Genomic DNA, 71,856 nt, shown 5'->3' with positions numbered 1-71,856 from the left:
CTTACTCTTCAGTTGTCAACCAGCGTGGGCCCAGTTAACCTCATGTGCATCAATTTCCCGACACTCACCTCCACTCGCGATGGCAAGTATCAGATCTGTGAGATAATTGATGCTGCCATCAGCAGAATTCCCAGCACCGAGGGACTGTACTTTCTAGAGAACTTCAACACAAGGGTGGGTACCAACTACACAGCTTGGCCAATGTGCAGAGGTACCAGGGGATTAGCAAGGGGATTAGCAAGATGAACGAGCATGGACAGAGGTTGCTGGAGTTATGCTGTCACCATGGGCTGTGTGACGAGCAGCTCCTTCCAGGTCAAGCCGTGTCACAAGGTGTCCTGGAGACATCCGAGATCAGGCCACTGGCACCAGCTAGACCTTATCACCAGACGAACCACGCTCAATAGTGTCCTCATCACTCACAGCTATCACAGCGCTGACTGTGACACTGACCACTCTCTGATGTGTAGCAAGGTCAGGCTTCAGCCAAGGAAACGATACCAATTCAAGAAGAAAGGTCGTCCTCGGATCAACACTTGCTGTACCACTGACCCAAATAGGACCCAAAAGTTCCTCAACATCCTCGATCAGACTCTTTCAGATAACAATGCCCAAAACCAGAATGCGGTGTCAAAATGGGATCATCTGCATGTCACCATCTATAACTCTGCACTCATTGCATAGAAGAAAAGAGATCGGAAAACCCGCACTGCTGTAACATCTCCATGAACACTTGTGTCTCTGTTGGAAGGAAAGATCTGTGCCCAAAGATATGCATCATGCATACATTGTCACCTTGTACAAAACTAACGGGGATCACAGTGACTGCAACAATTACTGAGGCAGCTCCTTGCTAAGTATTGTGGGGAAGGTCTTTGCTTGCATTGCTCTGACCAGATTGCAGACCCCGGCATTACACATCTATCCTGAGTCTCAGTGCAGCTTCAGAGCTGGCAGGTTGACAGTCAACATGATTTTCTCACTTCGGCAATTACAGGAGAAGTGCCATGAACAGCACAGACCGCTCTACATTTCCTTCATCGACCTCACCAAGACCTTCCATCTTGTCAGCAGAGAAGGACTCTTCAAACTGCTGTGGAAAATAGGCTGTGCTCCTAGACTCCTGGGTGTTACTTCTTCTTTTCACGAGAACATGCACAATTCCATCAGTTACAATGGAGCAACATCAGACGCTTTCACAGTCAGCAGTGGGGTAAAGCAGGGCTGTGTCCTGGCGCCAACTCTCTTTGGCATATTCTTCTCCTTGCTGCTATTGTACACTTTTGGTGACTCCAATGAGGGCATCTACCTCCATGCCAGAGCTGACGGTAAGCTGGTCAACTTGGCAAGACTGCGCACCAAGATCAAAGTGCATGAAGTCCTAGTCTGTGTATTGCTGTTTGCTGATGACATCGCGATGACATCCCATAATTACATTCACTTACAGAAACTTGTAGATCGGTTCTCCCGGGCCTACAAGGAGTTTAGACTGACGATCAGTGTCAGGAAGACCAAAGATATGTGTCAGGACATAGAGCCTCCACCTTCCATCAACATGGACAACCTCACTCTGGAGGTCATTGACAGCTTCACATACCTTGGATCAACAATCACCAGCAACCTGCCCCTTTGATGCCGAAATCAGCACCAGCATTGCCAAGGCCGCAACTGTCATGTTAAAGTTGAGAAGGTGAGTGTGGACCGACAGCAAACTAACCGACAATACAAAGCTCTGCGTGTACTAGACTTGTGTTCTCAGCACCCTCCTTTATAGTAGTGAAACATGGACAACTTATGCAAGCCAAGAAAAGTGGCTGAACAGCTTCCAGCTCTGCTGCCTCAGACGGATATTGGGCATCTCCTGGCAGGACAGTGTGTCGAATACAGAAGTACACTAGCGTACAGGAATCTCCAGCATGTTTGTCCTCTTGAGTCAGCGGCAAATCCGTTGGCTGGGTCATGTGAGCTGAATGAGTGATGGTTGATGGCTGCATACACAAAGACATGCTCGACAGCAAGTGTGCTATCGGTCGAGACCAACAGGTTGTCCATGTCTGCGATACAAGGATGTCTGAAAGCTAGACCTCAAATTGACGGGGATCAGAGTCGATGTGTGGGAAGTCCTTGCTGCTGACTCTTGGGTATTGTTGTAGCCTGGATTGAGTGTTGTTAACAGAATTTTCGGAGTCTTTGCAGGGTTAATGAATAACTTGTTTATTATAAACGTATAATTATTTATACTCTCCACAAGCCTGTCTAGCCAACACATAGAACATATAACAGTACAGCACAGTACAGGCCCTTCGGCCCACGATGTTGTGCCGAACCTTTAACCTACTCTAAGATCTAAGTAACTGCCTACCCTTCATTCTACTATCGTCCATGTACCTATCCAAGAGTCGCTTAAATGCCCCTAATGTATCTGCTTCTACCACCACCGCTGGCAGTGCATTCCACGCACCCACCACTCTCTGTGTAAAGAACCTACCTCTGACATCTCCCCGAAACCTTCCTCCAATCACCTTAAAATTATGCCCCCAGTGATAGCGCTTTCCACCCTGGGAAAAAGTCTCTGACTATCCACTCTATCTATGCCTCTCATCATCTTGTACCCCTCTATCAAGTCACCTCTCATCCTTCTTCGCTCCAATGAGAAAAGCCCTCGCTCCCTCAATCTTTCTTCGTAAGACATGCCCTCCAGTCCAGGCAGCATCCTGGTAAATCTCCTCTGCACCCTTTCTAAAGCTTCCACATCCTTCCTATAATGAGACAACCAGAACCGAACTCAATATTCCAAGTGTGGTCGAACCAGGGCCTTATAGAGCTGCAGCATAACCTCGCGGCTCTTAAACTCAATCCCCCTGTTAATGAAAGCCAACACACCATACGCCTTCTTAACAACCCTATCAACTTGGGTGGCAACTTTGAGCGATCTATGGACATGGACGCCAAGATCCCTCTGTTCCTCCACACTACCAAGAATCCTGTCTTTAAGCCTGTATTCCGCATTCAAATTCGACCTTCCAAAATGAATCACTTCACACTCTTCCTGACATCTCGTGCTGCTTCTAGCTTCTTCCCAGCCTAATACCCTTGTGACCATTACATCCTCATCACTCCCATGGGAGTCATTTACTCTCACCGTCTCAAACATTAACCCTTTCAGGCCATTATACGACACTGACTGGAGTGTCTTGAGAAAGGCAGTCAGGAAGAGTGTGGAAAAAGCAGAAGACAAAATAAATAAAAGAGAGGCCGGTGGAAGGAAAAAAGACAGAAATCAACCTTGGGCCAATGTTATTCATCTGAGCCAGCTGTGTAAGGGAATGCCACTCACGAGCCAGCCTGTACAGTCACAACAGATGCTGTTCAATTCAGAAATCACACACACCTTGGACAAAGTCCGTTGTCTCCCGAGATGGACAGATACCATCATCATGGTTTATTATTTCTGTGGTTTATTATGGAGAGTCTGGTTTATTAATTGTGTGGTTTATTACAGAGAGTCTGGTTTATTAATTGTGTGGTTTATTATGGAGAGTCTGGTTTATTAATTGTGTGGTTTATTATGGAGAGTCTGGTTTATTAATTGTGTGGTTTATTATGGAGAGTCTGGTTTATTAATTGTGTGGTTTATTATGGAGAGTCTGGTTTATTAATTGTGTGGTTTATTATGGAGGGTCTGGTTTATTAATTGTGTGGTTTATTACAGAGAGTCTGGTTTATTAATTGTGTGGTTTATTATGGAGAGTCTGGTTTATTAATTGTGTGGTTTATTATGGAGGGTCTGGTTTATTAATTGTGTGGTTTATTATGGAGGGTCTGGTTTATTAATTGTGTGGTTTATTATGGAGAGTCTGGTTTATTAATTGTGTGGTTTATTATGGAGGGTCTGGTTTATTAATTGTGTGGTTTATTACAGAGAGTCTGGTTTATTAATTGTGTGGTTTATTATGGAGGGTCTGGTTTATTAATTGTGTGGTTTATTACGGAGAGTCTGGTTTATTAATTGTGTGGTTTATTATGGAGGGTCTGGTTTATTAATTGTGTGGTTTATTATGGAGGGTCTGGTTTATTAATTGTGTGGTTTATTATGGAGGGTCTGGTTTATTAATTGTGTGGTTTATTATGGAGGGTCTGGTTTATTAATTGTGTGGTTTATTATGGAGGGTCTGGTTTATTAATTGTGTGGTTTATTATGGAGGGTCTGGTTTATTAATTGTGTGGTTTATTATGGAGGGTCTGGTTTATTAATTGTGTGGTTTATTATGGAGGGTCTGGTTTATTAATTGTGTGGTTTATTACAGAGAGTCTGGTTTATTAATTGTGTGGTTTATTATGGAGAGTCTGGTTTATTAATTGTGTGGTTTATTATGGAGGGTCTGGTTTATTAATTGTGTGGTTTATTATGGAGGGTCTGGTTTATTAATTGTGTGGTTTATTATGGAGGGTCTGGTTTATTAATTGTGTGGTTTATTACAGAGAGTCTGGTTTATTAATTGTGTGGTTTATTATGGAGAGTCTGGTTTATTAATTGTGTGGTTTATTATGGAGGGTCTGGTTTATTAATTGTGTGGTTTATTACAGAGAGTCTGGTTTATTAATTGTGTGGTTTATTATGGAGGGTCTGGTTTATTAATTGTGTGGTTTATTATGGAGGGTCTGGTTTATTAATTGTGTGGTTTATTATGGAGAGTCTGGTTTATTAATTGTGTGGTTTATTATGGAGGGTCTGGTTTATTAATTGTGTGGTTTATTATGGAGAGTCTGGTTTATTAATTGTGTGGTTTATTACGGAGAGTCTGGTTTATTAATTGTGTGGTTTATTATGGAGGGTCTGGTTTATTAATTGTGTGGTTTATTATGGAGGGTCTGGTTTATTAATTGTGTGGTTTATTATGGAGGGTCTGGTTTATTAATTGTGTGGTTTATTATGGAGGGTCTGGTTTATTAATTGTGTGGTTTATTATGGAGGGTCTGGTTTATTAATTGTGTGGTTTATTATGGAGGGTCTGGTTTATTAATTGTGTGGTTTATTATGGAGGGTCTGGTTTATTAATTGTGTGGTTTATTATGGAGGGTCTGGTTTATTAATTGTGTGGTTTATTACAGAGAGTCTGGTTTATTAATTGTGTGGTTTATTATGGAGAGTCTGGTTTATTAATTGTGTGGTTTATTATGGAGGGTCTGGTTTATTAATTGTGTGGTTTATTATGGAGGGTCTGGTTTATTAATTGTGTGGTTTATTATGGAGGGTCTGGTTTATTAATTGTGTGGTTTATTACAGAGAGTCTGGTTTATTAATTGTGTGGTTTATTATGGAGAGTCTGGTTTATTAATTGTGTGGTTTATTATGGAGGGTCTGGTTTATTAATTGTGTGGTTTATTACAGAGAGTCTGGTTTATTAATTGTGTGGTTTATTATGGAGGGTCTGGTTTATTAATTGTGTGGTTTATTATGGAGGGTCTGGTTTATTAATTGTGTGGTTTATTATGGAGAGTCTGGTTTATTAATTGTGTGGTTTATTATGGAGGGTCTGGTTTATTAATTGTGTGGTTTATTATGGAGGGTCTGGTTTATTAATTGTGTGGTTTATTACAGAGAGTCTGGTTTATTAATTGTGTGGTTTATTATGGAGGGTCTGGTTTATTAATTGTGTGGTTTATTATGGAGGGTCTGGTTTATTAATTGTGTGGTTTATTATGGAGAGTCTGGTTTATTAATTGTGTGGTTTATTATGGAGGGTCTGGTTTATTAATTGTGTGGTTTATTACAGAGAGTCTGGTTTATTAATTGTGTGGTTTATTATGGAGGGTCTGGTTTATTAATTGTGTGGTTTATTATGGAGGGTCTGGTTTATTAATTGTGTGGTTTATTATGGAGAGTCTGGTTTATTAATTGTGTGGTTTATTATGGAGGGTCTGGTTTATTAATTGTGTGGTTTATTACAGAGAGTCTGGTTTATTAATTGTGTGGTTTATTATGGAGAGTCTGGTTTATTAATTGTGTGGTTTATTATGGAGGGTCTGGTTTATTAATTGTGTGGTTTATTACAGAGAGTCTGGTTTATTAATTGTGTGGTTTATTATGGAGGGTCTGGTTTATTAATTGTGTGGTTTATTATGGAGGGTCTGGTTTATTAATTGTGTGGTTTATTATGGAGGGTCTGGTTTATTAATTGTGTGGTTTATTATGGAGAGTCTGGTTTATTAATTGTGTGGTTTATTATGGAGGGTCTGGTTTATTAATTGTGTGGTTTATTATGGAGGGTCTGGTTTATTAATTGTGTGGTTTATTATGGAGGGTCTGGTTTATTAATTGTGTGGTTTATTATGGAGAGTCTGGTTTATTAATTGTGTGGTTTATTATGGAGGGTCTGGTTTATTAATTGTGTGGTTTATTATGGAGGGTCTGGTTTATTAATTGTGTGGTTTATTATGGAGGGTCTGGTTTATTAATTGTGTGGTTTATTATGGAGAGTCTGGTTTATTATTTCTGTGGTTTATTATGGAGGGTCTGGTTTATTAATTGTGTGGTTTATTATGGAGGGTCTGGTTTATTAATTGTGTGGTTTATTATGGAGAGTCTGGTTTATTAATTGTGTGGTTTATTATGGAGGGTCTGGTTTATTAATTGTGTGGTTTATTATGGAGGGTCTGGTTTATTAATTGTGTGGTTTATTACAGAGAGTCTGGTTTATTAATTGTGTGGTTTATTATGGAGGGTCTGGTTTATTAATTGTGTGGTTTATTATGGAGGGTCTGGTTTATTAATTGTGTGGTTTATTACAGAGAGTCTGGTTTATTAATTGTGTGGTTTATTATGGAGGGTCTGGTTTATTAATTGTGTGGTTTATTATGGAGAGTCTGGTTTATTATTTCTGTGGTTTATTATGGAGGGTCTGGTTTATTAATTGTGTGGTTTATTACGGAGAGTCTGGTTTATTAATTGTGTGGTTTATTATGGAGAGTCTGGTTTATTAATTGTGTGGTTTATTATGGAGAGTCTGGTTTATTAATTGTGTGGTTTATTATGGAGGGTCTGGTTTATTAATTGTGTGGTTTATTATGGAGGGTCTGGTTTATTAATTGTGTGGTTTATTATGGAGAGTCTGGTTTATTAATTGTGTGGTTTATTATGGAGGGTCTGGTTTATTAATTGTGTGGTTTATTATGGAGGGTCTGGTTTATTAATTGTGTGGTTTATTATGGAGAGTCTGGTTTATTAATTGTGTGGTTTATTATGGAGGGTCTGGTTTATTAATTGTGTGGTTTATTATGGAGGGTCTGGTTTATTAATTGTGTGGTTTATTATGGAGAGTCTGGTTTATTAATTGTGTGGTTTATTATGGAGGGTCTGGTTTATTAATTGTGTGGTTTATTATGGAGAGTCTGGTTTATTAATTGTGTGGTTTATTACGGAGAGTCTGGTTTATTAATTGTGTGGTTTATTATGGAGGGTCTGGTTTATTAATTGTGTGGTTTATTATGGAGAGTCTGGTTTATTAATTGTGTGGTTTATTATGGAGAGTCTGGTTTATTAATTGTGTGGTTTATTATGGAGGGTCTGGTTTATTAATTGTGTGGTTTATTATGGAGAGTCTGGTTTATTAATTGTGTGGTTTATTATGGAGGGTCTGGTTTATTAATTGTGTGGTTTATTATGGAGAGTCTGGTTTATTAATTGTGTGGTTTATTACGGAGAGGGGGCAGTTTGTCACTGGGTGTGTGGTTTAATCACTGGGTCTATGATTTATAATTGCATGTATGGTTTATTACTGAGTGCACTGTATATTTTTGGGTGTTACGTTTATTATTGGATGTACGGTATATTTCTGTGTGTACAGTATTTTACCAGGTTTGTGGTTTATTTTCACAATTAGGGTTTATTACTGAGTGGGGGAAAAGGGGTGTTGGGTGAATGGGGTAAAGGCTGGGAATGAGACTGTGGAGAAAGTTCTTTCAGGGATTTCATTGCCCTGAAATACTGTGTTCAAACTACAGACTTTACACTTTGACCCTGTACACTATCCCCTCCCACTCCTTGGTTGCTCCCCCTGGGCCCACCCATATAGTTGTTTGCTTGCTGCCCTCTGCCTTGTCTTTATCACTGTTGGAAAGTCCCTGAACTAACTTTTAGAAAGTTGTTGATCAAATTCTCGTCTATACAGCACTGTTCATGTCCCCAGGACTTCTCCCAAGGCCAAGCAGCCTGTGAATTATTTGAAGTGTTTAGTTGCTGTTGTTTTAAAGAGAAACACAGCTTCAGCTGAGTATCCGGGTCTGAATCCTGTCAGTGAGGACAGCACGATTCTGTTACACATTCCCAGTCACAGTGCAGAGCCTGTTCACTGTCTGCAGTCCAGCTTCTTCCGAGAAAGACTGTTTCCTTCACTTTCACTTCTAATAAAACCCCCACATCGAGCATACCAGTGACACTCAGAGTGTGAGACACAACTGTACCAGCAAGGCCCAGAATGATCTCCCAATAGCAGATTCTGTGTTCACCCTCATGCCCCAGAGGGTCACACCACAGCGACTCTCACCCCAGTGAGTCTCACCCCAGAGTCAAAATCAGAGTCTTACACTTCAGGATATCACAGCTCAGTGTGTTGCCCCTCGGGGTGTCGGGCCCTCTCTGCGTGTCTTTTCCCCCCCCGAATGTCTCTCCCCCTCCCAGCTCTGTGTCTCTCCCCCTCCCAGCTCTTTGTCTGTTCCTCCCTCTCAGCTCTGTGTCTCTTCCCCCCCCCCTCAGCTCTGTGTCTCTTGCACCCCCAACTCTGTGTCTTCCTCCCCCAGCTCTGTCTCTCTCCGCACCCCACCAGCTCTGTGTCACTTCCCACCCCCCAGCTCTGTGTCTCTTCCCACCCCCCAGCTCTGTGTCTCTTCCCCCCCCCAACTCTGTGTCTCCCTCCCCCAGCTCTGTCTCTCTCCACAACCCCCCCAGCTCTGTGTCTCTTCCCCCCACCAACCCCAGCTCTGTGTCTCTTTTCCTCCTTCTCTGGTTGTCTGTACCACCACCCCACCAAGTGTCTCCCCTCCCCTCCACCGAGTGTCTTCTCTCCTTCTCCCCCACCTCCCCATCCCACCACAGCCGCCCGCCCCGGGTGTCTGTTTTTTTCCGCCCATCCTCCCCCTATCCCCGCCAAGTGTATCCCTATAGCTCCTTAACCTCCCAAATTGTAGTATTCAGTATTGCCTCAAGTAACCAGTCAGCTGCTCAGTTACTATTCAGATATCTGACTGACTAAAAGTTAATAATCTAATAGAAATTACAATGAGCGGTTATTGACCAATTAAATCTGTCACCCAATTTCAAAGCCAAATCATTTGCTCAAATAATTCCCTCCCATTGGTTGTTGGAACCACATTGTTTCAGTCGGGGCACTGCACAATTCAACATAACATTAAATAAATCACACACATCTGAAAAAACATCCACAATCCATGGATACTGAATAGTCTCTTCATATTAACTGAACTCCCTCATCCCTGGTCCCATTCCAGTAAATCTCCTCTGTACCCTCTCCAAGGCCATGACATAATTCCCAAAGTCTGGTGCCCAGGATTGGACACGATATTCCAGCTGGGGTCTAACCAGTGATTTATAAAGGTTTACCATAACTTCAATAACTTCCTTGTTTTTGTACTCTGTGTCTCTACTTATAAAGCCAAGGATCTGAAATGCATTTTAACAGACTTCTCACCTTGTCCTGTCACCTTCAGTGATTTGTGTACATACACACACCAGCTCTCTCCATCCTTGCATCCTCTCTAAAATTGTGCCATTTAGTTTATATTGCCTCTCCTCATTCTTATTTCCAAAATGTATTACTTCAAACAGTTCTCTGCATTAAATTGTATCTGTTGTGGTTCTGTCCATTTCACCAGTCTGTTTAATGAAATATTGGCCTTCATCTCGAGGAAGCTGGAATACAAAGTGGAGGAAGTGATGATTCAGGTGGACGGAGCCTTGGTCAGACCCCACCTGGAGGAACTGTGTTTAGTTCTGGGCACCGCCCCTCAGCAAGGATATATTGTTTTTGAAGGGGGTGCAGTGCAGATTGACCAGAATGATACCAGAGCTTAAAGGGAGATTACATACACTCGGCTTGTATTCCCCTGGTATAGATGGTTGAGGGATGATCTGATTGAGATACTTATAATGTTAAAAGGATTCGATAGTGTAGATACGGGGCAACTATTTCCTGTGGTCGAGGAATTGAGAACAAGGAAAATACCGACGGGAAGGATAAAAGAGCAGTTCGGAGAGTGAGAGCACAGTGAGACTGGCGGGGAGGATAAAAGAGCAGCCTGGAGAGTGAGAACATGGTGAGACTGGTAGGGAGGGTAAAGAGCAGCTGAGAGAGTGAGAGCACAGTGAGACCAGCGGGGAGGATAAAAGAGCAGTTCGGAGAGTGAGAGCACAGTGAGACCGGTGAGGAGGATAAAAGAGCAGCCCGGAGAGTGATAGTCCAGTGAAAGCGGCAGGAGGATAAAACAGCAGCCTGGAGAGTGAGAGCACAGTGAGACTGGTGGGGAGGATAAAAGAGCAGCTCAGAGAGTGAGAGCACAGTGAGATAGGCGGGGAGGATAAAGGAAAAGCCCAATGCAATTAATTGAGAGGGGTGGTGATGAGGAAAATAAGACTGGCAAAGAGAGAATATGAGAATAGAATGGCTGTCAACATAAAAGGGAACCCAAAAATCTTCATGTAACTAGTAAACAGGTAGTAAGAGATGGAGTGGGGCCTATTAAGGGCCTATTGGCACAGGGCAAGGCTAGAATGCTTATAAGCACTTTGTATTGTTGGTTACTAAGGAAGAAGAATCTGACAAAATATCAGAGTAGGGGCAATAGATAGGGTAAAAATAGAGAGGGAGGGTTACTAAAAAGGCTGGTGATGCTTTGGGTAGATAAATCACTGGTTGCATCCCAGTTTGCGAAAGGAAATGGGGGTGGAGCTAGTGGAAGGGCTTGCCATAATCTTCCAATCTTACCTGGATATGGGGCAGGTGCCAGAGGATTAGAGAGTGTCAAATGTGTCATCCTTATTCAAGAAAGGGTGTAAGGACAGTCTGAGCATCTGCAGGCCAGTTAGTTTAACATCAGTGGTGGGTAAGGTTTTAGAAACAATAATCAGGATAAAAATCAACAAGCACTTGGAGAGGTTTGAGTTAAGTAAAGAGAGCCAGCATGGATTTGTAAAAGACAGATCATGCTTAACTAATCAAATTGAATTTTTTGATGAAGTAACAGAGAAGGTTGATGAAGGGAATGCAATGGATGTTGTTTATATGGATTTTAAGAAAATGTTTGATAAGGTACCGCAAAAAATTGTGGTTAACAAAATTGAGACTCATGGAATAGGAAGGTTAGAGTCCAATGGGATAAAAAATTGGCTTAAGTACAGGGAACAGTGAGTGGTGGTAAATGACTGTTTTTCAGACTGGAGGATGGTAGACAGTGATGTTCCCCAAGGGTCAGTGCTGGAACCACTGCTTTTTTTGCTATAGATAAATGACTTGGATCTTGGAATACAGAGAAGAATTTCCAAATTTGCCACTGATACCAAACTTAGAGGAGTGGCAAACAGTGAGGATGATATAAACTGCATGCAAAAGGACATCTTTCTTTCTTCTTTGGCCTCCTTATCTTGAGAGACGATGGATAAGCGCCTGGAGGTGGTCAGTGGTTTGTGAAGCAGCGCCTGGAGTGGCTCTAAAGGCCAATTCTAGAATGATAGGCTCTTCCACAGGTGCTGCAGAGAAATTTGTTTGTCGGGGCTGTTACACAGTTGGCTCTCCCCTTGCGCCTCTGTCTTTTTTCCTGCCAACTACTAAGTCTCTTCGACTCGCCACATTTTAGCCCCGTCTTTATGGCTGCCCGCCAGCTCTGGCGAACGCTGGCAACTGACTCCCATGACTTGTGATCAATGTCACAAGATTTCATGTCGCGTTTGCAGACGTCTTTAAAGCGGAGACATGGACGGCTGGTGGGTCTGATACCACTGGCGAGCTCGCTGTACAATGTGTCTTTGGGGATCTTGCCATCTTCCATGCGGCTCACATGGCCAAGCCATCTCAAGCGCCGCTGACTCAGTAGTGTGTACAAGCTGGGGATGTTGGCCGCCTCGAGGACTTCTGTGTTGGAGATATGGTCCTGCCACCTGATGCCAAGTATTTTCCGGAGGCAGCGAAGATGGAATGAATTGAGACGTCACTCTTGGCTGACATACGTTGTCCAGGCCTTGCTGCCATAGAGCAAGGTACTGAGGACACAGGCCTGATACACTCGGACTTTTGTGTTCTGTATCAGTACGCCATTTTCCCACACTCTCTTGGCCAGTCTGGACATAGCAGTGGAAGCCTTTCCCATGTGCTTGTTGGTTTCTGCATCTAGAGACAGGTTACTGGTGATAGTTGAGCCTAGGTAGGTGAACTCTTGAACCACTTCCAGACCGTGGTCGCCAATATTGATGGATGGAGCATTTCTGACATCCTGCCCCATGATGTTCGTTTTCTTGAGGCTGATGGTTAGGCCAAATTCATTGCAGGCAGACGCAAACCTGTCGATGAGACTCTGCAGGCATTCTTCAGTGTGAGATGTTAAAGCAGCATCGTCAGCAAAGAGGAGTTCTCTGATGAGGACTTTCCGTACTTTGGACTTCGCTCTTAGACGGGCAAGGTTGAACAACCTGCCCCCTGATCTTGTGTGGAGGAAAATTCCTTCTTCAGAGGACTTGAACGCATGTGAAAGCAGCAGGGAGAAGAAAATCCCAAAACGTGTGGGTGCGAGAACACAGCCCTGTTTCACGCCATTCAGGATAGGAAAGGGCTCTGATGAGGAGCCACCATGTTGAATTGTGCCTTTCATATTGTCATGGAATGAGGTGATGATACTTAGTAGCTTTGGTGGGCATCAAATCTTTTCTAGTAGTCTGAAGAGACCACGTCTGCTGACGAGGTCAAAGGCTTTGGTGAGATCAATGAAAGCAATGTAGAGGGGCATCTGTTGTTCACGGCATTTCTCCTGTATCTGACGAAGGACATAGGCTAGCAGAATGGGCAGACAGGTGGCAGATAGAATTTAATACAGATAAGTGTTAGGTGATATATTTTGGCTGCAGGGATAGGGTGAGGCAATATATACTTAATGGCACAGTTCTAAAGAATGTGCAGGAAGAGAGGGATCTGGGGGTGCATGTGCATCAACCTTGGAAGGACATATTGAGAGAGTGGTTAACAAAGCAGATGGGATCTTGGGCTTCATAAACAGAGGCATTGAGTACACAAGCATGGAAGTTATGCTGAACCTTTACAAAGCTCTGGTTACGCCCCAACTGGACTATTGCATCCATTTCTGGTCACCACACTTTTGGAAGGATGTAAGAATCCTTGAGACGGTGCAGTGGAGATTTACCAGAATTGTTCCAGGGATGGAGGATTTTAGTTATAAGTTTAGGTTGAGAAAGCTGGGTTTATTCTCCTTAAAACAAAGGAGATTGAGGGGAGATTTAATAGAAGTGTATAAGATTATGACAAGCTTTGATAAAGTAGACAAGGAAAATTTGTTTCCATTCACTAATCGAACAAGGACTAGGGGACACAGATTGAAAGCTTTGGGGAAATGATGCAGGGGGAATGTGAGGAAGAATTATTTTTACGCAGTGAGTGATAATGACTTGGAACTCACTGCCCACGAGGGTGGTGGAAAATGGATGGGCAGTTGAAGGAAATACATTTGCAGGACAACGGGGATCAAGTGGAAAAGTGGGATTGACTGGATTGCTCTGTGGAGAGCTGGCATGGACTCGATGGGGTGAATGGCCTCCTCCTATGACATGAATAACTCTGAATCTATCATCTTAAAATTCGAGCTCTGCTGTTTAGGAAGGAAGTCAGGAAGCACATTTTCACAACAAGGGTAATAAACATTTGCAACTCTCCTCAAAATAGTTGTGGAAGGTGGGACAATGGGAACTTTTCAGATGAAGATTGATCGATTATTATTGGATAACGGTATCAAGGGATATGGAGCAAAGCCAGGAAAATGGAATTCAGATACAGGATCAGCAATGATCTTTTTAAATAGTGTAACAGGCCCGAAGAGCTGACTGACCACCTCCTGTTCGTAATAATCTTCTGTCACTTTCTGTCGCAAACGTTTATCGCCCCTGGCAACTGGTGATGTAACTATCAGTATTTCTCTGATTTGGATAGTTCACGATATTTGTTAAGTTTGTTGGGGATCCCCGAATCAAACTGTCTGAAACTATTCCGCCTGGAGCCTGATGATTCATAGTTTGTTTTAATTCTGATTGGACATTAACTTATGTCAAACCAATCAGTCTGAGGAAACTGGAACAGAGTTTAATATCATCAGTACAGGACACAGCTCACAGACTGAGAAGCAAAGGTTTTTTGGAAAAGGATTTCCCACAAACTGCTCCTTTCAGCTTGTCGAGGGAAGCAACAATGATTGGACTGATAGTGCTGGTCCTTCTGTGTGGAGGGGTCTCTGCAGGTGAGTAATGGATTGTGAGAGGGACAGTGCCAAACTGGGTATTGGGGCATTAACCCTCAGTCAGTGAGTGATGGGGTGTGAGAGGGGCAGTGCCAGACTGGGTACTGGGACATTAACCCTCAGTAAGTGAGTGATGGGGTGTGAGAGAGACAGTGCCAGGCTGGGTATTGGGGCATTAACCCTCAGTAAGTGAGTGATGGGGTGTGAGAGAGACAGTGCCAGACTGGGTACTGGGACATTAACCCTCAGTAAGTGAGTGATGGGGTGTGAGAGAGACAGTGCCAGGCTGGGTATTGGGGCATTAACCCTCAGTAAGTGAGTGATGGGGTGTGAGAGAGACAGTGCCAGGCTGGGTATTGGGGCATTAACCCTCAGTCAGTGAGTGATGGGGTGTGAGAGAGACAGTGGCAGACTGGGTACTGGGGCATTAACCCTCAGTCAGTGAGTAATGGGGTGTGAGAGGGACAGTGCTGGACTGGGGCATTAACCCTCGATCAGTGAGTAATGGGGTGTGAGAGGGACAGTGCCAGACTGGGGACTGGGGCATTAACCCTCGGTCAGTGAGTAATGGGGTGTGAGAGGGACAGTGCCAGACTGGGTACTGGGGCATTAACCCTCGGTCAGTGAGTAATGGGGTGTGAGAGGGACAGTGCCAGACTGGGTATTGGGGCATTAACCCTCAGTCAGTGAGTAATGGGGTGTGAGAGGGACAGTGCCAGACTGGGTACTGGGGCATTAACCCTCGGTCATTGAGTAAACTAATTAGTTGGGGGGAGGGTTCAATTGAAGGGAAGTTTAAAAAATCTAAAAGAAACGAGAGAGTAGAGGTGCAGGGTAGTGAAGAGATGAACGGTAATCAAAGTGTGACAGGAAGGGGCAGAAAATATAAGCAGAAGAGTGCAGCAGAAATTAGAACCAGAATGAGTAATAATGGTAAAATGTCAAAGCTTAAAGCTCTTTATCTGAATGCACACAGCATTTGTAACAAGATAGATGAGTTGATGGCATGAATAGAAATAAATGAATATGATTTGATAGCTATTACAGAGACGTGGTTGCAGGCTGATCAAGACTGGGAGCTCAATATTCAAGGGTGTTCGACGTTCTGGAAAAATAGGCAAAAAGGAAAAGGAGGTGGGGTAGCTTTGTTAATAAAGGAAGGTGTCAGTGCGGTGGTGAGTAGTGATATAGGTACAATAGATCGTGATGTGGAATCAGTTTGGGTGGGAATAAGGAATAGCAAAGGGAAGAAGTCACGGGTAGAAGTTGTCTGTCGGCCCTCAAAGAGTTGCCTGATTTTAGGACGAAGTATAAATCGGGAAATAACGGAGGCATGTAAGAAGGGTGCTACAATTGTCATGGATGATTTTAATCTGCATATTGACTGGACAAATCAGATTGGCAGAGGTAACAGGGAAGACGGATTTGTCGAGTGCATCAGGGATTGTTACTTGGAACAATCCATTGCAGAACCGACCAGTAAACAGGCTATTTTCGATCTAGTAATGTGTAATGAGGTAGAATTAATAAGAGATATTGTAGTTAAGGATCCTCTAGGGGGTAGCGATCATAACATGGTAGAATTTCAAATTCATTTTGAGGGCGAGCAACTTGGGTCTCAAACCAGCATCCTCAACTTAAACAAGGGCAATTACGGAGGTATGAAGAAAGAGTTGTCGAAAGCTGACTGGGGAAGGTCAGTGGATGAGCAGTGGCAGAGATTTAAGCAGATATTTCATAAAGCTCAGCAAAAAGTTATCGCTGTCAAAAAGGACTCGATGAGAAGGATGAACTACCCATGGTTAACAAAAGCAGTCAAAGAGAGTATCCAATCAAAAACTAAGGCATACAAAGCAGCAAAAACTAATGGTGAAAGAAAAGCAAAATACTGCGGGTGCTGGAAATCTGAAACAAAAACAAGAAATGCTGGAATCACTCAGCAGGTCTGGCAGCATCTGTGGAAAGAGAAGCAGAGTTAACGTTTCGGGTTAGTGACCCTTCTTCGGAACTGCTGTTGAGAGTTCTGAAGAAGGGTCACTGACCCGAAACGTTAACTCTGCTTCTCTTTCCACAGATGCTGCCAGACCTGCTGAGTGATTCCAGCATTTCTTGTTTTTGTTTCAAAAACTAATGGTAGGCCAGTGGATTGGGAATGTTTAGGAACCAGCAGCGGATGACTAAAATGCTAATAAAGAGGGAGACAGAGTTCAGAGCATGGATCGGTCCATAAGATTGTGATATTATAGCTATTACGGAAACGTGGTTGAGAGATGGGCAGGACTGGCAGCTCAATGTTCTGGGGTACTGATGCTTCCGGCGTGACAGAGGTGGAGGTAAGAGAGGAGGGGGAGTTGCACTATTGATTAGGGAGGACATCACGGCAGTACTTAGAGAGGATATCCCGGGGGGAATGTCCAGCGAGGCCATATGGGTAGAACTTAGAAATAAGAAAGGGGTGATCACTTTGATAGGATTATACTATAGGCCCCCCAATAGTCAGAGGGAATTGGAGGAGCACATATGTAGGGAAATCACAGATAGGTGTAGGAATTATAGGGTTGTAATAGTAGGTGATTTTAACTTCCCTAATATTGACTGGGACTGCCATAGTGCTAAGGGATTAGATGGGGAAGAATTTGTGAAGTGTGTCCAGGATAGTTTTCTGAAGCAGTATGTGGATGGCCCTACTAGAGAAGGGACTACACTCGACCTCCTCTTAGGAAATGAGGATGGGCAGTTGTTGATGTGTCAGTGGGGGAGCACTTTGGGACCAGTGACCATAACTCTATTAGCTTCAAGATAGTTATGGAAAAGGATAGGACTGGTCCTCGGGTTGAAGTGCTAAATTGGGGGAAGGCTAATTTTGATGGCATCAGACAGGAACTCTCAAAAGTTGAATGGGAGAGGCTGTTTACAGGTAAAGGGACGTCTGGCAAGTGGGAGGCTTTTAAAAGTGAGTTAGGAAGAGTTCAGGGTGGCATGTTCCTGTTAGATGGAAGGGCAAGGCTGGCAAGTTTAGGGAACCTTGGTTGACGAGGGATACTGAGGATCTGGTCAGGACAAAGAAGGAGGCATATGTCAGGTATAGGCAGCTGGGATCAAGCGAGTCCCTCGAGGAGTATAGGGGATGTAGGACTACACTTGAGAAGGAAATTAGGAGGGCGAAAAAGGGCTATGAGATTTCCCTGGCAGATAAGATAAAGGAGTATCCTAATAGATTCTATAAGTATATTAAGAGTAAAAGGGTAGCTCGGGAGAGAGTAGGTCCCCTTGGGGCAGCACAGTGGCGCAGTGGTTAGCACTGCAGCCTCACAGCTCCAGTGACCTGGGTTCGATTCTGGGTACTGCCTGTGTGGAGTTTGCAAGTTCTCCCTGTGATCGTGTGGGTTTTCGCCATGTGCCCCGGTTTCCTCCCACAGCCAAAGATTTGCAGGTTGATAGGTAAATTGGCCATTATAAATTGTCCCTAGTATAGGTAAGTGGTAGGGAAATTGAGGGAAGGTGGGGATGTGGTAGGAATATGGGATAAATGTAGGATTAGTATAAATGGGTGGTTGATGGTCAGCACAGACTCGGTGGGCCGAAAGGCCTGTTTCAGTGCTGTAACTCGAAAATAAAATTAAAAAAAGGATGTGTGGTAATCTATGTGTAGAGCCACGGGAAATGGGCGAGGTCTTAAATGAATACTTCTCGTCTGTATTTACCGTGGAGAAGGTCATGGAAGCTAGTGAGGTCAAGGGAGGGAACAGCAATATCCTGGAGCATATCAATATTACAAAGGAGGAGGTGTTGAAGGTTTTGAAGCGCATTAAGGTGGATAAATTTCCAGGGCCTGACCAGGTATATCCTAGTATGCTATGGGAAGCAAGGGAGGAGATTGCTGGGGCCCTGGCAGAGAGTTTTGGATCATCGTTGGCCATGGGTGAGGCAGACTGGAGAATAGCTAATGTTGTGTCTTTATTTAAGAAGGGCAGCTGGGATAAGCCAGGGAACTACATCAGTACTGGGAAAGTTATTGGAAGGGATTCTGAGAGACAGGATTTATATGCATTTGGAAAGGCAAGGTCTGATTAGGGATAGTCAGCATGGCTTTGTGCGTGGGAAATCATGTCTCATGAATTTGAGTTTTTTGAGGAAGTGACCAAGAGGATTGACGAGGGCAGGGCGATGGAAATTGTCTACATAGACTTTAGCAAGGTCTTTGACAAGGACCCGCATGGTAGGCTGGTCCGGAAGGTTCAAACACATGGGATCCAGGGTGAGCTAGCCAATTGGATACAAAATTGGCTTGGTGATAGGAGGCAGAGTGTGGTAGTGGAGGGTTGTTTTTCAGATTGGAGGCCAGTGACCAGTGATGTGCCGCAGGGATCGGTGCTGGGCCCTCTGTTGTTTGTCATATATATTAATGACTTGGATGTGAATGTCGGGGGCATGATTAGTAAGTTTGCAGATGACACCAAAATTGATGGTATAGCGGACAGTGAAGAAGGCTGTCTAAGGTTATAACAAGCTATGGATCAACTGGGAAAGTGGGCAAGGGAGTGGCAAATGGAATTAATGCAGACAAGTGCAAAGTGATGCATTTTGGGAAGGTAAACCAGGGCAGGACATATACAGTGAATGGCAGGGCCACTGGGTCCTGGGGAGTGTTGTTGAGCCGAGAGACCTTGCGGTGCAAGTACACAGTTCCCTGAAAGTGACAACGCAGGTAGACAGGGTGGTGAAGAAGACGTATGGCATGCTTGCCTTCATCGGCCGAGGCATTGAGTGCAAGAGTTGGATGTCATGTTACAGTTGTACATAACATTGGTTAGGCCACATTTGGAGTTCTGTGTGCAGTTCTGGTCGCCGCACTACAGGAAAGATGTGATTAAGCGAGAGAGGGTGCAGAAAAGATTCACAAGGATGTTGCCTGGTTTGGAGGGCTTGAGTTATAAAGAGAGATTGGATAGGCTGGGTCAGTTTTCCTTGGAGTGAAGGAGGCTGAGAGGGGACATGATAGAGGTATATAAAATTATGAGAGGCATAGATAGGGTAGATAGCCAGAGTCTGTTTCCCATGGTAGGGGTGACTAAAACTAGGGGGCATAGATTTAAGGTGAGAGGGAGGAGATTTAAAGGGGATCAAAGGGGTACATTTTTCATACACATAATAGTGGGTATCTGGAATGAGCTGCCAGAGGAGGTGGTGGAGGGAGCAACATTTAAGAGGCATCTGGACAGGTACTTGATTGAGAAAGGCATAGAGGGATATGGAATTAATGCAGGCAGGTGGGATTAGTATAATGGGCATTAAGGTCGGCATGGACACGTCTATGACTCTACAATTGATTATGAAAGTAAATTGGCAAGAAATATAAAAACAAACAGCAAGAGCTTCTACGGGTATATAAAAAGAAAGAGAGTAGCTAAAGTGAGCGTGGGACCCTTGGAGGATTCGACTGGAGAATTGATGATGGGGAACAGGGGAATGGCAGATAATTTAAACCAATATTTTGCATCAGTCTTCACGGTGGAGGACACTATAAACAGCCTTCAGATATCAGATAAGCAAGGAGCTAATGGGAGGAAAGATCTTGTAACAGTCTCTATCATGAGGGACAAAGGATTTGACAAACTAATGGGGCTAAAGGCAGACAAGTCACCAGGACCTGATGGCTGACATCCAAGGGCTTTTAAGGAAGTGGCTGCAGAGATAGTGGAGGCATTGGTCAAAATATTCCAGAGCTCACTGGATTCCGGGAGGGTCCCAGCATATTGGAAAACTGCTCATGTGATGCCCCTGTTCAAGAAGGGAGCGAGAGAAAAAGCAGGAAACTATAGGCCAGTCAGCCTAACATCGGTCATTGGGAAAATGCTGGAGTCCATTATTAAGAAAGAAATAGCAGGACATTTAGAAAAGGTTAATGCAATCAAACAGAGTCAACATGGTTTTATGAAAAGGAAATCATGTTTGACAAATTTGCTGGAGTTCTTTGAGGATATCACAAGCAGAGTGGATAAAGGGGAACCGGTAGATGTAGTGTATTTAGATTTCCAGAAGGCATTTGATAAGGTGCCACATAAAAGCTTATTGCACAAGATAGGAGCTCACAGTATTGGGGGTCATGGATTAACATGGATTGAGGATTGATTAACTCACAGAAGACAGAGAGTCGGGATTAATGGGTCTTTTTCAGGTTGGAAATCCGTAACTAGTGGAGTGCCACAAGGATCAGGCTTGGGGCCTCAATTATTTACTATCTATATTAATGACATGGAGGAGGGAGCAGAGTGTAATATATCCAAATTTGCTAATGATACAAAAATAGGTGGGTGGGCACATTGTGATGAGGACATAAGGAATCTGCAAGGGGATATAGATAGGTTGAGTGAGTGGGCAAAAACTTGACAGATGGAGTTTAATGTGGGGAAGTGTGAGATCAAAAGGCAGATTATTATTTAAATGGAGAAGGACTTCAATAAAGTTCAGCACAGAGGGATCTGGGTGTTCTTGCGCATGAAACACAAAGTTAGCACGCAGGTGCAGCAAGTAATTAAGAAGGCAAATGGAATTTTGGCCTTTATTGCTCGGGGGTTGGAGTTTAAAAATAGGGAAGTCTTGTTACAACTGTACAGGGTGTTGGTGAGGCTGCACCTGGAGTACTGTGTACAGTTTTGTTCTCCATATTTAAGAAAGGATATCCTGGCATTGGAGGCAGTTCAAAAGAGATTCACTAGACTGATTCCTGGGATGAAGGGGTTGACTTATCAAGAACGGCTAAACAGGTTCGGCCTTTATTCATTAGAGTTTCGAAGAATGAGGGGTGATCTTATTGAAATGTACAAGATACTGAGGGAGCTTGACAGGGTAAATGTTGAGAAGATGTTTCCAAACTAGGGGACATAGTTGCAGAATAAGGGGACACTCATTTAAAATAGAGATGCGAAGGAATTTCTTCTCTCAGGGTAGTGAATCTCTGGAATTCTCTCCCCCAGAGAGTTGTGGAGGCTAGATCACTGAAAGTATTTAAAAAGGAGGTAGATAGATTTTTGAAATATCGGGGAGTTGAGGGCTATGAGGGGCTGGCACGAAAGAGGAGTTGAGGTCTGGGGCAGATCAGCCATGATCTTATTGATTGGCAGGGCAGGCTTGAGGGGCCGAATGGCCTACTTCTACTCCTACATCTTAATGAGGCGTGAGAGGGAAAGTGCCAGACTGGGTACTGGGGCATTAACCCTGGGTCAGTGAGTAATGGGTGTGAGAGGGATAGTACTAGACTGGGTACTGGGGCATTAATCCTCGGTCAGTGTGTAGTGGGGTGTGAGAGGGACCGTGCTAGACTGGGTACTGGATACAAAAACAAAATACTGTGGTTTCTGGAAATCTGAATAAAAATAGAAAATGCTGGATATACTCAGCAGTTTTGTCACCATCTGCGGAGAAATTGTTAACGTTTAAGATCGATGACCTTTTGTCAGAACCGGGAAAAGTTTGAAATGCAATCGAGTTTAAGCAGGTGGAACGGGGACAGTTGGAAAAAGAACAAAAGGGAAGGTCTGTAATTGGGTGGACGGGAGAAGAGATAAAATGAAGGAAAAAGAGTTGTTGCTGCAAGGCCAAAGGGAGTGGTAATGGCACAAGTAAAGAGGAGGCGTGATTGGCAGAATCATGAAAACCTGCCCTTCTAAAGCAAAGAAAAAGATAAAAACAAAAGTAAAACTGAAACCTGCAAAGAAAAAGGAAAAAAAATGTAGGCAGAGATTACAATCTGAAATAGTTGAACTCAATGTTGAATCTGGAAGCTGTAAAGTGCCTCATTGAAAGATGAGGTTCTGTTCCTCGAGCTTCATTGAAACAGTGTATGAGGCTGAGGACAGAGAGGTCAGAGTGAGAGCAAGGTGGAGAATTAAAATAACAGGGAACGAGAAGCTTGGGTCACTCTTGTGGACTGAATGGAGGTGTTTCACAAAGCGGTCACCCAATCTGCTTTTGGTCTCCACAATGCAGAGGAGATCGCATTGTGAACAGTGAATACAGTATACTAGATTGAAAGAGGTACAAGTAAATCACTAAAATAAAATAAAAGATAATGCAGATGCTGGAAACCTGAAATTAAAACAGTTCTGGAAATGCACAGCAGGTCCTGCAAATCTGTGGAGAGAGAAACAGAGTTAACGTTTCAGGTCTGTGACCTTACATCAATGGAAATTGGAAACAAAGTGTATTGGTGCCATTTCCTGATATCACACTGATCTGGAAAATTGCATCAGCTTCCAATTTTCACCCTTTACTAACCTTCACATGTTGCATCTCCAACTCTTCCCTTCTCTTCCTTGACCTCAGCCTACATCCAGGAATGGAGACAATCAGCTTATATTCACTATAAGCCCACTGATTCTTTCAGCTAACTCGACTACTCTTCCTCACACTCTGCTTCCTGTAAGGACTCCATTCTATTCTCCCAGTTTCTCCATCTCCATCATATCTGTTCTGATGATGCACCCTTTCATACCAGTGCTTCCGATATGTCTTCCTTTCTCCTCAACGAAGGAGTCCCCCCACCATAGTTCAAGGGGGCTCTCGACAGTGTCTGTCCCATTTCCCGCACTTTGGCCCTCACCCCTTCCCCTCTCTGCCAGAACCATGATGAGGTTCCCCTTGTCCTCACCTTCCACCCCACCAGCCTCCATATTCAACAGATCATCCTTGGCCATTTGAGCCACCTCCAGCGTGATGAGACCACCAAACACATCTTCCCTCTCCCGTTTCAACATTCCAAAGGGACAGTTCCCTCCAAGACACCTTGGTCCACACCTCAATCGCTTCCAACAGCCTCTCCGCTTTCCACGGCCCCTTTCCATTGCAAGCACAGGAGATGCAACACCTGCCCTTTTACCTGCGCTCTTCTCACTGTCCAAGGCCACAAACAGTCCTTCCTGGTAAAACTGCAATTTATGTGTACTTTCAATTTAATATGCTGTATTCACTGCTCACGATGCGGTCTGCTCTGCATTTGGGGGATGAAATGCAGATTGGGTGACTGCTTTGCAGAACACCTCTGTTCAATCTGCAATCTCCAAGCTTCCATTGGCCTTCCATTGTAATTTTCTGCTTTGCTCCCACTCTGATCTCTCTGTCCTCGGCCTCCTGTTCCAATGAAGCTCAATTGAATCTCGAGGAACTGAACCTCATCTTTCAATGAGGCACTTTACAACCTTCCGGACTCAACACTGAGTTCAACAATTTCAGATTGTCATCTCTGGCCCCTTTTTTGTTTTTTTTTGCAGGTTTTGATTTTAACTCGTTTTTCTATTGTTTTTGCTTTTGGAAGCAGCTGTTCATGATTCTGTCATTTACACCTCTAGACTCATCTTTTGTTTCTTTACTTGCCCCATTACCACTCCCTTTGGCCTTGCAGCATCAACCCTTTCGTCATTTAATCTCCCTACCCTCCACCTTCCCTGTTATTCTTTTCCCACCCTCCCCCGTTTCACTTGCTTAAAACCTGACGACATTTCAAACTTTTCCCAGTTCTGATGAAATATCATCAACCGGAAACGTTAACTCTGGTTCTCTCTCCACACAGAATGCCTGACCTGCTGAGTATTTGCAGCATTTTCTGTTTTTACCGGAGCATTTCCCCTTGCTCAGTGGATAATGGAGTCTGAGGGAGATGGTAGCAGACTCGGTACTGGGGCTGGAGAGGGAGAGACCATGTTGGGAGCAGGATGTGGGCAGCGAGCTGAGGGACAGGGATATGGGGCAGGAGAGATGGAGAGAGAGGAACATAAGAACAGGAGTAGGGTATTCAGCCCCTTGAGCCTGTTCCACTATTCAATTAGATCATGGTCGATCTGTATCTCAACTCCATTTTCCCACGTTTGTTCCATATCCCTCGAGACACTGACCCAACAAAAGTCTATCTCAGCTCTGAAAGCTGCAATTGATCCCCTGTATCCACAGCCTTTTGGAGGAGAGAGTTCCAGGTTTCCACTGCTCTTTGTGTGAAGAAATGCTTCCTGATTTCACTCCAGAACAGTCTGGCTCTAATTTTAAGATTATGTCTCCTCGTTCTTGATTCCCCCACTGGGGGAAATCGTTTCTTCATATTAATTCTATCAAATCCTTGTAACATTTTAAACACCTCGATCACATCACCTTCAATCTTCCATAATGGAGAGAATACAAGCTGAGTCTAAACAACCTGTCCTCATAATTTAACCCTCTAAACCCCAGGATCATTCTGGTGAATCTGTGTTGCTCTCTCCCCAAGGCCAATCTATCCTTCCTGAGGTCCGGGGCCCAGAACTGAACACAGTTACTCCAGATGGAGTCTGACCAGAGCTTTATATAAACTGGAACATAACTTTCACCCCTTTGTATTACAGTCCCTTCGAGATAAAGGCCAGTATTCCATAAGCTTTCCAAATCCTTATTGTCCTTGTCCACTGGTCTATAATGATTTCTCCATTTGCTCTCCGCAGGTCCGAGATGCCCACCGAATGGAAAATATTCCCATTTATCTTTCTTAGATCCAAAGTGGATGATCTCATATTTCATCTGCCATTGTTTTTCCAACTCATTTACTCTGTCAGTGTCTCTTTGTAACTTCCTGCCTCCTGTCTACGCAATTTACTGAGTTACCCAACATGGTGTCGACAGCAAACTTCGATATAAAATGCTCTGGGTTAAATTCAGGAGCTCCCCCACCTCACACAGTGTTAACAATTCACTCTCAAATGCTGAGCTCTGAGGAGCTGCAGATTTTGGGTCTCTGACCTTGCTGTACTGTAGATGGTGTTGCCGGAGGAAGCCACACAGGTTACAACAACAATTTATATTTATATAGCGCCTTTAATGTAATGCAAGGTTAGTGCAGCAATTCCAGGTAACAAGTTGGGTTAGATTATGGGGGACCGGAGGGGTGAGACATGAGTTCAGAGTCCCTGATTGGGGTTCAGTATGAGATTTGGGAGATCACAGGCTTTAGACCATTGTCGGTGGTTGGGGAGGGAGGTTGTGGGGTTACAACACCTCTTTTTCTCTCTGCAGGGTTGGTGTTTATGGGTTCATACTCTGATGTCTCTCTCTGTGGGGTTGATATTTTGAAGTTCATGCCCTGATGTGTGTCTGTGTGTGTGGTTGGTGTGTTGGGGTTCATATCCTGATGTCCTTTTCTGTGGGGTTGATATTTTGGGGTTCATGCCCTGATGTCCATGTGGGATAAAAACAAGAAATGCTGGAAATGCTCAGCAGGTCTGGCAGCATCTGTGGAGAGAGAAGCAGAGTTAACGTTTCAGGTCAGTGACCCTTCTTCAGAACTGGCAAATATTAGAAATGTAAAAGGTTATAAGCAAGTAAAGCAGGGGTGGGGCAAGAGATAACAAGGAGAAGGTGTAAATAGGACAAGGTCACAGAATAGCTGACCACAAGGTCGTGTTGCAAAGGCAAACAATATGTTAATGATGTGTTGAAAGACAAAGCATTCGTACAGATTGGGTGTTAATGGACTGAAAATTGAACAGCCACAAGTACAAAGATGAAGAAAAAACAGTGGGTAAGCAAACTGAACAAACTAAGATGAAATAAAATAAATGCAAAAAAAATTTGAAGAAAAAAGAAAAACAAAACGAAAATAAAAGTAAAATGGGGGGCCCGTCATGCTCTGAAATTATTGAACTCAATGTTCAGTCTGGCAGGCTGTAGTGTGCCCAATCGGTAAATGAGATGCTGTTCCTCGAGCTTGCGTTGATGTTCACTGGAACACTGCAGCAAGCCCAGGACAGAGATGTGAGCATGAGAACAGGGGGGAGTGTTGAAATGGCAAGCAACCGGAAGCTCAGGGTCCTGCTTGTGGACTGAGCGGAGGTGTTCCGCAAAACGGTCACCCAGTTTGCGTTTGATCTCCCCAATGTAGAGGAGACCACATTATGAGCAGTGAATACAGTATACTACATTGAAAGAAGTACAAATAAATCGTTGCTTCACCTGAAAGGAGTGTTTGGGGCCTGGGATAGTGAGGAGGTAAATGGGCAGGTATTACACCTCCTGTGATTGCAGGGGAAGGTGCCATGGAACGGGGACGAGGCGGTGGGGGTAATGGAGGATTGGACAAGGGTGTCACAGAGGGAACGGTCCCTTCGGAATGCTGAAAGGGGAAGGGAGAGGAAGATGTGTTTGGTAGTGGCATCATGCTGGAGGTGGCAGAAATGGCAGAGGATGATCCTTTGGATATGGAGGCTGATGGGGTGGAAAGTGAGGACAAGGGGAACCCTGTCACGGTTCTGGGAGGGAGGAGAAGGGGTGAGGGTAGAGGTGTGGGAAATGGGCCAGACACGGATGAAGGCCCTGTCAACCACAGTGGGGGGGAATCCTCGGTTGAGGATAAAGGAACACGTATCAGAAGCGCTGTCATGGAAGGTAGCATCATCCGAACAGATGCATCAGAGACGGAGAAACTGGGAGAATGGAATGGAGTCTGTACAGGAGGCAGGGTGTGAGGAAGTGCAGTCGAGGTAGCTGTGGGAGTCGCTGGGCTTATAATGGATATCAGTAGACAGCCTATCACCAGAGATGGAGATGGAGAAGTTGAGGAAGGGAAGGGAAGTGTCGGTGAGAGAAGGGTGGAAATTAGAAGCAATGTTGATAAAGTTTTCCAGTTCGGGGCGGGAGCAGGAAACAGCACCGATACAGTCATCAATGTACCGGAAAAAGAGTTGGGGGAGGGGGGCCTGAGTAGGACTGGAACAAGGAATGTTTGACATATCCCACAAAAAGTCAGGCATAACTAGGAGCCATGTGGGTACCCAGTGCAACACCTTTTACTTGAAGGAAGTGCGTGGAGTTGAAGGAGAAGTTGTTCAATGTGAGAACAAGTTCAGCCAGTTGGAGGAGTGTGGTGGTTGATGGAGACTGGTTGGGCCTCTGTTCCAGGAAGAAGCGGAGAGCCCTCAAACTGTCCTGGTGGGGGATGGAGGTGTGGAGAGATTGGACGTCCATTCTGAAGAGGAGGCGATTGGGGCCAGGAAACTGGAAATTGTCAAAATGATGTAGGACATCAGAAGAGTCACGGATGTAGGTGGGAAGAGACTGGACCAGGGAGAAAAGATATATTCAAGATAGGAAGAAATAAGTTCAGTGGGGCAGGAGCAGGCTGACACAAAGGGTCTACTGGGACAGTCCTGTTCGTGGATTTTGGGAAGGAGGTAGAAGAGGGCTGTCCGGGGTTGTGGCACTATGATGTTGGGAGCTGTAGAGGCAAGATCTCCAGAGGAGATGAGGTCGGTGACAATCCTGTGGACAGTAGCTTGATGTTCGGTGGTGGGTTCATGGTCTAGAGGGAGGTAGGAAGAAGTGTCTGTGAGTTGGCGTTGAGCCTCTGCAAGGTAGAGGTCGGTAGGTCATACAACAATAGCACCATCCTTGTCTGCAGGTTTGATGACCATGTCGGGGTTAGACCTGAGAGAACGGAGTGCCTCAAATTCAGAGGGGGACAGGTTAGAGTGAGTGAGGGGGGCAGAGAAATTGAGATGACCAATGTCTCGCTGACAATTTTCAATGAAAAGATCAAGAGTGGGTAAGAGGCCAGGGGGAGGGGTCCAGGTCGAGGGAGAATGCTGGAGGCGGGTGAAAGGGTCTGCTGGCCGGGGGGAGGACTCCTGGTCAAAGAAGTGAGCTGTCTACTTGGTGTTGGTGTTTTGGGGTTCACGTCCTGATGTGTCTCTGTTTGGGGTTGGTGTTTTGGGGTTCACGTCCTGATGTCTCTGTGTGGGGTTGGTGTTTTGGGGTTCATGCCCTGATGTGTCTCTGTGTGGGGTTGGTGTTTTGGGGTTCACGTCCTGATGTCTCTGTGTGGGGTTGGTGTTTTGGGGTTCATGCCCTGATGTGTCTCTGTGTGGGGTTGGTGTTTTGGGGTTCACGTCCTGATGTCTCTGTGTGGGGTTGGTGTTTTGGGGTTCATGCCCTGATGTGTCTCTGTGTGGGGTTGGTGTTTTGGGGTTCACGTCCTGATGTCTGTGTGTGTGGGGTTGGTGTTTTGGGGTTCATGTCCTGATGTCTCTGTGTGGGGTTGGTATTTTGGGGTTCATGTCCTGATGTCTCTGTGTGGGGTTGGTATTTTGGGGTTCATGTCCTGATGTCTCTGTGTGGGGTTGGTGTTTTGGGGTTCATGCCCTGATGTGTCTCTGTGTGGGGTTGGTGTTTTGGGGTTCACGTCCTGATGTCTCTGTGTGTGGGGTTGGTGTTTTGGGGTTCATGTCCTGATGTCTCTCTCTGTGTGGGGTTGGTATTTTGGGGTTCATGTCCTGATGTCTCTGTGTGGGGTTGGTGTTTTGGGGTTCATGCCCTGATGTGTCTCTGTGTGGGGTTGGTGTTTTGGGGTTCACGTCCTGATGTCTCTGTGTGTGGGGTTGGTGTTTTGGGGTTCATGTCCTGATGTCTCTGTTTGGGGTTGGTGTTTTGGGGTTCATGTCCTGATGTCTCTGTGTGTGGGGTTGGTGTTTTGGGGTTCATGTCCTGATGTGTCTCTCTTTGTGTTTCAGGCTCTCACTCTCTCCGGTATTTCCTCACTTCCATGACTCCAATTCCCAGTTTCCCGGAGTTTGTGGGTGTTGGTTATGTTGACGATGTCCAGTTTGTTATGTACGACAGCGATCGGCATGAGTTGATTCCCCGGGAGCAGGGGATGGTGGAGAGTGAGGGGCCCGAGGCCTGGGCACGGAAGAAGTTCCTGATACAGGAGCAGGAACTGTATTTCAAAAAATACTTTCCGATCCTCATGTCCCGGTCCAACCAGTCAGGCGGTAAGTCCTCAACGTGCCACCTCGCTCAGCCTCTTTCTGTGAGTTAAAGGACCTGGCAGGGAATGGGGAGAAGCTGGATGTGGGAGACAAGGCCCCTGAGAAAAGTAACCTCCACAGGACAGTGACCAATGAGATAGTCGCTCCACTAAATACACAGATCAATTTCTGGGCGTCCTTTAAATACACAGAATGGGGTCCGGGGATGGGGGAGTGTTCCTTTAAATACTCAGAACAGGGTCTGGGAGTGTGGGAGTGTTCCTTTAAATGCTCAGAACAGGGACTGGGAGTGAGGGACTGTTCCTTTAAATACATAGAATAGGGTCCAGGAGTGAGGGAGTGTTCCTTTAAATGCACAGAATGGGGTCCAGGGGTCATAGTTTTAGAGTCATTTATAGCAAGAAGGAGGCCATTCGGCCCATCGTCCATGCCAGCTCTCCACGGAGCTATCCAGTCAGACCCACTCACCTGCTCAATCTCCGTAGCCCTGCAAGTCTGTTTCTCTCAGGTGACCATGCAATTTCCTTTTGAAGTCATTGATTGTCTCTGCTTCCGCCATCCTTGTGGGCAGCGAGCTCAGTCATTACCACCCACTGTGTAAAAAAAAAAATCTTCCTCGTATTCCCCTAAAACCTTCAATCTGTGTCCCCTCGTCCTTGTACCATTAGTTAATGGGAACAGTTTTTCCTTGTCTAACTTATCTATGCCTGTCATAATCTTGTCTACTTCTATTAAATCTCCCCGCAATCACCTTTGTTCCAAGGAGAACAAACCCATCTTTTCCAACCTAACTTTGTAACTACAATCCTCCATCCCTGGAACCATTCCGGTAAATCTCCTCTGCACCCTCTCAGGGACCCTCACATCGTTCCTGAAGTGTGGAGACCAGAATTGGAAGCAGTATTCCAGTTAGGGTCTAACCAGAGCTTTATAAAGCTCCAGCGACCCGGGTTCAATTCTGGGTACTGCCTGTGTGGAGTTTGCAAGTTCTCCCTGTGTCTGCGTGGGTTTTCTCCGGGTGCTCCGGTTTCCTCCCACAAGCTTAAAGACTTGCAGGTTGGTAGGTAAATTGGCTGTTATAAATGGCCACTAGTATAGGTAGATGGTAGGGAAATATAAGAACAGGTGGGGATGTGGTAGGAATATGGGATTAGCGTAGGATTAGTATAAATGGGTGGTTGATGGTCGGCACAGACTCGGTGGGCTGAAGGGCCTGTTTCAGTGCTGTATCTCTAAAATAAAAAATAAATAAAAGGTTCCGCATAATCTTTTTGCATTTGTACTCAGTACCTCTATTTATGAGGCTCAAGATCCTATATGCTTTACTAACCACTCTCTCAATATGTCCTGCCATCTTCAAAGATCTGTGCACATGCACCCCCAGGTCCCTCTGTTCCTGCACACTCTTTAGAACTGTGCCATTAAGTATATATTTGCCTCTCCCTATTCCTTCTGCCAAAATGCAGCACCTCGCACTTGTCAGTATTCAACTTCATCTGCCCCTCTCTGCCCCCTATGTCCTATCTGTGTCTTGATGCAGGCAGGTCAAGTTCTCCAAGTTTGGTGTTCGCAGCAGATTTTGAGGTTCCACTCTATTTTTCAAGATCCAAGTCATTTATATATAGCAGAAAAAACAGTGATCCCAGCACTGACCCTTGGGGAACACCTGCCTCCATTCTGAAAAGCAACCATTTACTACAACTCGCTGTTTACTGTCCTTAAACTAATTTTTTAAAATCCAATTGGACATTAATCCACCTATTCCATGAGCCTCAGTTTTGTTGATCAGACTTTTATGTTGTACATTATCAAATATTTTCTTACAATCCATATAAACAACATCTACAACGTTCCCTTGATCAACCTTCTCTGTTACTTCATCAAAAAATTCAATTAGATTACTCAAGCATGATTTTTTTTTATTCGTTCATGGGATACGGGTGTCGCTGGCTAGGCCAGCATTTATTGCCCATCCGTAATTGTTTTCAAGAAGGTGGTGATGAGCTGCCTTCTTGAACTAGTCCATGTGAGATAGGTATACCCACAGTGCTGTTAGGAAGGGAGTTCCAGGATTTTGACCCAGTGACAGTAAAGGAATGGCGATGGAGTTCCAAGTCAGGGCCACTCAGCTCCTGACCTCAGTACGACGTTGGTTCAAACATGGCAAAAGAGGTGAGGTGAGAGTGACTGCCTTTGACATCAAGGCAGCATTTGACCGAGTATGGCAGCAAGGAGCCCTAGCAAAACTAGTGTCAATGGGAATCAAGGGGAAAACTCTCCGCTGGTTGGAGTTGTACCTAGCACAAAGGAAGATGGCTGTGGTTGCTGGAGGTCAATCATCTGAGCTCCAGGAGTTCCTCAGGGTAGTGTCCTAGGCCCAACCATCTTCAGCTGCTTCATCAATGACCTTCCTTCAATCATAAGGTCAGAAATGGGGATGTTCGCTGATGATTGCACAATGTTCAGCACCATTCACGACTCCTCAGATACTGAAGCAGTCCATATAAATGCAGCAATACCTGGACAGTATCTAGGCTTGGGCTGATGAGTGGCAAGTAACATTAACGCCACACAAGTGCCAGGCAATGACCATCTCCAACAAGAGAGAATCTAACCATCTCCCCTTGACATTCAATGGCATTACGATTACTGAATTCCCCGCTTTCAACATCCTGCAGATTACCATTGACCAGAAACTGAACTGGAGTAGCAACATAAATATCGTGCTTCCAAGTCAGGTCAGAGGCTGGGAATCCTGCGGTGAGTAACTCACCTCCTGACTCCCCAATTCCTGTCCACCATCTACAAGGCACAAGTCAGGGATGTGATGGAATACTGTCTACTTGCCTGGATGGGTGCAGCTCCAACAACACTTAAGAAGCTCGACACCATCCAGGACAAAGCAGCCCGCTTGACTGGCACCCCATCCACAAACATTCACTCCCTCCACCACCGACGCACAGTGGCAGCAGTGTGCACCTTTTATAAGATGCACTGCAGCAATGCACCAAGGCTTCTTAGACATCACCTTCCTAACTCGTGACCTCTACCAACTGGAAGGACGAGGACAGCAGATGCATGGGAACACTACCGTCTGCAACCAGGGAAGATTGGAAGATTATGGCGAGTCCTTCCTCTATCTCCATCCAGACTTCCTCTAACAACCTGGGATGGCAAGCTATCCAGGTGACTTATCTACCCTAAGCATTGACAGCCTTTTTAGTACCTTCCCCCTTTCAATTATTACCATATCCATTGCCTCTACTCTCTCTGCTTCTACTGATAATTTGTCAGCCTCCATTTCCTTAGTGAACACTGATACAAGTGCTCATTAAGTATGTTAGTCCTGTCCTGCGCCTCTCAGCATATATTACCCTCTTTGTCCCTCTTAGGCCTCCCAACACCTCTTACTACACGCTTACGATTTACATGTTGGTAGAAGATTTTTGGGTTCCCTTTTATGTTGACTCCATTCTATTTTCATATTCCCTATTTGCCAATCTTATTTTCCTCTTCACCTCCCTTCTCAACTTATTGTACATGGCCTGGCTCTCACTTGATGAGTTCAGCTGACATGTATCACACACCCTCTTGTTTTGTTTCATCATCATCTCTATCTCCCTTGTCATCCAAGCATGCCTGCCTGTTTTTGGTTCCTTTACCTTTCACCCATGTTGGAATGTTCCTAGCCCGTACCTGAAGCATCTGTTCCTTAAAGATAATTCATTGTTCCGATACAGCTCTTCCTGTCAGTCTTTGGTTCAATTTTTCCTGGTTAGATCCCTTCTCATCCCATTGAAATCAGCTTCTTCCAATCTCAACATTCTATTTTGTTCCTTGCTTTTCTCCATCACTGGTCTAAACCTAATGATACGATGATCACTCTTTCCCAATTGCTCCCCCACAAACAATTGGTCCACTTGGCCCACCTCATTCCCCAGCACCAGATCCAGCATGCCTCTTTTCTAGTTGGGCTGTGAGCATACTGATCACTGAAGTTCTCCTGAACACATTTTAGAAATTCCTCCCCCTTTTCCCCCCCCCCCCTCCCTTACCCTTTAAAATTATCCCAATTGAAATTTGGGTAATTAAAGTCCCCCAATATCTCCACTCTATAGTTATTGTCCATCTCTGTTATGTCCCTGCAGATTTGCTCCTCTAACTTTCTCGCTCACTATACAATACTCCAAGTACTGTTATCATAGCCTTTTTTGCTCCTCAACTCTAACCAAATGGACTCTGTCCTTACCCCTTCAATACATCCTCCTTTTCCAGCATTGCAATATCTTCCCTAATCAGGACTGCCACCCCACCTCCCTTCTTTCCTTCTCTATCTTTGCTGAACATTTTATATCCTTGTATATTGAGCACTCAGACCCCGCCATTTGTAAGCCATGTTTCTGTTCTTGCCACTACATCACATTCCCAGACTGCTATTTGTGCTTCACCACACTTTGTGCGTTTACACATATGCATTGTAATCCTGTCTTTGCATTCTTTACAGTCCTTTTCAGTCCACTCCCACCCAATATGGAATTACTCCCTTCTCTAAGCAGATGAGATCTTGGTCTTCATAAACAGAGGCATTGAGTATAAAAGCAGGGAAGTTGTGCTGAACCTTTATAAAGCTCTGGTTAAGCCCCAACTGGAGTATCCTGTCCAGTTCTGGTTATCACACTTCAAGGAGGATGTGAGTGTCCTTGAGAGGGTGCAGAGGAGATTTACCAGAATGGTTCCAGGGATGGAGGATTGTAGTTACAATATCAGGTTGGAAAAGCTGGGTTTGTTCTCCTTGGAACAAAGGAGGTTGAAGGGAGATTTTCTAGAAGTAGACAAGATTATGACAGGCTTAGACGCAAAACTGTTCCCATTAACTAATGGTACAATAACTAGGGGACACAGATTGAAGGTTCTGGGTAAAAGATGCAGGGAAAATATGAGGAAGCACTTTTTCCCCGGCGGGTGGTAATGACCTGGAATTTGCTGCCCACAAGGGTGATGGAAGCGGAGACGATCAATGACTTCAAGAGGAAGTCGGATGGCCACCTGAGAGAAATAGACTTGCAGGGCAATGGGGATTGAGCAGGGGAGTGGGACTGACTGCATAGCTCCATGGAGAGAAGACTGTCTGGCGGTCACCCATTCCCTCTCTTCCTACACACTGTTAAACTGCGGGATGACCACATCTATAAATGTGCTATCCACAAAGCTCTCAACCTTACGGATGGGCCGAATGGCCTCCTTCTGTGCCGTAAATGACTCTATGATCTAGTACTGTCTAACACTCTCACTCTGACATCACCTAATACTTTTCTATTTCCTACTCTAATGCTATCGGTCTCTTTCAATTTTCTGTGCACCTTGGTGTCCTTTCTTGTATTATCTCCCTGTTCCCACAGTCCTGCCAAGTTAGTTTAAACTCTCCCCAATAGCACCAGCAAATCGCCCCGCTAGGAAATTTGTCTCAGCTCTGTTCAGATGCAACCCACCCAGTCTTTACAGGTCCCACCTTCTCCGGAACTGGTCCCAGTGTCCCAGGAATCTAAAGCCCTCCCTCTTGCACCATCTTTCCAGCCATGCATTCATCTTCACTATCCTCCTATTTCTATATTCACTTGCACGTGGCACTGGGAGCAATCTGGAGATTACTAATTTTGAGGTCCTGCTTGCTAATTTCTTAGCTCACTAAATTCTGTTACCGATATGAACCATGACTGCTGGTTGTTCACCCTCTCCCCTCAGAGTGCTCTGCAGCCACTGACATCCTTGATCCTGGCACCAGGGAGGCAACACACTATCCTGGATTCACATCTGCTGTCTGTTCCCCTGACTATTGAATCTCTTATCACTATTGCTTCCTTGTGCTCCCCTGTGCAGCTGAGCCACTGCTGGTGCCATGGCCTTGGCTCTGGCTGCACTGCCCAGGTGAACCATCACTCACATGAGTATTCAGAACTGAATACTGGTTGGAGAGTGAGATGCATTCAGGGGTCTCCTTCACTATCTGCCTGTTTCTTCTTGACTGTCTGGCGGTCACCCATTCCCTCTCTTCCCGCATTCTGTTAAGCTGCGGGGTGACCACATCTATAAATGTGCTATCCACAAAGCCCTCAACCTCACGGATGCTCCGCAGTGACGATAGCTGGTGTTTAAGTTCTGAAAACCAAATCTCAAGCTCTGCAACTGATGACAATTCCTGCACATATGGTTTTCCAGGACTTGGGAATTGTCCTGGAGTTCTCACACAGCACAGGATGTGCACTCCAGAGGTTGGAGCAACCCTGCCATTCCTCTGTCTGTTAGATAAGAAACCTTGGTACTACAATTAAACCATGCTACTAATAAGACCTGCTACTACTAATACTAATAAACCTTACCAGTAGTAATAAACGCTACTGTAGCCGGATGGCTAACAGCTAAGCATCTACAGAGCATGAAGAGGAAAATAGCCAGCCTTACTTACACAAGGACAAGAACTGTGAAATAGCTGCAATTGCAGTTCAACGAACCCAGCCTGCTGAACAGGCAGGGTGTGAGAAGATGTGCTCTGAAGGAGACTGTGAGAGGTTGTGAAGGCTGCTAGACATGGACGGATAAGAAGGACAAGGCCAGCAGATGTATTTTGTTTTTTTTTGTTGCAATTAAAACTGAATCCAAGTTATGGGTGTACATGACTAAGAACATTCTCGAGGCTGGGAACAACTAAAGGGAAGAAGACCTGCAAGGAAAGGGAACCCTGAGTCCACTCAATGAAGTGAACCCATCAGAGGGAGACTGATCACCTCTCCTCGCAATGGGTAATATTTAAGTCCAAACCATGGGTCTTGTGATTTATTGCAACAAGTAACAAGTCGTTTAACAAGTGAATTAACAGCAGATAAGCGATCTAAGTATCAATAAAAGTGTTTATACGAAGTATCTCATGCAGGTGTCTTTTGCCCACCACGTCAGTTGACACCCTAGTATGAGGGTCAGCACTACCAATAGTAATAAACATTACCAATAGTAATAATAAGCTTACCATTACTAATAATAAACTACCAATACTGATAAACCTTACCATTATTAATACATCCTACCAATACTAAAATGTTCTCAATAGTAGAATTAACCTCACCAATAGTTATAAAGCTTATTTAAAAATAAAAGACAAGACTCAGCAGCTACTCACTTGCTACTTGTGATTAATACTTAAAATGTATAATGATTTAAACTCTGTTGTTTAAACTTAATCCCTAAGCAGCAATACTCACCAGCCAATCAACTCACGACTTTCCTCTGATGTCATAGAGTCAGAGTTATACAGCACAGAAACAGGCCCTTCAGCCCATCGTGTCCATGCAAGCCATCAAGCACCTAACTATTCTAATCCCATTTTCCAGCACTTGACCCGTAGCCTTGTATGCTATGGCGTATCAAGTGCTCATCAAAATGCTTCTTAAATGTTGTGAGGGTTCCTGCCTCTACCATCTCTTCAGGCAGTGTGTTCCAGATTCCAACCACCCTCTGGGTGAAAAAAATTTCCTCAAATACCCTCTAAACCTCCTGCCCCTTATCTTAAATCTGTGTCCCCTGGTTATTGATCCCTCTGCTAAGGGAAAAAGTTTCTTCCTATCTATCCTATCAATGCCCCTCATAATTTTGTATCCCTCAATCATGTCCCCCCTCGGCCTTCTGTGCTCTAAGGAAAACAACCCTCGCCTTTTCAGTCTCTCTTCATAGCTGAAATGCTCCAGCCCAGGCAACATCCTGGTGAATCTCCTCTGCACCCTCTCCAGTGCAATCACATCCTTCCTATAGTGTGGTGACCAGAACTGTACACAGTACTCCAGATGTGTCCTAACTAACGTTTTATACAGCTCCATAACCTCCCTGCTGTTATATTCTATGCCTCGGCTGATAAAGGCAAGTGTCCCATATGCCTTCCTAACCACCTTTATCTACCTGTGCTGCTGCTTCAGTGAACTATGGACAAGTAAACCAAGGTCCCTCTGACCCGCAGTACTTTCCAGGGTCCTACTATCCATTGTATAGTCCTTCGACTTGTTAGTCCTCCCAAAATGTATCACCTCACACTTCTCAGGATTAAATTCCATTTGCCACTGCTCCGCCCATCTTACCAGCCCATCTATATCATCCTGTAATCTAAGGCTTTCCTCCTCACTATTTGTGACACCACCAATTTTTGTCTCATCTGCGAACTTACTGATCATACCTCTGATATTCACATCTAAATCATTAATATACACTACAAACAGCAAGGGTCCCAGCACCGATCCCTGTGGTACACCACTGGTCACAGGCTTCCATTCGCAAAAACAACCCTCGACCATCAGCCTCTGCCTCCTGCCACGAAGCTAGTTTTGGATCCACTTTGCCAAATTGCCCTGGATCTCATGGGCTCTTACCTTCTTAACCAATCTCCCATGCAGTACCTTATCAAAAGCCTTACTGAAGTCCAAGTAGACTACATCAACTGCTTTGCCCTCATCTACACATCTAGTCAGTGCCTCGGTAAATTCAATCAAGTTTGTTAGACATGATCTCCCCCTGACAAAGCCATGCTGATGATCCCTGATTAATCCTTGTCTCTCCAAGTGGAGATTAATCCTGTCCCTCAGAAATTTTTCCAATTTTTTCCCAACCACTGATGTTAGACACACCAGCCTGTAATTACCTGGTTTATCCCTACTACCCTTCTTGAATAATGCTACCACATTCGCAGTCCTCTGGTACCTCTCCTGTGGCCAGAGAGGAATTGAAAATTTGTGTCAGATCCCCTGCTATCTCCTCCCTTGCCTCACATAACAGCCTGACATACATCTCATCTGGGCCTGGGGATTTATCTACCTTTAAGCCTGCTAAAACATCTAATACTTCCTTCCTTTCAATGCTAATATGTTCAAGTCGATCACAATCCCCCTCCTTAATCTCTACACCTACATTGTCCTTCTTCATAGTGAACACAGAGTTAATCATTTAAAACCTCACCTATGACCTCTAGCTCCACACACAGATTGCCACTTTGGTCCCTACTTTTGTCCTACTCTTTCCCTGGTTATCCTCTTGCCCTTAATATACTTATAAAATGCCTTGAGATTTTTCTTTATCTTGCCCACCAGTGTTTTTTCATGCTCTCTCTTCGCTCTCCTAATTACTTTTTTAAGTGTATCCTACACTTTCTATACTCCTCTAGTGCCTCCGCTGTTTTCAGCGCTTGGGATCTGCCATAAACCTCCTTTTTTTTCCTGATTCAATGCTCTGTATCCCTTGACATCCAGGGTTCCCTGGACTTGATGGTCCTACCCTTCACCTTAACGGGTACATGTTGTTGGCTCTGGACTCTCACTATTTCCTCTTTGAATGACTCCCACTGATGTGATGTAGACTTTCCTACAAGTAGCTGCTCCCAGTCCACTTTGGCCAGATCCTGTTTTATCATATTGAAATTGGCCTTCCCCCAATTCAGTACCTTTATTTCTGGTCCATCTTTGTTCTTTTCCATAACGACCTTAAACCTTAGAGTTATGGTCACTATCTCCAAAATGCTCTCCAACTGACACTTCTACCAATTGTCTGGCTTCATTCCCTAGGATTAGGTCCAGTACTGCCCCTGCTCTTGTACGACTTTCTACATACTGGCTCAAAAAGCTCTCCTGTATGCATTTTAAGAATTTCGCCCTCTTTAAGCCTTTTGCACTAAGACTATCCCAGTTAATATTGGGGAAGTTGAAATCCCCTACTATTATTATACCTCTCTGAGATTTGCCTGCTCCTCTATCTCCTCCTGACTGTTTGGAGGCCTCTAGTACACACCCAGCCAAGTGATTTCCCCCTTTTTGTTTATAAGTTCTACCCAAATGACCTCATTTGAGGAACCTTCCAAGATATCATCCCTCCTTACTGCAGTAATTGGCTCCTTGATCAACAGTGCAATACCACCTCCTCTTTTATCCCCTCCCCTGTCATGCCTGAAGATTCTATACCCTGGAATATTGCGTTGCCAGTCCTGCTCCACCCTCAACCGTGTCTCTGTGATGGCAACAATATCATAATCCCATGTGCGAATCAATGTCCTCAATTCATCTGCCTTACTCGTCAGACTCCTTGCATTAAAATAGATGCAATCCAGCCTTGCATTTTTCACTTGTGCCTTAACAGGTTTATATTTGCTCTGCCTTCCAGACTGACTCAGTTTCTCTTCTATATTTGACTGAGCATCACCCCCTACTGTACCTCCACTCTGTATCCCATCTCCCTGCCAAATTAATTTAACCCCCCCCAACCAACAGCACCAGCAAACCTCCCAGCAAGGATGTTGGCCCCGTTCCAGTTCAGGTACAACCCATCCAACTTGTACAGGTCCCAGTTTTGCCAGATACAGACCCAGTGATCCAGAAAACTAAAACCGTCCCTCCTGCACCATCTCATAAGCCACGCATTCATCTGCTCTATCCTCCTATTCCTATACTCATCATCACGTGGTACTGGGAGTAATCCAGAGATGACAACCTTTGAGGTCCTGCTTTTTAATCTGCTACCTACCTCCCTAAATTCTTGTTTCAGGGCCTCAGCCCTCTTTTTACTTATGTCGTTGGTACCAATGTGAACCATGACCTCTGACTGTTCACCCTCTCCCTTCAGAATGTCCTGTGTCCGCTCTGAGACATCCTTGACCCTAGCACCAGGAAGGCAACATACCGTCCTGGAGTCACATTTGTAGCCACAGAAACGCCTATCTGCACCCCTTATGATAGAATCTCCTATCACTATAGCTCTTCCACCCCTTTTCCTCACCTCCTGTGCAGCAGAGCCCTCCGTGGTGCTACGAACCTGGCTGTTGCTGCTTTCCCCTGGGAGGCCATCTCCCCCAACAGTATCCAAAGCGGTATATCTGTTTGAGAGGAGGATGGCCACAGGGGACTCCTGCACTACCTGTCTGCACCTACTAGTCCCCCTGGTGGTCACCCATCCCTTTTCTGCCTGTGCAGCCATTACCTGCAGTGTGACCACCTCACTAAACGTGCTATCCACGACGTCCTCAGCATCGCGGATGCTCCACAGTGAATCCACCCACAGCTCCAGCTCCGTAATGCGGGTTGCTAGTAGCTGCAGATGGATACACTTACTGCACACATGGTCGTCAGGGAGACTGGAAGCGTCCCTGATTTCACACATAGCACAGGAGGAGCATATCACGGGGCTGAGCTCTCCTGTCAGGACTTACCCTCAGATTAATTAGTTACTCCCTTTAAAAAAGTACTGATTACACTAGGGGCCTTGTTCTACTCCAAACACTACCCCTACAATCTAAATTACACTAATTAAAAAAAACACACTAGTAGTATTCACTTTATCATTTGAGGTCTTTTTTCAAACAAAAAAACAACTTTCCCTTTTTTAAGCTATTTAAATGCACTAACAGCTGTTCCTTAACCAACCAATCACCTTGCACATTTCCCGTGATGTCACTGTCAGTCTTTTTCCCTCTTTCGAGTCTCATCGTGCACCGGCACAGAGAGGCACAGGGAGCCAGTCGCCGCTCCGTTCCCAGGTAAGTAAGGACCTCGAGCCTCATTCTTTATTTATAGCCTGCCGCCGCTCCTGATCAGCTTCCTCTCAAGTCCGCCAGTCGCCGCTCCGCTCCCAGGTAAGTCGAGGTGTTTTTTTTTTTCGAACTCCGGCATATAGTTGGCTCTTCGCAGGTCCGCCACCTCTCCCGGCTCCCTCCAGGTAGGTGAAGACACTGAGCCTGGGTCTCGCTTTATACGCTCCAGGTTCCTCACAGGTCCGCCACCTCTCCCAACTTCCTCCAGGTAGGTGAAGACCCCGAGCTGGGTCTCACTTTATATGCTCACTGGTAGTTGGTTCTTCGCAGGTCCACCGCATCTCCCAACTCCCTCCAGGTAGATAGGGGAGTGTTCCTTTAAATACACAGAACCAGGTCCGGGGTCAGGGCAGTGTGTTTTTTTTATTTGTTCAGAAGATGTGGGCGTCACAGGCTAGGCCAGCATTTATTGCCCATCCCTAATTGCCCTTGAGAAGGTGGTGGTGAGCTGTTCCTTTAAATATAGAGACCAGAGTTTGGATGTGGGGGAGTGTTGCTTTAAATACACGGATCAGATTTCAGGGGTGTCCTTTTCAATAGACAGATCAGCATCCAAGTTCTCTTTAAATATTTAGATTGCGTTTCTTTACTTTTACAGATTGGTTTACCAGGGCCTGTTTCTTTTTACAGATCCAGTAGCAGGTGTCCTTTTAAATACACAAATTGGGTTCAGATTGGGACCTCTTTAATACCCCCAGTTCCCCAGGTGATGTATTCCAGGCAGTGTGGGTGGAGTCTCCCAGTGGGACTGGGTCTGATTGGCTGTGTATGGTGGGCGGGATCTCCCAGTGGGACTGGGTCTGATTGGCTGCGTATGTTGGGCGGGGCCTCCCAGTGGGACTGGGTCTGATTGGCTGTGTATGGTGGGCGGGATCTCCCAGTGGGACTAGGTCTGATTGGCTGTGTACGGTGGGCGGGATCTCCCAGTGGGACTGGGTCTGATTAGCTGTGTATGGTGGGCGGGGCCTCCCAGTGGGACTGGGTCTGATTGGCTGTGTATGGTGGGCGGGATCTCCCAGTGGGACTGGGTCTGATTGGCTGTGTATGGTGGGCGGGATCTCCCAGTGGGACTGGGTCTGATTGGCTGTGTACGGTGGGCGGGATCTCCCAGTGGGACTGGGTCTGATTAGCTGTGTATGGTGGGCGGGGCCTCCCAGTGGGACTGGGTCTGATTGGCTGTGTATGGTGGGCGGGATCTCCCAGTGGGACTGGGTCTGATTGGCTGTGTATGGTGGGCGGGATCTCCCAGTGGGACTGGGTCTGATTAGCTGTGTATGGTGGGCGGGATCTCCCAGTGGGACTGGGTCTGATTGGCTGCGTATGGTGGGCGGGGCCTCCCAGTGGGACTAGGTCTGATTGGCTGTGTATGGTGGGCGGGATCTCCCAGTGGGACTGGGTCTCATTGGCTAATTTGTCTCTTTTACCTTGTTCACTTTCATTGCTTTCTATTTCCCTCCTGGTGTTTGATAAAGTATCCACCAAACCTATTTTCACAGCCACATCTCCTTCCTCAGTGACTATCTCCGGCTCCAACTTATTCCACGTGGTTTCCAACTGAAGATTCATCCTTCGTGTTTTGAATCCACCCAGGATTACAGATATCTCCGAGAAATACAATGTTCCTCGGACTGCTGTTCTTGCTGCATCCTAAGATCCACACTCCGTGCTATGCGCCACCACATGCACACACTGGACCTCTCTCTCCAGCAGCACTGCCTCTTATCTCGGAGCTGTTCGACTCTGCAGTTTCATTTCATCCTTTGTCTCATCCAACACATTAACAAAAAACTTTTTTTCTTCCTTTCAGGTGTCAAGGAACATAGACTCCAGCAGCTGATGGGGACTAATGCCCCTCCAGATCCTTCTTCCCCTTCACTTACCTCTTAACCCAACCCTTCTGATCTGACTCCTTGCCGTGTATTCACGATACCCTCTGACCTCCCCCTCTCTGACGCTGAACATTTTGTACTCAGCAAAGGTCTCAGTTTTCTCCCCTTACGCCCCCACCCTCAATGAATTCCGTGCTCGGCATGATGTTGAGCACTTCTTCCGTCGCCTTTGACTCCGTCACTTCTTTGACTAGGTGCCCTCCCCCTGATCAGCAGACCCATTCACCCACCTCCAGCAGTCCCCCTCTACCTGTATCCCTCCTTCTGGTCTCTTACCCTTTCTTGATCTTTTCATTGAAAACTGTCAGCGAGACATCGGCCATCTCAATTTTTCTGCCCCCCTCACTCACTCTAACCTGCCCCCCTCTGAACTTGCCACACTCTGTTCTCTCAGGTCTAACCCCGAGATTGTCATCAAACCTGCAGATAAGAGGTGGTGCTGTTGTTGTATGGCATACCAACATCTACCTTGCTGGGGCTCAGCGCCAACTCTCAGACACTTCTTCCTACCTCCTCCTGGAATATGACCCCACCACCGAACATCAGGCTACTGTCCACAGGACTGTCATTGACCTCATCTCCTCTGAAGATCTTCCCTCTACAGCTTCCAACCTCATAGTCCCACAACCCTGGACCGCTCGCTTCTACCTCCTTCCCAAAATCCACAAACAGGACTGTCCTGGCAGACCCTTTGTGTCAGCCTGCTCCTGCCCCGCAGAACTTATTTCTTCCTATCTTGACTCTATCTTTTCTCCTGTAGTCTCTTCCCACCAACATTCATAACTCTTCTGACCCCAGTTTCCTGGCCCTCACCACCTCTTCACTATGGGTGTCCAATCGCTCTACACCTCCATCCCCCACCAGGATGGTTTGAGGGCTCTCCGCTTCTTCCTTGAACAGAGGCCCAACCAGTCCCCATCCACCACCACCCTCCTCCACCTGGCTGAACTCGTTCTCACATTGAACAACTTCTCCTTCAACTCCTCTCACTTCCTTCAAGTAAAAGGTGTTGCTATGGGTTTCTCACATGGGTCCTAGTTATGCCTGAATTTTTGTGGGATATGTCGAACATTCCTTGTTCCTGTCCTACTCAGGCCCCCCTCCCCCAACTCTTTTTCCAGTACATTGATGACTGTATCGGTGCCGTTTCCTGTTCCCACCCGGAACTAGAAAACTTCATTAACTTTGCGTCTAATTTCCACCCTTCTCTCACCTTTACATGATCCATCTCTGACACTTCCCTTCTTCGACTTCTCTATCTCCATCTCTGGGGCTAGGCTGTCTACGAATATTCATTATAAGCCCACCGACTCCCACAGCTACCTTGACTACACTTCTTCACACCCTGCCTCCTGTAAGGACTCCATTCCATTCTCCCAGTTTCTCCATCTCGGACGCATCTGCTCTGATGATGCTACCTTCCATGACAGCACTTCTGATATGTCTTCCTTTTTCCTCAACCGAGGATTACCCCCCACTGTGGTTGACAGAGCCCTCAACCGTGTCCGTCCCATTTCCCGCACCTCTACCCTCACCCCATCCCCTCCCTCCCAGAACCGTGACAGGGTTCCCCTTGTCCTCAATTTCCACCCCATCAGCCTCCGCCATTTCAGCCACATCCGACATGATGCCACTACCAAACGCATCTTCCCCTCCCTTCCCCTGTCAGCGTTCCGAAGGGATCGTTCCCTCTGTGACACCGTGGTCCACTCCTCCATTACCCCCACCACCTCGTCCCCGTCCCATGGCACCTTCCCCTGCAATCGCAGGAGGTGTAATACCTGCCCATTTACCTCCTCTCTCCTCACTATCCCAGTCCCCAAACACTCCTTTCAGGTGAAGTAGCGATTTACTTGTTGTACTTTCAATGTAGTATACTGTATTCGCTGCTCACAATGTGGTCTCCCTACACTGGGGAGACCAAACGAACATTGGGTGACCGCTTTGCGGAACACCTCCGCTCAGTCCGTGAGCATGCCCCCGAGCTTTTTATGCTTAGTTATTTTTTCTATTTTTTTCTTTTTTCTTTTTCCTTTTTTATTTGGTTATTTAATTTTTGGTTTTTCAATTTGTTTAGTTTGTTTCCACTGTACTTACCCACTGTTTTGTTTCTTTAAAATGTTTTTTAATGTTTGTGCTTGGAGTGCTTTGTGCTTTACAGTCTATTCACACCCTCTCTGTACTAACACTTTGTCTTTCAGCACACCATTAACATACCGATTGCCTTTCCTCCATGACCTTCTGGCCATTTATTCTGTGACCTTGTCCGATCATTACTTTCTCTTTTGTTATCTCTTGCCCCAACCCCCACTTTACTTGCTTGAAACCTTTTACATTTCTAATATTTGCCAGTTCTGATGAAAGGTCACTGACCTGAAACGTTAACTCTGCTTCTCTCTGCACAGATGCTGCCAGACCTGCTGAGTATTTCCAGCATTTCTTTGTTTTATTTCAGATTGGCTGAGCGTGAGATGGTCAGGGTCTCCCATTGGGACTGGGTCTGATTGGCTGTGTGTGTCTGATTGACAGGGACCCACATGTACCAGATGCTGACCGGCTGTGACTTGCGGGATGATGGGACCAGCACTGGGTTTGTCCAGAGGGGATGGGATGGACGAGACCTCATGAGCTTTGACAGGGATCACATGGTGTGGGTGACACCGGTCCAATGGGCGGAGAGCATCAAAAACAGGTGGAACCAGGACATGGTGACAGCCCACCAGTGGAAGAATTACCTGGAGGAGGAGTGTATTGAGTGGCTGAGGAAATACCTGCAGTACGGACAGCAAGAACTGAGAGTCGGTGAGTGAGGGGGGGAGGGAGGGAGGGACTGAATGTCGGCGAGTGAGGGGGGGAGGGAGGGACTGAGTGTCGGCGAGTGAGGGAGGGGGGGAGGGACTGAGTGTCGGCGAGTGAGGGAGGGACTGAGTGTCGGCGAGTGAGGGGGGGAGGGAGGGACCGAGTGTCGGCGAGTGAGGGAGGGGGCGGAGGGAGGGACTGTGTCGGCGAGTGAGGGGAGGGAGAGAGGGACCGAGTGTCGGCGAGTGAGGGAGGGGGGGGAGGGACCGAGTGTCGGCGAGTGAGGGAGGGGGGGGAGGGACCGAGTGTCGGCGAGTGAGGGAGGGGGCGGAGGGAGGGACTGTGTCGGCGAGTGAGGGGGGGGGGGGAGAGAGGGACCGACTCTCGGCGAGTGGGGGGGAGGGAGGGGCCGAGTGTCGGCGAGTGAGGGAGGGGGGGAGGGTGGGACCGAGTGTCGGCGAGTGAGGGAGGGGGGGAGGGACCGAGTGTCGGCGAGTGAGGGGGGAGGGAGGGACCGAGTGTCGGCGAGTGAGGGAGGGGGGGAGGGACCGAGTGTCGCTGAGTGAGGGGGGGAGGGAGGGGCCGAGTGTCGGCGAGTGAGGGGGGAGGGAGGGACTGAGTGTCGTCGAGTGAGGGAGGGGGGAGGGACCGAGTGTCGGCGAGTGAGGGAGGGGGCGGAGGGACCGAGTGTCGGCGAGTGAGGGAGGGGGCGGAGGGAGGGACCGAGTGTCGGCGAGTGTCGGCGAGTGAGGGAGGAGGCGGAGGGAGGGACTGTGTCAGCGAATGGGGGGGTGGGGGGAGAGAGGGACCGACTCTCGGCGAGTGGGGGGGAGGGAGGGGCCGAGTGTCGGCGTGTGAGGGAGGGGGGGGAGGGAGGGACTGAGTGTCGACGAGTGAGGGAAGGGGGGAGGGAGGGACTGAGTGTCGACGAGTGAGGGAGGGGGGGAGGGACTGAGTGTTGGCGAGTGAGGTGGGGGGGGAGAGAGGGACTGTGTTGGCGAGTGAGGGAGGGGGGGAGGGACCGAGTGTCGGCGAGTGAGGGAGGGGGCGGAGGGAGGGACCGAGTGTCGGCGAGTGAGGGAGGGGGGGGAGGGACCGAGTGTCGGCGAGTGAGGGAGGGGGGGGAGGGAGGGACTGAGTGTCGGCGAGTGAGGGGGGGGTGGGGAGAGAGGGACCGAATATCGGCGAGTGGGGGGGAGGGAGGGGCTGAGTGTCGGCGAGTGAGGTCGTGGGGGTATATGAGGGGAAGTGTGAGTTGGTGAATTGGGGGTCTCTGGGACACACAACCTCGAGGTTCTTGTACTGATTCCTCTTTTTTCTCTCTCTCTCTCAGTCACCCCCGTTGTGTCCTTTACCCGTCCGGGTGGTTCTAACCGGCTGTCCTGTGTCGTCATTGGGTTTTACCCTCAGGCCATCGAGGTGACTCTGTGGAGAGATGGAGTGATGATCAATGAGACCCTGTCCTCTGGGATTTTACCCAATCACGACAGAACCTACCAGATCCGGAAATGGATAGAGTTTGATCCGGAAGACCAGGCTGAGTATTCCTGTCGGGTGGAGCACAGCGGGCTGACGGAGATGATGGTGCTGATTTACGGTAAGACTGCCTCTCACTGTTAGAGGGGACCCAGCCTCAGAGCAGGAGCACAGGAGGGAGGGTCAGTGCTGAGCTACCAGCCCAGGACAGGCTGAGGCCCAGGATACACAGTGTTTCCACCTCAGTGAGACCGTTAATGGTAAAACACAAGATATGTCCTTCCCAGAGCAATTTCAGGAATTACAGGGCAAGATTTATCGAAACTAAAAAAAAATTCCCATTAACTAAACAATATTTTGTAAGTAGCTGATACCCCAAGTTACAGAGAAAGATATTCATTTATTCAAACACTTGTAAACCTCGCACCACACTTATATGTTGCACGATTCTCCTTGATGGTGATATCTCTGCTGCTAAAAGTCCCAAACCCCTGCCAGTTGCAATGGGTTGGATCTCCCAGACCTTTCTCAAAGTCAATGTCCTCTTTGCTGACTTCTTCCCAGCACTTTCGGCCTGGCTGTATGTGAATAAGGTGATCCCTGGTGATCTGGTTGGTCTTCACTTCTCCGCTAACATGAACTTTCAAAACAGGTTAAAGTTTTGCAACCTTTCGTTGTATCAGTCTTCTGAGAGCAGGTGTTTTCTCTCTCTCTCTCCTCTCTGAGGCTTCCACAGCTGGTCTTCGTTACAGCCTGGTGGCTTCTGAATATCTGTTGAATTTATCCAGAATCAAAGTCAATAGCCAGTTGTCTCTTCCAATCTGCAAAGTCCACAAGTCTGGCTACAGCAGAGCCACCCAGGCTTTTCATTGTTTCCTGGTGTTGCCAATTTCCACTTGTATTTACATCCTCAGAGTCACTGCCTTCTTGTATACGATCTGAAAATCTGGGAGGGTGAAACCCATTGTTCATCAGGTGGTAAATGCCCTACAGTCACTGCTTTTCAGAAAGGTCTTTGATCTGGGTTCTTGTCCTGGTGACCAAAATGTCTTTAAGCAGAGTTGATGTGAGGTCACCTGACATCTCTGACTCCATCTTAACTTTTAAAAGTCCCAGTTTTTAAAACCTGCAAAGTTAAATGCTACAAAGTCCAGTGTTCATAACATCCCCCCCAAAAAATAGAAAATTCATTACTGTAGCAATTATTTCTTTACAACATTATCAACATATAACATTGTAAACATTTACATTATGAACTCTTTACACCGGTAACAGTATTTTATATCTGAGTTGCTTTCCTCCATTATACCCTTTCTTTAAATTCTGAATAGAGCATCGGCAATTACATTGCTTTTTCCTGTAACATGTACAGTCTTTAGGGTAAATGGTTGCAACGTTAAACTCCACCAACTTAATCTGGCATTCTTGGTTTTGAACTTCTCTAAAAACCTTAATGGATTATGACCGGTATAAACAGTTATTTCTCCTTGCCCATTATTGACGTATACTTCAAAATGTTGAAGAGTCAAAATGAGCCCTAAAGCCTCCTTTTCACTCATGGAGTACTTCTGGTACTTATTGAGTTTTCTGGAGAAATGACTGGTGGTTCGAAAGCAGTATCATCATCCTGGAGTAATACTGCTCTTACTCCTACATCACTGGCATCAGTCACTACTGTAAAGGGCTTGCCAAAATTTGGTGCTGCTAGAATGGGTTCATTTATTAAAATGGTCTTTAACTTTTCAAATGCTATTTGACAGGATTCTGTCCACTGGACCTTCATATCCTTAATTTTAAACAAAATTGTCAGTGGTTCAGCTACTGTACTGAAGTTAGGAATGAATTTCTGGCAGAACCCACACATCCCTAGGAATTGTACTGTCTCCCGTTTTGTCTTGGGGACTGGAATGTCTATTATCACCTGAACCTTAGCTTCTTTAGGCAACACTTGACCTTGACCCACGACCTTGAGCTTGGCAAACTTCGCTAAGTTCACTACCAAATTGGCTTTCTCCAACCTGTAGAACATGATCCTCCCAAGTGTCACTGTATACCCACAAATCATCCAGGTACACAATGTAATTGCTTCGTCCAGCAATCACATGGTTAATCAACCTTTGAAATGTTGCTGGTGCATTTTTCTAAGTAAACAGCATGACCTTAAACTGAGATAGGCCATCTGGGGTCACAAAGGCAGAAACTTCTTTAGCTTGGTTGGTCAAGGGGATGTTCCAATAACTTTTCAGCAAGTAATCTTGCGAATAAAGATTGAATTCCCCACTTTGTCAATATAATCCTCAAGTTGTGGTTTTCGATAAAAAGTCTGTTTTAGTTACTGCATTGACTTTCTGATAATCAGTACAAAATCTTTTGAAACCATCTGGCTTTTGTGCCAGCACAACTGGAGAACTCCAGCTACTTTGACGGGGTTCAATTATATCATCCTTTGGGTTCGGGTCGGATAGCAGGCCATTACTGTGTGCCTTAGCTGTTCTTTCCGTTTGCTGTTCTTGATGTTCTCTGCCACCTCATAAACTTGTGTGAGTCTTTGTTGAAACTCTGACACATAATCTAAGAGGGTAGTTTCCTCTTCCTGTGCTACAAATCTCCCCTTAATGAGTTTAAGGGAACTCCTAACCTCATGCCCATGGACCAATTCAAATGGACTGAAATCAGTGGACTCATTTGGTGTGTCCCTAGTGGCAGTAATAAAAATGATATCCCCTTATTCCAATCATGAGGATACTCAGAACAATAGGTCATTATCATACTTTTGCAGGTTTGGTGATACTTTTCCAAAGCACCTTGTAACCGCAGACGATTTGAGCTGTTTCACTCACAAATTACTGTGATCTCTTGAAATACCCCAACATGAAATTTGACCCCTGGTCCAACTGAATTTCTTTTGGCAATCCATATCGAATGAAAAACTGAATTAACCCTCAATCACAACTTTCACAGTGATATTTCTCAAAGCTGGTGCCTCTGGAAACCTAGTGGACAAATCCATGATGGTTCAGAGAAACTTGTGACCTGACTTCATTGTGGGAACATAGGACATAGGACGTTAGGAACAGGAGTAGGCCATTCAGCCCCTCGAGCCTGTCCTGCCATTCAATTAAATCATGGCTGATCCATGGCCTAACTCCATATACCTACCTTTGGCCCATATCCCTTAATATCTTTGCGTTACGTTACGAGGAGGGATTACACAAATTAGGCCTGTTTTCGCTAGAATTTAGAAGGTTAAGGAGTGATCTGATTGAAGTCTTCAAGATATTAACAGGAAAAGACAGGCTAGATAAAGATAAACTATTTCCATGGGTTGGAGATTCTAAAACTAGGGGGCACAGTCTAAAAATTAGGACCAGACCATTCAGGAGAGAGGTTAGGAAGCACTTCTTCATGCAAAGGGTGGTAGAGGTTTGGAACTCTCTCCCACAAACAGCAGTTGAAGCTGGAACAGTTGCTAATTTTAAATCTGAGATAGTTTTTTGTTAAGCAAAGATCTATGCACCTGAACCCCAAGTCTCTTTGGACATCCACTGTAATTAACCTCATCCAATTTAGAAAGTACCCTGCTCTATCCTTCTTTGGTCCAAAATGGATAACCTCGTACTTGCCCGCATCGAAATCCATCTGCCACAGTTTTGCCCACTCACCTAGTCTGTCAATATCTCTTTGCAATTTTATGCTATCATCTAGACTGTCTACAATTCTGTCTAACTTTGTATCATCAGCAAATTTGGACTTTTTTTTTATTCATTCATGGGATGGGGGCGTCACTGGCCAGGCCAGCATTTATTGTCCATCCCTAATTGCCCTTGAGAAGGTGGTGGTGAGCTGCCTGCTTGAACCGCTATAGTTCATTTGGGGTAGGTAGACCCACAGTGCTTTTAGGAAGGGAGTTCCAGGATTTTGACCCAGCAACAGTGAAGGAACGGCGATATAGTTCCAAGTCAGGATGGTGTGTGACTTGGAGGGGAACTTGCAGGTGGTGGTGTTCCCATGTATTTGCTGCCCTTGTCCTTCTAGTTGGTAGAGGTCGCAGGTTTGGAAGGTGCTGTCTAAGGAGCCTTGGTGCATTGCTGCAGTGCATCTTGTAGATGGTACACATTGCTGCTACTGTGCGTTGAGGTGGAGGGAGTGAATATTTGTAGATGGGGTGCCAATCAAGCAGGCTGCTTTGTCCTGGATGGTGTTGAGCTTCTTGAGTGTTGTTGGAGCTGCACCCATCCAGGCAAGTGGAGAGTATTCCATCACACTCCTGACTTGTGCCTTGTAGATGGTGGACAGGCTTTGGGGAGTCAGGAGGTGAGTTACTCGCCTCAGGATTCCGAGCCTCTGACCTGCTCTTGTAGCCACGGTATTTATATGGCTACTCCAGTTCAGTTTTCGGTCAATGGTAGCCCCTAGGATGTTGATAGTGGGATTCAGCGATGGTAATGTCTTTGAATGTCAAGGGGAGATGGTTAGATTCTCTCTTGTTGGAGATGGTCATTGCCTGGCACTTGTGTGGCGCGAATGTTACTTGCCACTTATCAGCCCAAGCCTGGATATTGTCCAGGTCTTGCTGCATTTCTACACGGACTGCTTCAGTATCTGAGGAGTCACGAATGGTGCTGAACATTGTGCAATCATCCGCAAACATCCCCACTTCTGACTTCATGATTGAAGGAAGGTCATTGATGAAGCAGCTGAAGATGGTTGGGCCGAGGACACTACCCTGAGGAACTCCTGCAGTGATGTCCTGGAGCTCAGATGATTGAACTCCAACAACCACAGCCATCTTCCTTTGCGCTAGGTATGACTCCAGCCGGCGGAGAGATTTCCCCCTGATTCCCATTGACCTCAGTTTTGCTAGGGCTCCTTGATGCCATACTCGGTCAAATGCTGCCTTGATCTCAAGGGCAGCCATTCTCACCTCACCTCTTGAGTTCAGCTCTTTTGTCCATGTTTGAACCAAGGCTGTAATGAGGTCAGGAGCTGAGTGGCTCTGGCGGAACCCAAACTGAGCATCACTGAGCAGGTTATTGCTAAGCAAGTGCCGCTTGATGGCACTGTTGATGACACATTCCATCACTTTACTGATGATTGAGAGTAGGCTGATGGGGCGGTAGTTGGCCGGGTTGGACTTGTCCTGCTTTTTGTGTACAGGACATACCTGGGCAATTTTCCACATTGCAGGGTAGATGCCAGTGTTGCAGCTGTACTGGAACAGCTTGGCTGGGGGCATGGCAAGTTCTGGAGTACAGGTCTTCAGTACTATTGCCGGAATATTCTCAGGGCCCATAACTTTTGCAGTATCCAGTGCCTTCAGTCGCTTCTTGATATCACGGGGCGTGAATCGAATTGGCTGAAGTCTGGCATCTGTGATGCTGGGGACTTCAGGAGGAGGCCGAGATGGATCATCAACTCGTCACTTCTGGCTGAAGATTGTTGCAAATGCTTCAGCCTTATCTTTCGCATTGATGTGCTGGGCTCCCCCATCATTGAGGATGGGGATATTTGTGGAGCCACTTCCTCCAGTTAATTGTTTAATTGTCCACCACCATTCACGGCTGGATGTGGCAGGACTGCAGAGCTTGGATCTGATCCGTTGGTTATGGGATCGCTTAGCTCTGTCTATCGCATGCTGCTTACGCAGCTTGGCATGCAAGTAGTCCTGGGTTGTAGCTTCACCAGGTTGACACCTCATTTTGAGGTATGCCTGGTGCTGCTCCTGGCATGCCCTCCTGCACTCTTCATTGAACCAGGGTTGGTCTCCTGGCTTGATGGTAATGGTAGAGTGGGGGATATGCCAGGCTTTGAGGTTACAGATTGTGGTTGACTACAATTCTGCTGCTGCTGATGGCCCACAGCGCCTCATGGATGCTCAGTTTTGCATTGCTAGATCTGTTCGAAATCTATCCCATTCAGCACGGTGATAGTGCCACACAACACGATGGAGGGTATCCTCAACGTGAAGGCGGGACTTCGTCTCCACAGGTACTGTGCGGTGGTCACTCCTACCAATACTGTCATGGACAGAAGCATCTGCGGCAGGCAGATTGGTAAGGATGAGGTTAAGTATGTTTTTCCCTCGTGTTGGTTTCCCCACCACCTGCTGCAGACCCAGTCGAGCAGCTATGTCGTTTAGGACTCGGCCAGCTCGGTCAGTAGTGGTGCTACCGAGCCACTCTTGGTGATGGACATTGAAGTCCCCCACCCAGAGTACATTTTGTACCCTTGCCACCCTCAGTGCTTCCTGCAAGTGGTGTTCAACATGGAGGAGTACTGAGTCATCAGCTGAGGGAGGGCGGTAGGTGGTAATCAGTAAGAGGTTACTTTGCCCATGTTTGACCTGATGCCATGAGACTTCATGGGGTCTGGAATCGATGTTGAGGACTCCCAGGGCAACTCCCTCTCTACTGTATATCACTGTGCCACCACCTCTGTTGGGTCTGTCCTGCCGGTGGGACAGGACATACCCGGGGATGGTGATGCCAGTGTCTGGGACATTGTCTGAAAGGAATGATTCCATGAGTATGACTATGTCAGGCTGTTGCTTGACTAGTCTGTGGGACAGCTCTCCCAACTTTGGCACAAGCCCCCAGATGTTAGTAAGGAGGACTTTGCAGGGTCGACAGGGCTGGGTTTGCCACTGTTGTTTCTAGTGCCTAGGTAGATGCTGGGTGGTCCGTCCGGTTTCATTCCTTTTTATAGACTTTGTCGCGGTTAGATACAACTGAGTGGCTTGCTAGGCTATTTCAGAGGGCATGTAAGAGTTAACCACATTGCTGTGGGTCTGGAGTCACATGTCGGCCAGACCAGGTAAGGACAGCAGATTTCCTTCCCTAAAGGAAATTAGTGAACAAGATGGGTTTTCACAACAATCGACAATGGTTTCATGGCCATCATTAGACTAGCTTTTAATTCCAGATTTATTAATTAAATTCAAATTCCACCTTCTGCTGTGGTGGGACTCGAACCCAAGTCCCCAGAGAAATACCCTGGGTCTCTGGGTTACTAGTCCAGTGATAACACCACTACGCCACTGCCTACCCATCATCCAAGTCATTAATGAATAATGTGAATAATTGAGGCCCCAACACAGGTCCCTGCGGGACACCACTCGTTACATCCTGCCAATTAGAGTACTTAGCCATTATCCCCACTCTCTGTCGCCTACCATTCAACCAACCTCCTAACCATGTCAATAATTTGCCCTCAACTCCATGGGCTTCTACCTTAGTTAACAGTCTCTTATGTGGAACTTTATCAAATGCCTTCTGGAAGTCCATATAAATGGCATCCATAGACACTCCCTGTCCACTACCTTAGTCACCTCCTCAAAAAATTCAATGAGATTTGTCAGGCATGATCTTCCTATCATGAATCCAGGCTGGCTGTCCCTGATTAACTGAAATTTTTCTCGGTGTTCAGTCACCCTATCCTTGATTATAGACACCAGCAACTTGCCCACCACAGATGTCAGGATAACTGGTCTGTAATTTCCTTGGTTCCCCCTTTCACCCTTCTTAAAAAGTGGAGTGACATGTGCAACTTTCCAATCCAGAGGGAGCACTCCTGAATCTAGGGAACTCTGAAAGACTATCGTTAGGGCATCTACAATGTGGTTGCCTACTTCCTTTAACACCCTGGGATGGAAACAGTCAGGTCCTGGGGATTTCTCACTCGTTAGTTCCATTAATTTTCTTGTTACTGATGATTTACTTACGTTAATTGTATTAAGTCCCTGTCCCCTATCGGCTATTAATTTTTTCGGGACTTCCGGCAAGTCATCCTCCTTTTGAACTGTAAATACTGAGGCAAAGTAATTGTTCAACATATCTGCCATTTCCCCATTATCAATGACAATATCTCCATTTTCATCTTTTAGTGGGCCTATATTGCTTGTGACCACCCATTTTCCCTTTATGTAACTATAAAATTTCTTCTTATTGATTTTGATGTCCCTTGCAAGTTTCCTTTCATAATCTCTTTTAGTAGCTCTTATAAGCTATTTTGTGACCCTTTGCTGGTTTTTGTATCAATCCCATTCAGCCGGATCTGTGCTGCGTTTGCGTTTTTGTGAGCCATTTCTTTTTGTTTTATGCTTTCCCTCATCTCTTTAGTTGTCCATGGCTGTTTTTTCTGTGAAGTGGGTTAAGGTTGAGGGTTAAGGTCTGCCACAGTCAACAAGAACTGACTAAACGGTTCATCTCAAGCAGGTGTTGGTATCTATGGGGCTGGTTTAAATGAAGGCTGTGGCTTCCCAACTACCTGACATGTATGGCAAGTTCTGCAGAATTCAACCACATCTTTGTGCAAATCTGCTCAATAAAAATGCCACCTTATCCTGGCCTGAGTTTTTCGAATACCCACATGACCTGCCACTGGGATCTCATGGGCAATTCTCAAAGTTTGAACAACAATCTGATGAACGATAGCCCAATTCTCATGAACAGACCTCTGGACAGCTTTCCACTTTCTCATTAGAATTTTATTCTTGACACAGCAAAACTCAGGCACCTTTTCAGCTTCTGCCTCAGAACACACTGTTTGAGACAAACTTCTGAAGTCAGGGTCTGCCTGTTGTGCCTCAATCAAAGACAATCTGCTAAACAATGCACCATTGCTAACGTTGGAGCCTTTTCCACCAATATCCCCCTCCAAACCCTTGAAAAAAGTTTCAGCCAAATAAACATCCGGATTGTTCTCCACACAGCTGAATCTCGCTCTGTTTAATCGGATGAGCCTGGGATCTAGTCAGCACTCAATCTGGGATTATTCCAGGAAATTCACAGAATCACAGAATAGTTACAGTGCAGAAGGAGGCCATTCAGCCCATTTTGTCTGCACCAGCTCTCTGAAAGAACAACTCCCTCAGTTCCAATCCCCACATGCTCCCCATAATCCTGCACGTTCTTCCTTTTCATGTAACTGTCTAATTCCCTTTTGAATGCTTCAATTGAACCTGTCTCCACCATGTTCTCAGACAGTGCATTGCAGACCTTAACCACTCGCTGCATGGAATAGTTTTTCCTCATGTCACTTTTGCTTCTTTTATCAAATACTTTAAATCTGTGCCCTCGCATTCTGGATTCTTTCACAAGTTGGAACAGTTTCTCCCTGTTTACTCTGCCCATACTCATCATGATTTTCAACACCTCTATCAAACTCCTCTCAGCCTTCTCTCCAAGGAAAACAATCCAAACTTCTCCAATCTATTTTCATAACTGAAGTTCCTCATCCCTGGAACCATTCTCGTGAATCTTTTCTGTACTCCCTCCAATGCGCTCACGTCTTTCCTAAAGTGCGGTGCCCAGAACTGGACACAGTACTCCAGCGGAGGCTGAACTAGTGTCTTATATGAATTCAACATAAATTTATTGTTCTTGTACTCAATGCCCCAGTAATAAAGCCCAGGATAGTGTATGCTTTGTTAACTGCGCTCTCAACCTGTCCTGCCACCTTCAATGACTTCTGCACGTATACACCCAAATTCCTTTGCTACTAAAAAACTTCAGTTTCAGCAACCTCAACTGGCTTTTCTGAAACTACTGGAGATGACAATACCTTATCCCCAGCTATCCCATTCCCTAACAATAAATCCACTCCTGCATATGCAAATCAGGAACGATTCCCACTGTTACCGGACCAGTGACCAAATAGCATTGCAAATCAAGCTTAGGCAATGGGACAGATAAATAACTCACTTCAATGTCTCACACTATGAATTTCGCATTCATTGTGCTCCTTGGTGGGAAAATTTGCATCCTTTGCTACCACTAGTGACTAGGTTTCCCCTCTATCTCTAAGCAGCATAATTGGCTTGCCTGCCTCATCTGACAAATATGGGGACACCTTACCCCTGAACACAAAACTTCTATAACCTTCAGGGAACTGATTTAATTCATTAGCACACAGGGCAGCACACCTCTGCTCACTATTCAGCATCACCAAAGCCACTGGGTTGTCAGCAGTGCCACCTATTGGGGCATCTTTTACATGACAGGCTTTCAGTAAACCTACCACGGCTAGTGGTTTGCCTTTTATTTTCCAGCATTTTGATTTTATATGCCGCCTTACTGCAAAAATAACACATTGGTCCTTTTGACTCGACTCTAATCTCCTGATTATTTTTTTTTACCACTCTGGGGATTGCATGTATCCTCTCCTTTCCCCTTTCTCCCACTAAAACCAAACCTCTTCTCATTATCAACCCTCCTATCTTTTCAACGTCTCTGAAAGTTTCCAATCTAGGACATGTAACTACTGTTTTTTTGGGTGAATTTGTAATCATCTGCCATTGCCATGGCATTCTTTATTTTACCAACTTTATGTTCTTCCAGGTGGGACCTTATTCCTGAAAGGATACTATTTTTAAATGTTTCCATGAGGATTATTCCACTGAGGCTTTCAAAGTCTTGCTGAATCTTCATGGACCTATACCATTGATCCAATATCATTTACTTCTCTCCAGCAAATTCCAGAAATGTCTGGCCCTGTTTTTTTAAAAATTCCTGAATTTTTGCCTCTAAGCATTTGGTACTAACTCGTAAGCATTGAGAACTGCAGTTTTAACCATTTCATAATCACTTGACCGTTCCTCCAAAAGTATTGAATGTACCGCTAACACTTTTCCATTAACACGCTTTGCAATAAGATTGTCAAACTTTCTTTCAGACATTGTAACTTCGCAGCAATTTTTCAAAGGACACAAAGTAGATTTCAACTCCGTCCTCACTGAATTTAGCACAAAGCAAATAATCCTTGCCAAATCAGAACCAGAAGTTAAATCGATTCATCCTCAAACCTCCCTGGCACTCTCTGTTCACAAATCTAATCTTTTCTTCGTCCAGTTCAAACTTCCTGGCTTCTCTTTCTTTATCTTTCTCTTCCCTTTCTCTTTCAAATTCAAGTTTTCTCATTTCAAACTGTAATTATCTGTCTTTCTCTTTTTCAAGTTCCAGCCACCTAATTTGTAACTGAATTCCATCTAATTCAATCAGATAGCTATCAAGGTCACTCTTTTCTTCCTCAAAGTTAAAATGCTGAGCCACCACTTCAATAATTTCTGCCTTTTCGCTTTTGATTTTAAAATAACCCCCACTTGTTCTGCAACAGCTATTAACACATCCACTGTTAACTGTGTTACATCATTGAGAGTTAAATCTTTTCTCTTTACAAAGGTTTGAGTATTAAAAGTAGACATGCTGACTTTTCTTTTGAGAACAGCAAAAGTAATTGTGAAATCTTGTTTGTTTAAATTCCATCAAATTCCAATATACCCATTTTACAGTCTCTGAATTCATATACCGGACCTTGCGCCCCAATTTGTTATGGCCTCAGTGAGACCATTAAGATTAAAACACAAGATAGGAACCCCCCAGACCAATTTAAAGAATTATATGACATTTGAAGACTTTTATTGCAACAACTAAACTAAAAGGAATCCCCATTAACTAAATAGTACTTTGTAAGTAGCTGATGCAACAAGATACAGAGAAAGGTATTTTCTTCACTTATTAAAACACTTGAAAACCTCACACCACACTTATACGTTACACAGTCCTCCTTGAAAGCAAAATCTCAAATCTCAAACTCCTCCCAGTTGCACTGGGTTCGATCTCCCAGACCTTTCTCAAAGTCAATGTCCTCTTTGCTCACTTCTTCCGAGGACTTTCGACCTGGACGTCTGTGAATAAGGCGATTTCTGGTGTTCCTTTTGGTCTTTTACTTCTCTGCAAACCTCAACTTTCAAAACAGGTTCAAGTCCTTGCAGCCTTTTGCTGTATCAGTCTTCTGAGAGTAGATGTTTCTTTTATCTCTCCCTCCTTTCTGAGGCTGTCACAGCTGGTCGTCTTCCTTACAGCCTTCTGGCTTCTCAAAATCTGTTGAATTTATCTGGAGTCAATAGCAAATAGTCTCTTGCAATTTTTGTCTCTTTGGGCGGAGGCTATGGTGTAGTGTTAATGTCACTGGGCTAGTAATCCAGAGGCCTAGGCTAGTGCTCTGAGACATGGGTTTTGAATCACACCATGACAGATGGTGGAATTTGAATTCAATTAATAAATCTCAAATTTTAAAAAAAGCTAGTCTGATGGTGATCATTAAACCATTGTTAATTGTCGTCAAAACCCATTTGGTTCACAAATATCCTTTAGGGAAGGAAATCTGCCGTTCTTACCTGGTCTGGCCTGCATGTGACTCCAGATCTACAGCAGTGTGGTTGACTCTTAAATGCTCTCTGAAATGGCCGAGCAAGCCACTCAGTTCAAGGGAATTAGGGATGGGCAATAAATGCTGTCCTAGCCAGCGACGGCCGCATCCCATGAACGGAAAAAAAAATGCAAAGTCCACAAGTCTGGCGACAGCAGAGGCACCGAGGCTTTCCATTGTTTCCAGGTGTTCGCAACTACCAATTGTGTTTACATTTTCAGAGTCACTGTCTCCTTATTTATGATCCGAAAGTCAGGGAGGGTGAAACCCATTGTTTCCAGGTGTTATACCCCTGCAGTCTCTGCTTTACAAAAGATTTTTGATCTGGGTTTTTGTTGCCCTGGTAACCAAGATCCCTGTCTTGTCTTTAAGCAGAGTTAATGTGAGGTCACCTGACTTCTCTGTTAAAAGTTTAAGATGGAGTCAATCACTATTTTTGAAAGATAATCCAGTTACAAAGTGCAACATTCATAATGAGAGAAATGGAAATAAATCTTAACTGTCAGTGTTTTAAACTCCTCACACCAGTTACAGAGGGCAGTAGTTGAGCCGGTGTATCCCAAGATATGACAGTATGGCAGGACCCGCTGTATCCTGGAATATTACAGTACGACAGGGCCCAGTGTATCCTGGAATATTACAGTATGACAGGACCCAGTGTACCCTGGAATATTACAGTACGGCAGGACCCGGTGTATCCTGGAATATTACAGTACGGCAGGACCCGGTGTATCCTAGAATATTACAGTATGGCAGGACCCGGTGTATCCTAGAATATTACAGTATGGCAGGACCCGGTGTATCCTGGAATATTACAGTACGGCAGGACCCGGTGTATCCTAGAATATTACAGTACGGCAGGACCCAGTGTATCCTAGAATATTACAGTACGGCAGGACCCGGTGTATCCTGGAATATTACAGTACGACAAACCCGGTGTATCCTGAAATATTACAGTACGGCAGAACCCGGTGTATCCTGGAATATTACAGTACGGCAGGACCCAGGGTATGCTGAAATATTACAGTATAACAGGACCAGTTGTATCCCTGGATATTACAGTTCAAAAGGATCCAGTGTAACCCGGGATATTGCAGTATGCCAGGACCCGGTGTATCCTGTGCTAACCTCCAGAAAGCTTGTTATGGAAGGATGATGCTGGAGCCTATTTTTACTCTGTTTGTGCAGAGTAAAAGGATTACAAACATGTAGCTCGTCAGTCAAAAACTTTTACCAGTCTCAGTAAGTGTCTGCTTATAAGTGTTCAAGTAAATCCCCAATTAACACCCTCCGCTGCATATAATTTAAAAATTAATTCACAATTAACAGATTAATATCCCGGGATATTACAGTACGACTGGACCTAGTGTGTCTTGGGATATTATAGTACTACAAGGACACACTGTATCCTGGTATATCTCTGATTCTCTCTCTCATTCTCTCACTCTCCAACAGGACTAAAGTCTGACTCCCAGGTCCCTGTTACTGTCGGGATTGTACTTGGGATCTTCGGGCTGATCTTCGTTCTCGCCATTGTGGCTGTCGCTGTCTATAAGAGGAAAGGTAGGAATTGGAGAGAATATGGACCGAGCCTCACTGGGAGAGAGGGAGCTGTGGGCCCCAGAGTGTGGAGGAGGGCAGACTATGGGGCTCAGGATGTAGGGAGTGAGGCTCAGGGTCATGAGGAAGGGTACAGATTTGGGATGGAGAGGCTGAGCTGAGGGCCCAGCGACGAAGGAGAGACTTATTTTGGAGCAAAAGAGCTCCGGGTGGAGTCAAGGGAACCAGGGTCAGGGCTCAGGCTGGGCATGAGGGGACCAGGATCAGGGCTCGGTGGGGGGGGGGGGGTAAGTGGGGACCAGGATCGGGGCTCAGGGTGAGGAAGCGTTAACCAGGATCGGGGCTCAGGGAGGGGACCAGGATCGGGGCTCAGGGTGGGGAAGCGTTAACCAGGATCGGGGCTCAGGGTGGGGACGAGGGGACTGGGATTGGGACTCGGTGTGGACGAGGGCACCAGGATCGAGGCTCAGGGTGGAGGCTGTGATTAGGGCTCAGGGTGGGGACGAGGGGACCATGATCGGGGCTCAGTGTGGAGAGAGGGGCTCAGTGTGGGGGAGGGTCCATCTCTCGCTTTCATTCAGAGTTCCCGCCTGTCTCCAGTCCGATTTTCTGTTGTTGTCTTGTCACTCACTGAGCATTCCTTGTTTTTCAGTGGCAGGGAAGAGCGGCTACAATCCTACAAACAGTAAGCTGACCATCAAACATCATCTGGATGTCTGTGTAACTGTGTGAATCATTGCTCATCATATGTGTCTAATACACTCAACAGTTCATTTCTCTGGCTCCCTCCATGTCTGTCTTCCTCTCTCTGTTTGTTTCTCTCTGTGTGTCTCTGTCCATCTCTCTCTCTCTCTCGCTAACTGTCTTTGTGTCTTGCATGCTGGCTCTATCTCTGTCTTTCTTTGTGTGTGAATCTGTGTCTCTGTCTTTGTCCATCTCTCCGTTTTTCTCTCTCTCTCTGTCTTTGTATCTTGTTCATTGACTATCTCTATCTCTCATAGTGAACAGTTTGTTAATACTTGTCCTTCCATTAACAGTTTCTGATGAAGGGGAATCCTCATCCAGCTCCTCCACCAGTGCCTGAGGTATGAATCGTGTTGATCAATAGTGTGAGCAGATCCTTCCCTGGCCTTCTAACTGGGCTATTACAGCTGGTATTAACTGTACAATCTGGTGGGTGGAATCTGAGTGCAGTGTCTGTCTCTCCCTGTATAGTCACTAAAGACCAGCTCATGCAATTCAACACTGAGCTTTGAGACTGGCCTTCTGGAGATGGCTGCTCCTTAACTGTCAAAGGTTAGAAATATCTTGGAGGAGGGGGTGGGGATTTGGGTTGAAGACCCCTGGAAACATCTCATAATTACTCCTATTAGGGGAGTGGGTCTGATGGGTTTTGCTGGTATTTGGGGAGTGGATCTGATGGGTTTTGCTGATGTTTGGGGAGTGGAGAGGGATAGTGCTAATAAAAAGGGATGACCTAAGTTCAGGAAACCAGGATGTAGAAGCAGTTTGGGTCAAGATGAGAAATGATAGAGGCCAGAAGTCACTGGTGGGAATGGTGTACAGGCCCCCGAACAGTTACCGCAGGTAGGATGGGGTATAAAGAAATAAATAATGGGTGCTTGTCAGAAAGGTACGGCGATAATCATGGGGGATTTTAATCTACATATAGGTTGGAAAAAGCAGATGGGCAAAGGTAGCCTTGATGAGGAGTTCAGAGAATGTTTTCAGGATAGTTTCTTAGAACAGCATGTCTAGAGCCAATCAGAGAGCAGGCTCATTAGACTTGGTATTGTGCAATGGGATGGGATTAATTAATGATCTCATAGTGAAGGCGTCCCTAGGCAGCAGCAATCATCATATGATTGAATTTTATATTCAGTTTTAGGGCGAGAAGGACAGCTCCAAGTCTAGTATTTTACATTTAAATAAGGGCAATTATGAGGGAATGAAAGCCGAGCTAGCAAAAGTGAACTGGCAAAGTAGGTTAAGGGATAGATCAATAGAGATGCAGTGCAGACATTTAAGGGTATATTTCAGAATATGCAGAATAGATACATTCCAATGAGAAAGAAAAATGCCAAGGGGAGGACCCACTATCCATGGTTAACTAAAAATGTTAAAGATAGTATCAAACGTAAAGAAAAAGCTTATAATTGCTCAAAGATGAGTGGCAGGTAAGAAGATTGGACAGAATATAAAAAAGCAGGAAAAATAACTAAAAGATTAATAAGGAGGGAAAAATTAGAGTACGAGAGAAAGCTGGCAGGTAATATAAAAAACAGATGGTCAGAGTTTCTATAGATAATGAAAAAGAAAAGAGTTAACAAAGTGAGCGTTGGTCCTATAGAAAGTGAGTCTGGGGAATTAATAAGGGAAAATAAGGAGATGGCAGATGAATTGAACAGATATTTTGCATCGGACTTAACCATAGAGGATACAAGTAACATCCCAGAAATAGCTGTAAATCAGGAAATGGAAGGGAGGGAATTACAATCACCAGTGAAGTAGTACTGAGAAAATTGTTGGAGCTGCGAGCTGACAAGTCCCCAGGTCCTGATGGCCTTCATCCTAGGGTGTTAAAAGAAGTGGCTCGTGTGACAGCAGAGACATTGGTTTTGATTTTACAGAATTCCCTAGATTCAGGGAAGGTTCCAGTAGATTGGAAAATAGCCAATGTAATTCCTTTATTTAAAAATGGAGGGAGACAGAAAGCAGGAAACTATAGGCCAGTTAGTTTAACATCTGTCTTGGGGGAAAATGTTAGAAGCTATAATTAAAGACAATATAGCAGGGCATTTAGAAAAAGTCAAGGTAATCAAGCAGAGTCAACATGGTTCTGCGAAAGGGAAATCTTTCTTAACCAATTTATTCGATGTGGAAAGTAAAAGCTCTTGGTGTAGGGGGTAACATGTTGGCATTAATATAAGATTAAATCTTATAGTGGCACAGTGGCGCAGTGGTTAGCACCGCAGCCTCACAGCTCCAGGGACCCGGGTTCGATTCCGGGTACTGCCTGTGTGGAGTTTGCAAGTTCTCCCTGTGTCTGCGTGGGTTTTCTCCGGGTGCTCTGGTTTCCTCCCACAAGCCAAAAAGACTTGCAGGTTGATAGGTAAATTGGCCATTATAAATTGTCACTAGTATAGGTAGGTGGTAGGGAAATATAGGGACAAGTGGGGATGTTTGGTAGGAATATGGGATTAGTGTAGGATTGGTATAAATGGGTGGTTGATGTTCGGCACAGACTCGGTGGGCCGAAGGGCCTGTTTCAGTGCTGTATCTCTTAAAAAAAAGATTGGCTAGCTAACAGGGAACAGAGAGTAGGCATAAATGGGTCATTTTCTGGTTGACAAGATGTAACGAGTGGTGTGCCACAGGGATCAGTGATGGGGCCTCAACTTTTTTCAACTTATATAAATGACTTGGATAAAGGGAGCAAATATATGGTTGCTAAATTTGCTGATGACTCAAAGATAGGTAGGAAAGTAAGTTGTGAAGAGGACATAAGGAGGCTACGAAGGGATATAGATAGGTTAAGTGAGTGGGCAAAGATCTGGCAAATGGAGTATAATGTGGGAAAATGTGAAATTGTCCACTTTGGCAGGAAGAATACAAAAGAAGCATATTATCTAAATGGTGAGAGATTGCGGAGCTCTGAGATGCAGAAGAATCTGGGTGTCTAGTACATGAATCACAAAATGTTAGTATGCAGGTACAGCAAGTAAATGGGAAAGCTAATCGAATGTTATCAATTATTGCAAAGGGAATTGAACAAAAAATGTAGGGAGGTTATGCTTCAGCTATATTGGTGAGACCACATCTGGAATACTGTGTACAGTATTGGTCTCCTTATTTCAGGAAGGAGGTAACTGCTTTGGAAGCAGTTCAGAGAAAGTTTACTAGACTAACACCTGGAATGGGCAGGTTTTCTTATGAGGAAATGTTGGACAGGCTAGGCTTGTATCCGCTGGAATTTAGAAGAGTAAGAGGTGACCTGATTGAAACATATAAGATCCTGAGGGGTCTTGACAGGGTGGATATGGAAAGGATGTTACCCCTTGTGGGAGAATCTAGAGCTAGGGGTCACTGTTTGAAAATAAGTGATCACCCATTGAAGACAGAGATGAGGAGAATTTCTTTTCTCAATCGTGAGTCTTTGGAACTCTCTTCCTCAAAAGGTGGTGGAAGCAGAGTTTTTGTATATTTTTTAAGGCGGAGCTAGATAGATTCTGGATAAACAAGGGGGTGAAAGGTTATTTGGGCTAGGCGGGAATGTGGAATTGCGGTTACAATCAGATCAGCCATGATCTTTTTGAATGGCGGAGCAGGCTCGAGGGGCTGAGTGGCCTACTCTTAATTTGTAGGTTCGGACAAGTGGGTTTTTGGGTTTTGGTGGCATTTGGGGAGTGGATCTGGTGGGTTTTGTGTGTTTTGAGGAGTGGGTCTGATGGATTTTGCTGGTAATTCGGGAGTGGGTTTAATGGGTTTTGCTGGTAATTCGGGAGTGGGTTTAATGGGTTTTGCTGGTGTTTGGGGAGTGGGTCTGATGGGTTTTATTGGAGTTCGGGCTTGGTCTGATGGGTTTTGTTGGTGTTTGGGACTGGGTTTGATGTATTTTGCTGATGTTTGGGGATCTACGGGGTTTTGCTGGTTTTTGTAGAGTGGGTCTGATTGGTGTTGCTGAAGTTTCGGCGTCTGATGGGTTTTGCTGGTGTTTGGGGATTGGGTTGATTTATTCATTTCATGGGATGTTGGTATCACTGGCCAGGCCAGCACTTATTTCCCATCCCTCATTGTCCTTAAGAAGGTGGTGGTGAGCTGCCTTCATGAACCATTGCAGTCCATGTGGGGTAGGTACACCCACAGTGCTGTTCGGAAGGGAGTTCCAGAATTTTGACCCAGCGACAGTGAAGGAATGGTGATTTAGTGTCAAGTCAGGTTGATGTGTGGCTTGGAGGGGAACGTGCAGGTGGTGGTGTTCCCATGAATCTGCAGCCCTTGTCATTCTAGGTGGTTGAGGTTGCAGGTTTGGAAGGCGCTGCCTGACTAGCCTTGGTGCATTGCTGCAGTGCATCTTGTAGATGGTACACACTGCTGCCACTGTGTGTCAGTGGTGAAGGGAGTGAATGTTTGTGGATGGGGTGCCAATCAAGCGGGCTGCTTAGTCCTGGATGGTGTCGAGCTTCTTGACTGTTGTTGGAGCTGCATCCATCCAGGCAAGTGGAGAGTATTCCATCATATTCCTAACTTGTGCCTTGTAGATGTGAGAGGTAGTTTCTTTACTCAGAGAGTAGTAGGGGCGTGGAACGCCCTGCCTGCAGCAGTAGTAGATTCGCCAACTTTAAGGGCATTTAAGTGGTCATTGGATAGACATATGGATGAAAATGGAATAGTGTAGGTCAGATGGTTTCACAGGTCGGCGCAACATTGAGGGCCGAAGGGCCTGTACTGCGCTGTAATGTTCTAAAAAAAAAAAGATGGTGGACAGGCTTTGAGGAGTCAGGAGGTGAGTTACTCAGCGCAGGATTCCTAGCCTCCGCGCATGGCTGAACCATGGTATTTATATGGCTATTCCAGTTCAGTTTCTGGTCAACGGTAACCCCCAGGATGTTGATAGTGGAGGATTCAGTGATTGTAATGCTGTTGAATGTCAAGGGGAGATGGTTAGATTCTCTCTTGTTGGAGATGGTCATTGCCTGGCACTTGTGTGGCGCAAATGTTACTTGTCACTTATCAGCCCAAGCCTGGATATTGTCCAGGTCTTGCTGCATTTCTACACGGACTGCTTCAGTATCTGAGGAGTCACGAATGGTGCTGAACATTGTGCAATCATCAGCGAACATCCCCACTTCTGACCTTTATGATTGAAGGAAGGTCATTGATGAAGCAGCTGAAGATGGTTGGGCCTAGTACACTACTCTGAGGAATTCCTGCAATGATGTCCTGGAACTGCGATGATTGACTTCCAACCATCACAGCCATCTTCCTTTGCGCTAGGTATGGTTCCACCCAGCGGAGAGATTTCCCCCTGACTCCCATTGACTCCAGTTTTGCTGGGGTTCATTGATGCCATACTCGGTCAAATGCTGCATTGATCTGAAGGGTCGTATCTCTCACCTCACTTCTTGAGTTCAGCTCTTTTGTCCATGTTTGAACCAAGGCTGTATGAGGTCAGGAGCTGACTGGCCCTGGTGGAACCCAAACTGAGCATCACTGAGCAGATTATTGCTAAGCAAGTGCCGCTTGATAGCACTGTTGATGACACCTTCCATCACTTTACTGATCATCGAGAATAGCCTGATGGGATGGTAATTGGCCAGGTCGGATTTGTCCCCTTTTTTTTGTGTTCAGGACATACCTGGGCAATTTTCCACATTGCCGAGTAGATGCCAGTGTTGCAGCTGTACTGGAACAGCTTGGCTAGGGGCACGGCAAGGTCTGGAGCACAAATCTTCAGTACTATTGCCGGAATGTTGTCAGGGCCCATAGTCTTTGCAGTATCCAGTTGTTTCTTGATATCACGCGGAGTGAATAGAATTGGCTGAAGACTGGCATCTGGATCGCTGGGAACTTCAGGAGGAGGCCGAGATGGATCATCAACTCGGCACTTCTGGCTGAAGATTGTTGCAAATGCTTCAGCCTTAACTTTGCACTGTTGTGCTGGACTCTCCCATCATCGAGGATGGGGATATTTGTGGAGCCACCTCCTCCTGTTAATAATTTAATTGTCCACCACCATTTTTGACTGGATGTGGCAGGACTGCAGAGCTTAGATCTGATCTGTTGGTTGTGGGATCACTTAGCTCTGTTTATCGCATGCTGCTTATGTTGTTTGACACGCAAGTAGCCCTGGGTTGCAGCTTCACCGAGTTGACACCTCATTTTGAGGTATGCCTGGTGTTGCACCTGGCATGCCCTCCTACACTCTTTATTGAACCAGGGTTGATCCCCTGGCTTGATGGTAATGGTAGAGTGGGGAATATGCAGGGCCATGAGGTTACAGATTGTGATTGAGTACAATTCTGCTGCTGCAGATGATCCACAGCACCTCATGGATGCCCAGTTTTGCATTGCTAGATCTATTCGAAATCTATCCCATTTAGCACAGTGGTAGTGCCACAAAACCCAATGGAGGGGATCCTCAATGTGAAGTCGGCACTTTGTCTCCACAAGGACTGTGCGGTGGTCACTCCTACCAATACTCTCATGGACAGTTGCATCTGTGGCAGGCAGATTACTGAGGATGAGGTCAAGTATGTTTTTCTCTCTTGTTGGTTCCCTCACCACCTGCTGCAGACCAAGTCTTGCAGCTATGTCCTTTAGGACTGGGTCAGCTAGGTCAATAGTGGTGTTACTGAGCCACTCTTGGTGATGGACATTGATGCACCTCACCCAGAGTACATTCTGCGCCCTTGCTGCCTCCAAGTGGTGTCCAACATGGAGGAATACTGATGCATCAGCTGAGTTAGATTGGTAAGTGGTAATCAGCAGGAGGTTTCCATGCCCATGTTTGACCTGATGCCATGAGATTTCATGGGGTCCAGAGTCGATGTTGAAGACTCCCAGGGCAACTCCCTCCCTACTGTGTACCACTGTTCCGCCACCTCTGCTGGGTCTGTCCAGCCATGGGACAGGGCATAACCAGAGATGGTGATGGTCGTGTCTGGGACATTGTATGGTATGATTCCGTGAGTATGACTATGTCAGGCTGTTGCTTGACTTGTCTGTGGGACAGCTCTCCCAACTTTGGCACAAGCCCCCAGATGTTAGTAAGGAGGACTTTGCAGGGTCGACATGGCTGGGTTTGCCGCTGTTGTTTACGGTGCCAAGGTCAATGCTCGGTGGTCCGTCCGGTTTCATTCCTGATCAACTTTTTAGTGGTTAAGTACAACTGAATGGCTTGCTAGGCATTTCAGAGGACATTTTAAGAGTCAGCCACAATGCTGTGGGTCTGGAGTCACATGTAAGCCAGACCAGCACAGTGGCGCAGTGGTTAGCACCGCAGCCTCACAGCTCCAGCGACCCGGGTTCAATTCTGGGTACTGCCTGTGTGGAGTTTGCAAGTTCTCCCTGTGTCTGCGTGGGTTTCCTCCGGGTGCTCCGGTTTCCTCCCACAGCCAAAAGACTTGCAGGTTGGTAGGTAAATTGGCCATTATAAATTGCCCCTAGTAGAGGTAGGTGGTAGGGAAATATAGGTACAGGTGGGGATGTGGTAGGAATATGGGATTAGTGTAGGATTAGTATCAATGTGTGGTTGATGGTCAGCACAGACTCAGTGGGCCGAAGGGCCTGTTTCAGTGCTGTATCACTAAACTAAACCAGGTAAAGACGGCAGATTTCTTTCCCTAAAGGAAATTAGTGAACCAGATGGGTCTGATCAGTTTTGCTGGTGTTTTGGGAGTAGGTCTGATGGGTTTTACTGATGTTTTGTAGGTCTGATGTGTTTTGCTGTTTGGGGAGTGGGTCTGATGGGTTTTGCTGTTTGGGGAGTGGGTCTGATGGGTTTTGCTGTTTGGGGAGTGGGTCTGATGGGTTTTGCTGGTGTTTGTAGGTCTGATGGGTTTTGCTTTTATCAGATTTACTTAAGGATATGACAAGTAAGTTCTAACAGTACTGGCTGGTTGGCATTCTTCCATCGATGAAAGTTGGTGGACACACAGCAAACAATCCATGTCGGTGGGGTGTCTTCTCTTGGTGCACCTTTGCTGATGGCTGTGAAGGCTAATCCTTGAGAGGCAGGTTCTGCTACAAGTCCTGCACGTGAAACTGCCAAGTGACGCTGTGAGTTGTAGTTTTTGATTTTGGCGCATGTTGCCAACCTGCTGTAGCAACTGGTCGTCGTGGTAGTGCACACTATTCCACAGGATGTGTCGCCATTTCCCTCTTTCACCAGCTAGTGACTCCCAGGTCGATATTAAGGGCCTTCATGTCACGCTTGTAAGCATCTTTGAAGTGGAGATTTGATGCCCCACTGGTCATCTGGAGTGAGCTACATCACCATACAGAAGGTCATTGGCTATATGAATGTCTTCCATCCTGTGGATGTGTCTGGTCCACCGAAGCCTCCTCTGTTTGATTAGTGCAACACACTTAGGAGCTCTGCCTGTGAGCGGACTGCTGCATTTGTGATTTTGCCCTACAAGGATAAAACTATAATGCGCCGCAGACAGTGAAGATGGAAATATACTATACCATCATAAAATAAACTCAATCCTACAGTCTGATGTGTTTTGCTTGTGTTTGGAAACTGGGTCTAATAGGTTTTGCTGGTATTTGGGGAGTGGGTTTGTTGCGTTTTGCTGCTGCTCATGGTGTCTGATGAGTTTTCTGATGTTTGGGGAGAGGGTTTGATGGGTTTTTCTGCTGGTGTTTGTGGGGATCTGATGGGTTTTGCTGGTGTTTGGGCGGTCTTATGGGTTCATGGGTTTTGCTGCAGTTTGGGGAGTGGATTTGTTCGGTTTTTTTGGGTCTGTGCTGGGTCTGCTGGGTTTCGTCATTCTGCAACCATCTGTTTATTTTTCTTCCCCAGTGGCCTCTCGTGTCCCGACTGGTATTCCAGAGAATGGAGCTCCCCGAGATCAGTGGGAGGAGTGTTTAGACAATCAGGGAGGGTGTGATTTCATCGAGGTGACAGTGAGTGACTGATGGAGACTCCACATTTGTGACTCTGTGTAAATGGAACTGTGGTGACTGTAGATTACTGTCTGTCTGGAAATTCTGTATTTGGCACCTCACAGCTCCAGCGACCCGGGTTCAATTCTGGGTACTGCCTGTGTAGAGTTTGCAAGTTCTCCCTGTGCCTGCGTGGGTTTCCTCCGGGTGCTCCGGTTTCCTCCCACATGCCAAAGACTTTCAGGTTAATAGGTAAATTGGCCATTATAAATTGCCCCTAGTATAGATAGGTGGTAGGAAAATATAGGGACAGGTGGGGATGTGGTAGGAGTATGGAATTAGTGTAGGATTAGTATAAATGGGTGGTTGATGGTTGGCACAGACTCTGTGGGCCGAAGGGCCTGTTTCAGTGCGGTATCTCTAAAAAAAAAATTTAAAAAAAATAAAAATAGTGAACTGAGGGGCTGGAACCCACATAAAACCCCTCAGGATGTGTGCACCGTTTTTAGCTGTGTAATGCCAATGTACATTACATTTCAAATGGAATGGCAAGAATTGTGAGGCGCTTCATGTTTTCTGTGTCAAAGAAATCTGATCTCTATTGTACTTCCTGAAATGTGAAATTTGAACTGTTCTGTGATGTATTTTTGCAAATTTTTGTGAATGAAGTATATTGTTGGAATAAAAAAGAGATTGAGAGGGCTGGACACTGGTGAAGAAGTTAGTGAAATGTCTGACTCAAAGCCCTGTGTGTGCCTGGATGGATCCTGCTCCTGTGAAAACACCTCCAGATGCTCAGACTCCCAAAGTCCCACCAGCAAAGCTGGACCCTGCCGGAAAAGTTGCTGCTCTTGCTATCCTGTAAGATGTACGAACTGCGCCAATGGCTGTGTGTGTAAAGGGAAAACCTCTGACAAATGTGGCTGCTGCTCCTGAACAACAGGCCCCTTCCATACAATATATGAAATATTGTCCAAAAGTACTGTATTAGACAACCCACACGTCTTCAGTATCTATGTTGTTACGACCAGGTGGGAAAGGTGTCTAGGGGTCTGTTACGATCTTCATCTGGTCTTATTGTAACAGGGTTTAATTTTAAACACACTGTTCTGAGTTCCCCTTTTGTGAATCTTTGTTCACAGGTTTCCAATTCTAAGACAAAGAAATGGGCACACCAGGCTTTTCTTAGGTTTAAAGAAGAAAAGTGAAAATTATTTAACTTACTTAAACTCTAATATGGTTCATGCCTACGGATATACGACACACCCACACTAGCATGCACCCGTGATACTCACATGAAAATAGGCACAGAAAAGAGTAGAAAAATAAAATGGAGAAGTTCGAGTCAATTTCAGAAGAGTTTCCTGTTTACTGTGCTGTTTTTCTAGCTTGCCGTAGA

The 71,856-nt window shown here is 45.7% G+C and overlaps 1 protein-coding gene across 2 annotated transcripts; it reads left to right on the top strand.

Moving 5' to 3' along the window:
- The first annotated feature begins 14,383 nt into the window (after positions 1–14,383).
- Positions 14,384–71,160, top strand: LOC137346244 (major histocompatibility complex class I-related gene protein-like). Of its 2 annotated transcripts, XM_068009692.1 has the most exons (8): positions 14,384–14,526; positions 29,049–29,309; positions 45,333–45,605; positions 46,936–47,199; positions 60,741–60,848; positions 61,498–61,530; positions 61,883–61,930; positions 70,375–70,462. In XM_068009692.1, the coding sequence occupies exons 1-7, from the start codon at positions 14,478–14,480 to the stop codon at positions 61,927–61,929; spliced, it is 1,035 nt and encodes a 344-aa protein (XP_067865793.1). In that variant the 5' UTR covers positions 14,384–14,477; the 3' UTR covers position 61,930; positions 70,375–70,462. The 2 variants fall into 2 exon arrangements, with proteins under 2 accessions (XP_067865793.1, XP_067865792.1); XM_068009691.1 differs by lacking the exon at positions 61,883–61,930 and having other exon boundaries at positions 70,375–71,160.
- The last annotated feature ends 696 nt before the right edge of the window (positions 71,161–71,856 follow it).

This window comes from Heterodontus francisci, chromosome 29 (genome assembly GCF_036365525.1).
Source record: "Heterodontus francisci isolate sHetFra1 chromosome 29, sHetFra1.hap1, whole genome shotgun sequence".
NCBI classification, from domain to species: domain Eukaryota; kingdom Metazoa; phylum Chordata; class Chondrichthyes; order Heterodontiformes; family Heterodontidae; genus Heterodontus; species Heterodontus francisci.
Note: the sequence above shows the minus strand (reverse complement) of the source record. Positions and strands in the feature narration are given on the sequence as shown.

Excerpts from the sequence above, each read along its gene's own strand:
- LOC137346244 (XM_068009691.1), top strand. The coding sequence starts at position 14,478 with ATGATTGGACTGATAGTGCTGGTCCTTCTGTGTGGAGGGGTCTCTGCA. Across the intron at positions 29,310-45,332 it reads CCGGTCCAACCAGTCAGGCG|GGACCCACATGTACCAGATG; the intron begins GTAAGTCCTCAA and ends TCTGATTGACAG. Across the intron at positions 45,606-46,935 it reads ACAGCAAGAACTGAGAGTCG|TCACCCCCGTTGTGTCCTTT; the intron begins GTGAGTGAGGGG and ends TCTCTCTCTCAG.